Here is a 71,299-nt window from a genome sequence, read left to right on the forward strand (position 1 = left end):
CATTCAGATAGATGGACTGAAAAAGAAAGGGATTCAAAGGGACATATGGGGAAGAGATTGAAAGAGTGACAGAGAGAGAGAGAGACCGACGGGGGGGGGGGGGGTCAGATTTGTAGTTAGGAACGAGCATCTGTGTGCAAGGAGAGAGAAGGAAATAAGAACAGAGGGAGAAAGACAGAGAGAGACAGCGTTGCCTCTCACAGTGCAAATAAAAGTTCTTAACAAGACGACTTATATGTCAACTCCTCTGTAGGCCATAACTCTTCCATTAGGTCACAGACTGCCACTCATCTTGACAGGGCTTTCCCAGACTGCCACTCATCTGGACAGGGCTTTCCCAGACTGGGGGCCTTAGGGAATGGAACTCAATACAGACTGCTACAGTGAGCCTTAGGGAATGGAACTCAATACAGACTGCTACAGGGAGCCTTAGGGAATGGAACTTAATACAGACTGCTACAGGGAGCCTTAGGGAATGGAACTTAATACAGACTGCTACAGGGAGCCTTAGGGAATGGACCTCAATACAGACTGCTACAGGGAGCCTTAGGGAATGGAACTCAATACAGACTGCTACAGGGAGCCTTAGGGAATGGAACTCAATACAGACTGCTACAGGGAGCCTTAGGGAATGGAACTTAATACAGACTGCTACAGTGAGCCTTAGGGAATGGAACTTAATACGTAAATAACAAAAAAATGCCACTGGTCAGACGAACCATTGGGTAACACTCATCAGTTACATCATCAATCTACTCATCCATACAGAGGAAATACAGAGAGAAATATTGAAACTGTGTGTGTTGCAGGAGAGAGAGTGTAGAAAGGGCATAGTTGTGAAGGGTGAGCCTCGTTTATACCCGCTTATGACACTTGCGCCGAGTATGATTCACACACGTGGGGCGCATACAAGCCACACAGGGTCAGACACATGCAAGCACACATGTACAAACACACTCTGGCACAAACACACACTCTGGCACAAACACACTCTGGCACAAACACACTCTGGCACAAAGCGGTCTTTGTTGACCACTGGTGGCGGCCCCTTTGATGTCTTTTACCAAATGTAAAAAACACACTGCGCTGTGTGTGTGTGTGTGCTGTCTCAGAGTTAACCCTTTCCCCCACTTTCACTCGTAGTTACAGAGCGTGTATGACCATGTGTCAGCATTGACAACCAACCAAGGATAAGTCACTTCCTACTGAACCATTACTGCTCCCTTTCCCCCCCCCCACCCCCCTCTGGTTGGGTTGGGAGTTTGAACGTCAGTGTGTGTGTATATGTGTGTGTCAAATACAATAAAAGGAAAATGTTTACTTACGGGTCCTTCCCAACAATGCAGAGAGAAAGAAAACAGAGAAATAGTAGAAAAGTAACATGTAATAATAGATACACAATAAGTAACGTAAACATGGCTGTATACGCCGGTACCAGTCGATGTGCAGGTGTACGAGGTAATTGAGGTAGATACATATAACTAGGAATAAAGTGACAGATGGTAAACACTAGCAGCAGTGTATGTGATGAGTCAAAAAAGTTAGTGCAAAAAGGGTCAATGCAGATAATTAAATAAACTCGTAATAACTTCACAGATCTTCATTGCAAAGGGTTTAAACACTGTTTCCCATGCTTGTTCAATGAACCATAAACAATTCATGAACATGCACCTGTGGAACGGCCGTTAAGACACTAACAGCTTACAGACGGTAGACAATTAAGGTCACAGTTAGGAAAACGTAGGACACTAAAGAGGCCTTTCTACTGACTCTGAAAAACACCAAAAGAAAGATGCCCAGGGTCCCTGCTCATCTGTGTGAACGTGCCTTAGGCATGCTGCAAGGAGGCATGAGGACTGCAGATGTGGCCAGGGCAATAAATTGCAATGTCCGTACTGTGAGACGCCCAAGACAGCGCTACAGGGAGATGGGACGGACAGCTGATCGTCCTCCCAGCGACAGACCACGTGTAACAACACCTGCACAGGATTGGTACATCCGAACATCACACCTGCGGGACAGGTACAGGATGGCAACAACAACTGCCTGAGTTACACCAGGAACACACAATCCCTCCATCAGTGCTCAGACTGTCCGCGATAGGCTGAGAGAGGCTGGACTGAGGGCTTGTAGGCCTGTTGTAAGGCAGGTCCTCACCAGACATCACCGGCAACAATGTCGCCTATGGGCACAAACCCACCGTCGCTGGACCAGACAGGACTGGCAAAAAGTGCTCTTCACTGACAAGTCGCAGTTTTGTCTCACCAGGGGTGATGGTCGGATTCGCGTTTATCGTCGAAGGAATGAGCATTACACCGAGGCCTGTACTCTGGAGCGGGATCGATTTGGAGGTGCAGGGTCCGTCATAGTCTGGGGCGTTGTGTCACAGCATCATCGGACTGAGCTTGTTGTCATTGCAGGTAATCTCAACGCTGTGTGTTACAGGGAAGACATCCTTCTCCCTCATGTGGTACCCTTCCTGCAGGCTCATCCTGACATGACCCTCCAGCATGACAATGCCACCAGCCATACTGCTCGTTCTGTGCGTGATTTCCTGCAAGACAAGAATGTCAGTGTTCTGCCATGGTCAGTGAAGAGCCCGGATCTCAATCCCATTGAGCACGTCTGGGACCTGTTGGATCGGAGGGTGAGGGCTAGGGACATTCCCCCCAGAAATGTTCGGGAAACTTGCAGGTGCCTTGGTGGAAGAGTGGGGTAACATCTCACAGCAAGAACTGGCAAATCTGGTGCAGTCCATGAGGAGGAGACTTAATGCAGCTGGTGGCCACACCAGATACGGACTGTTACTTTTGATTTTGACCCCCCCTTTGTTCAGGGACACATTTTTCCATTTCTGTTAGTCACATGTCTGTGGAACTTGTTCAGTTTATGTCTCAGTTGTTGAATCTTATGTTCATACAAATATTTACACGTTAAGTTTGCTGAAAATAAATGCAGTTGACAGTGAGAGGACGTTTCCTTTTTTGCTGAGTTTAGTTAACCAAGTAGCTACCCGGACTAACTATTTATCAGTCTTATGGCTTGGGGGTAGAAGCTGTCCAGGGTCCTGTTGGTTCCATCAGTACCGCTTGCCATGCGGAAGCAGAGAGAACAATCTATGACTGGGGTGGCTGGAGTCTTTGACAATTTTTAGGATCTTCCTCTGACACTGCTTGGTATAGAGGTCCTGAATGGCAGGGAGTTTGTCCCCAGTGATGTACTGGGCCGTACGCACTACCCTTGCAGTCAGATGCCAAGCAGCTGCTGTACAAAGTGGTGATGCAGCCAGTCAAGATGCTCTCAATGGTGCAGCTGTATATCTTTTTGAGGATCTGAGGGCTCATGCCAAATGTTTTCAGTCTCCTGAGGGGGAAGAGGCGTTGTCGTGTCCTCTTCATGACTGTGTTGGTGTGTGTGGATCATGATAATTCCTTAGTGATGTGGACACCGAGGGACTTGAAGCTCTCGACCTGCTCCACTACGGCCCCGTCGATATGAATGGGGGCCTGCTCGGCCCTCCGTTTTCCGTAGTTCACGATCAGCTCCTTTGTCTTGCTGACGTTGAGGGAGAGGTTGTTGTCCTGGCACCATACTGCTAGGTCTCTGACCTCCTCCCTATAGGCTGTCTCATCGTCGTCAGTGATCAGCCTACCCCCGTCGTGTCATCGGCAAACTTAATGATGGTGTTGGAGTCGTGCGCGGCCATGCATTCGTGGATGAACAGGGAGTACAGGAGGTGACTAAGCACGCACGCCTGAGGGGCCCCCGTGTTGAGGGTCAGTGTGGTGGATGTGTTGTTGCCTACCCTCACCACCTGGGGGCGTCGCGTCAGGAAGTCCAGGATCCAGTTACAGAGGGAGGCATTCAGTCCCAGTGTCCTTAGCTTAGTGGTTTAGCTTGGAGGGCATCTATGTTGTTGAACACTGAGCTGTAGTCAATGAACAGCATTCTCATATAGGTGTTCTTCTTGTCCAGGTGGGAGTGCAATAGAGAGGGCAATATGGAGTGCAATTGAGTCATCTGTAGATCTGTTCCCACTCAAATGAGAATTTGAGTGGGTCCAGGGTGTCTGGGATGATGGTGTGGCTGTGATCTCCAAGTTTGTTACTAATTCTCACTCAGATGTCAATAACATGGCAAAATAGGTAGAATTGCAGGAAATTAGCTGTAAAACTGAAAAGAAAATATCGGCGCCATGGCAAAATGAGTAGAATTGCATTACATTTTTTTCTAAAATATAAAAAGTTTATTTCCGCCCATGGCGAAATATGTAGAATTGCAGGAAATTAACTTAAAAATGTACATTTCTCTATGTCAAGAGGGGGGACACTAAAAGGGCCCCCAAAAGGCTAGAGCCGGCCCTGTGTATCTGTGTGTGTAGTGGGTTGGGAAATGGTTGTGCACAGTGTAGGTGTGTAGCTGAGGTGAAGAGTGGGATCTTCATTGATCCCTTAATTTCCAGCCTGAGGGGAAACGAGAGACGGGGGGAGAAAGAGAGTGAGAAACTGTGTGAGGGAAATGGAAGAGAGAGTTAGAGACAGAGAACAACTGAAAGAAACAGAGGGGGTGAAGGTGGACGAGTTTAAGGGTTGTGTTCGTACCTGTGTGTTTATGCTCCTAAGCTCTGTCTGTTACGAGGCAGGTTAGAGGGATATTTTTGGGAAGGCGAGATGCGTGAGATAATAGGATGGAGAACAGAAAGGGAGTAGTGAGGGATGGGGGAAGGGGGGAGATGAAAGAAAAAGACATCGTAAATTTTGTCAAGACAGACAAATAAAACTCTTTCATTCCCTTCTTGTTTTTGATGAATGTGAGTCGCTCTTTGTTTTCAAGAAATGCACCCCCTTCCAAATCTTTCAGTTGTACCCCTCACCCAAACCAACACAGTCAAAACCATAACGTTCAAAAACAACCTCACTCCCCAAACACCCCTCCCTAAATGAACAATAACATTCATCTCAGTACAAAAGCTCATATTTGATTCTCTTCCATCTCCAACATGATGTAGGACAGTATTCACACAAGAAAATAAATACAACATCTTGTTCAATAAATATCACAGATATAATCTAATCCTAAACTATACATACACACTGTTGGACATTACTGAACAGGTCCCAGACCTGCTGTAAAGACAAGGCAGTTGATAGAAAACCCCACCATGCCAAGGTTAGGGGCTTTTGTGTTGCATATGGCTGAAAAAAGCGGAGGGAAAGGCTGATACCCATTCTAAAGCAAAAAGTGTCAACAACTCAACTGTAAAAACAGTTGGCCAATTCACAAATGACTGGTACGCCTGGAAATGGGTCTGTACTGTGTGTGTCCGGTGGGTGTCTATGCAGTGTTTACTGTAAGTGTCTGCAGATTTCTGATTACTCAGCAACCCCCACCGCCCAGACTCCAACTGTCAGCCCCTGACTCAGACACCCCCCTTCTCTCTTTCTACCCTCTTCTCCTTCCTCTTCTTCCCTCTGTCTCGCTCCATTCATAACTCTCTCTTCCTCCCTAAGATGAATGTCTAGTGATTCACTGCTGTTCTGAATCAGCTCTCAGTCAATGACTGCTTGATCACCACCTTTATGTCCAGTTTGTGAGGTGTTACCTCCAGTAAATAAGTTCCAATGGCAGATCAATGACCTGCTATGTCATGATGTCATGACATTGGTGACAGTGCTGATATTGTCCACAGACAGCGACAGACAATTGATTATTTTCCATCCCTGGATGTGCCAATGTGTGCTCAGGCTGATGGCAGGCCAGAAAGCCACTTTTCCGTGGTTCAGCACTAGGTAGGTATTCCAACACTGTCTGTGTGAAAATGTGTGTGTGTGTGTTTGTGCCCACTCTCAGGTTCTATGTGTGGGTATGTCTCTGTGTGTGTTCTCTCAGTTTCTCAGACTGTGTGTGTGAGAGAGAGAGAGAGAGAGAGAGAGAGTCCTCCCTCCTCTATCAGACTCGGAGTCTCTTCTTGAGGCGGTTGAAGTCCTTGGCGGAGCGCCACAGCCAGCTCTGCAGTTCCCTCAGTACCCAGAAGCCCTCAACCTTCCTGGAGAAGTCGTTCAGCGCCGGCTGCACCGCCAGCAGAGGGGAGGAGGACAGAAGAGGTGACAGGGGAGGGGGCGGCAGCAAGGGGGGACCCCTCCTCAATGACAGGGGAACTGGTTCTGACAACAGGGTGTGTCCCTCCCCCGGCCCTGTGCCAAACGGGTAGAGGAGGGAGAGGGGTGAGAGGGGGGGGTGGAGAGTGGGGGAGAATAAGGAGCGAGGGGATCGGCGCTGGGGATGGAAGGATGAAGAGGAGGAGAGGAGGGATGCAGACTCTCGGATGATGTATTGTTCCTCCTCTGTCGCCCTGTTTTCTGAATCCCCCCCGGCTCTGTCCTTATTTTGGGGGTGATAGTTGAAGTTGTAACTGTAGAGGTTGTTGTGATCATAGTTGTTGTTGTTATTGTTGTTTAGGAGTTGTTGTTGGGGGAAGGTTTGTCTGTCTGAAAAGGACAGAGTGACGCTGGCTTCAGAGTCCAGTGGACCCTGCTTAACTGTTCTCTCTCCTTCCTCTGAAACACTCAGCAGCCTCCTCCCCCTTCTGTCCTTCCCCCCCTTTCTCTCCAACTCGTCCTCCTCTTCCCTGTCTTCACTGGCCCCCTCCCAATCTTCTGCCTCTCTCCTCCTCCCTTTCCTCCCACGCTCCCATCTCTCCTCCTGCCTCGACCCCACGCTCCTAACCACAGCCCTAGTTACCTCCGCTCTCCTACCCTCCCTCCCCCTATCTTTCTCTCTCTCCTTCTTTCTCTCTGTCATTTCTCTCCTGGTGCTCTCCTCCTTTTCTCCTCTCACTGCCCCTCTGGTGGTCCCAGCACCCCTCTGATCACCAAGAGGATGCCTCTTTGGCCCCACCTCCGCCCCCACCCCTGACTTATAGAGACCCTGACTCATCAGTGGGGATGGTCTACGTCCCATTGCCTCTCTGTCGCCCCCTGTGTCTCTCTGCAGGTACTGCGCCTCGATCCCAGCAGGAGGCAGGGCATAGCCCTGAGTGTTCATGAGGCTTGATATAGACCCCAGCAGACTGTCCAGGCCTGTAGAGAAGTGCAGCAGGGAGCTCTGGAGGTAGGGGCAGAGGGTGGAGCGGGCCAGCTCCCTCACCGCTCCCAGCAGGACAGAGTAAGCCCTATGGTTCTGGGTCAGCCTGGCGCGGTTCTCCAATCCCCGCCACAGCTCCAGACGGGTGGCGGCGCTGGGCAGGGACAGGGTCGTGCTGTTGGGCCGCGGAGGGGAGAAGTCTGGATCACTGAACGGAGGGCCCAGGTAGGATAGCTAAGGGAGGGAAGAGGGGAGGAGATGGAGGAAGAGCAGAGTATGGAAAGAGGGAGTGGGAGGGAGAGAAGGAATATTTAATCCAACATGTGCAATCAGTCATGGATGAACTATGCTCAGACACAAGCCTGGGTGCCAGTCTGTTTCTGTGTTAGCAAACTCCCCATAGCAAAGACCAAAGGGTTGGCTGGAGCAGAAACAGAATGGAACCAGGCTTCTCAAATATGTGGTGAATTCAAACACTTGTGGAAAGAAACATTGACATGCTCCAACATAAGTGTTTCAACACAGCATCTATATAACAGTACAGTACTCACATAGGTGTCCTTTATCTCTCTCAGCTGGTGCTCCAGGTACTTGGTCAGCTCATACGTCCTCTCAATCGAAGTTCTCTCATTAGACAGGCTGAGGTAGGGCTCTGGGACCTGGACCGATGCTACGGCTGCAGCCAATAGCAGTGTGAGCTGGATGTGATGGACTGGGGGAGAATCCAATCAAAGGAAAGATCAGTATTTGTTGAAGATTAAAACTACACAAGGCTGTTTATTTCTTTGTCTCTATGGTGATGGTTTTGTTTGAATATATTGGCAAATCGAAGTAATCTGACTGGCAATAAAACCTTTCGGTTTCAATCCAATTTTAGAGGTTCTGGCTGTCAAATGTTTTCTTTGGTCTCAAATAAAAGTTCAGTCAAAGCTTCAAACAGTCAGACGAATGGTCTCACTGTTCAATCCACTCCTCACACACGCTAACACTCACATGCACGCACACACACACACACACACACACACACTCATACACGCATGCATGGCACGCAGGCAGGCCCTCACACACACACACACACACAGCAGAGATATATATCTGGCTTACTTTATTGTCATCAACATGTTTATTTGTGTGCGTTTGTTTTGAATGCATGACTGTCTCTTATTTGCCTTAATTTGCTTGTGTTTACGTTGGTGTTGTATAAGTGTTTATGTTGGCATGTGAGTGCTTGTAAATTTGCGTACATATGTGTGCATGATTTTGTTGTTTGTATTTGAAATGCTGTACATCGGTGTGGATACATTGGTGTGTATGTGTGTGTTTAATGTTAAGCGTGTGTGCCTGTTTACATGAGTGCATGCATACGTTGTGTGTGTGTTAAGTTGGAGGTATGTGTGTGTGTTAAGTTGGAGGTGTGTGTGTGTGTGTGTTAAGTTGGAGGTGTGTGTGTTAAGTTGGAGGTGAGCAGGGGGGGCTAATGTGCGGACCCTTTTTAAGGCCCTCTCTTCCAGCTTCACACAGGGAAAATGGTGGCCAAATGATCTATGTCAATGGTAGAGAGCTCAGTGCCTATCCCCTTCCCTGTCCCATAGGGCCACTGAGAGACACAGAACACACAGAGAATCCTATTCCCCTGTCTGTCTGTCTGTCTGTCTGTCTGTCTGTCTGTCTGTCTGTCCGTCCGTCCCCCAGGACTCAGCTGTCATAACTTCCCAAATGCTCTCATTTTATGCATCCTTTAATCTCTCTCCCCCCTTCTCCATCTTGTTGCCACACACATCTGTTACCTCTCTCCTATTCTCTTTTGCCCTTTGCTTTCCAAGAACCGTTTCATCCACCCTATACTCTCTCTCTTTTCCCTTCCTCCACCACGCTTGTATTCATGGTCCCGGTCTCTCTCGGTCTTCCAGGCTGACAGGCAGACTGGGCAAGGGTCTGTGTAATTCTGAGTTTTAAACATGTTGCTGTTCACCAGGTGTGAAATATGTTCTGTACAGGATGTGACCATCTCTCTGTTCCCCCATCCATCCCCTTCTTTCTCTCTCTATCCAATCCATCGCTCTCCTTTCAACTCCTCTTCCACTTATTCTCTCCTGTCTTTCTTACTCCTGCAATATCCCTCTGTTTCTCATTTCCTCTCTTCCTTTCTGTCCCTCCATCTATTTGTAGAAGGTTATCAGGTTGTTGATTGTTTTCTCCATTTCCTCTCCTTCTCCTCCTTTACCCCTCTCTCTTTCTTCTCGTCTTTAAAATCTCGTCTTGAAAATAAGAATTTGTTCTTAACCGACTTGCCTAGTTAAATAAAGGTAAAATGACATTTAGAAGTCTTCCGTTTTTTTTTGCCCCAGGCCAAAATAACAGCAGCTTATTAACCCTGATTAGTTCTCTCTCTCTCTCTCTCTCTCTCTCTCTCTCTCTCTCTCTCTCTCTCTCTCTCTCTCCTCTCTCTCTCTCTCTCTCTCTCTCTCTCTCTCTCTCTCTCTCTCTCTCTCTCTCTCTCTCTCTCTCTCTCTCTCTCTCTCTCTCTCTCTCTCTCTCTCTCTCTCTCTCTCTCTCTCCTCTCTCTCTCTCTCTCTCTCTCTCTCTCTCTCTCTCTCTCTCTCTCTCTCTCTCTCTCTCTCTCTCTCTCTCTCTCTCTCTCTCTCTCTCTCTCTCTCTCTCTCTCTCTCTCTCTCTCTCTCTCTCTCTCTCTCTCTCTCCATCAGTTTGCCCCCGGGGAGTGAAAGACTTAAGAGGAGCTCTTGAACAACTCACAAACATTTATACAGACACCTTGTTCTGCTCAGCACTAACCAAACATGTCAGGACTTTTTCCACTATAAGAACCCATTTCTCAACGTCATCACTTTCAACATATTACTCCTTAACACACCTCAACACCTTTCATCTGAATCGGTTTAACAGTTACAGCAAAACATGTCAACTCCTTTCAATCACAAAACCTCAATGCCCGACACACCTTAATATTTAGAACGAATCGCAACAGCTCAGCAACTCTCCCTTGGAACATAGAAGAATACTGTAGAGAAATAGAACTAATCTCGGTGACTTCCTAACACGCACCTGGAACACTTCACATTGCATGTGTTTAAATGCAAAACACAACGCAGCCTGGCAGAATGCCGCTTTGATGCACAAGCGTCGTCTGTAGAATGAGACAGTTTTACTGTGGACGGTAAATGTTAGGGTAACGTAAAGCCCAAACCCTCGGTCTTCGGAGCAGGGAGCAGTACCTGGCACTAAGAACAAACTCCACAGGACAGGTTGAAGCCAGAACATTCTCACAGGCATGATCACATTACAACAGAGCTTCCCCGTGACCTGTGTGTGTGTGTGTGTGTGCCTATACACGCAGTTCTCCATTCTCTAAACCATGTTTGATTATCTATGTTAATCTATGGTTTGATTGCAGATGTAAATGTGAAACTTTGCACAGTCTTATGGCTGCCAGCTGTAGGACAACCTTTATGGTGCTTGATTTGAGGTTAAGAGTCTATGTTCAGTCAAGGTTGAACATTGGGTTTAGGGCACAGGCTGGTCTCAGGGCTGGGGTACAGGTCCTACAGACTACAGAAGACTTGCTATCAGCTACCGTCATGTCCAAAATTATTGGCACCCTTGATAAAGATTAGCAAAAAAAGACTGTATAAAATAAATCATATAAATACAGAGCTATATTGTATGCTAAGTGGGATTTTTATTGTATACTAATAGAGTTGCTCAGAGACTATTTTATTTAACTAATAAAACTAATCTAAAAAAAGATAAGGCTGTTTTCAGTACTCCAGCAGCCTCACCTTGCGAGGATATTGACAATGAGCCTTTTCTAAAATGTCTCATGAGATTGGAGAACACATTGGGAGGGATCTTAGACCACTCCTCCATACAGAACCTGTACAGATCCTTGATATCCTTCATCTGCGCTTATGGACTGCCCTCTTCAATTCAAACCACATGTTTTCAATGGGGTTCAAGTCTGGAGACTGTTGATTTTGTGGTCAATTAACCATATATTTGTGTATTTTGATGTGTGTGTTGGGGTTATTGTCTTGATGGAAGATCCCCTTGCGTCTAAGTTTCCGCCTCCTAGCTGAGGGAGCCAGGTTTTGGGCTAAAATGTCCTGGTACTTGGTAAAGTTGATGATGCCGTTGACCTTAACAAGGGCCCCAGGACCAGTGGAAGCAAAATAGCCCCATGACATCAACGATCCACCACCATATTTTACAGTGGTTATGAGCTACTATTCTGTATATGCTTCTGTTCAATGCCAAACCCACCACTGGTGTGCGTGGCCAAAGAACTCTATTTTCATGTCATCTGACCATAACCCTGCTCGGAGTTTGCTAAACGGCATTGGCACTTGGATTGGAAGCGGTGCTATATTCTACATTTTAAACTGGGTGGTTCGAGCCCAGAATGCTGATTGGCTGAAAACCGTGGTTTATGAGCCTGTATACCACGGGTATGACAAAACATGTATTTTTACTGTTCTAATTACATTTGTAACCAGTTTATAATAGCAATGGGGCACCTCAGGGATTTGTGGTATATGGCCAATATACCACGGCTAAGGGCTGTATCCAGGCACTCCGCGTTGTGCATAAGAACAGCCCTTAGCCGTGGTATATTGGCCATATACCACACCCCTCGGTCCTTATTTCTTAATTATATTTAGTTCTATTCTATCCATATTTAGTACCTGGGGAAAATGATATTTCACCATAAAGTAAGGTGGCTTTGTGCATGCACACACTGATACCCTGGCTGGCTGGACAGTAACAGGCGTATAGACCACAGGGAGGGGAGGGGGGTGGCAGGGTCAGGGTCGATGTGTGCCTGTGTACAGTTACAGCACAGATTTATGTACTCAATCAAACGTGCATTCCTTCACTAACTCAACACACACACACACACGCGGGCATACACGCACGCACATATGCACACACACACAAGGACCAACGTGCCAATCTTTTGAAACACACTTACATGTGCTTGAGCATATACACACACACACACACTCACACACTCACACTCTCTCCATCTTTTATCCCTGGAGATATCTTCTTGGAGTTTATATTGAAATTCAAATTGATCTACTTGGCATGGAACGGACCCTGGATTGCCAAAGAACATCAATGACAGAAAACCAAAAGGGAGATAGAGAGGCATAAAACATACAATACAATTGTATGATTACAACAAAACCCTCTCTTTGCTACTTCCAACAAACTCAACGTTCACTCTTTTTATTTCTGTGTTTCTCTCTGATTTAATTATCTTCCTCTCCCCGTTTGTTTATTCTCTCTCCTTCCCAGAGAAATCTGTCTTTAATTCTTTCTTACATTCTGTTGATTTTATTACACACTTTGTCCTCTCGGTTTTCCATCCACCGCCTAATGATCAATATTAGCTCTCTCCATGTCCCTTTCTTTCTCTCCTTCGATGTTCACTTTTTGGACTCTCTTTCTTCCCTTCTCTAATTAGCACACCTCATCCCCTTCATCTACTGTGCCTCTTTCCATTCTTCCTTCCTTTTTTCAGACAGTCAGACTTAGGTTTCTAATTTACATTTGAGTCATTTAGCAGACGCTCTTATCCAGAGCGACTTACAGTAGTGAATGTATACATTTTCATACATTTCATTTCATGCATTTTCTTTTTTTTTTTGTACTGGCCCCCCGTGGGAATCAAACCCACAACCCTGGCGTTGCACACACCATGCTGGCGTTGCAAACACCATGCTCTACCAACTGAGCCACAGGGAGTCTACCTTCCCCTGCTCTGCCTAACTCCCTATCCAAAACCCCCAGGTTACGCTTAAAAAATAAATCTGCAACAACAAAAATACAAGAGCCTTCCATTCAATATATTCTGTCTGTCTGCTTTAGAAAAAAATTGAGGAGAGAGGGAGAGAAAGGGGGGATGGGGGAGAAAGTGACAGACAGACAGACATAAAGAGAGGGATGTAGAGAGAAACACAGAGGAGGAGAAGGAGTAAAGGACTTGGATGAGAGAGAATAAGGGAAAGGCAGAGAGAGAGAGAGAGAGAGAGGGATGAAGTGAAGGGCCATGTTAATTTGGGAAAAATGTAAACAGCATGTGTAACTGTTCAAAGCGTGACCAACTCATTTTATATCATTCCTCCTCTCCCTCTCTCGCTAACTCCTGTCAATAGGGAATCTGTACTGTATTAATCCTGCACCACCACTTTCTCCTTCTCTTACTCAATCCCTCTTTCTCTCACTCTTTCTACCTCAATGTCTCTCTCCCTCTCTCTCACACACAAAGAGTCAAGGATGGGGCTGAGCAAAGGATGTGAATGGTCCATCGCTTTTTCTTTCATCCCTTTCTCTTTACTTTCTCCTATGTTCTTCTGTCGCTCTGCTCTAGATCCAAGTGTGGGGTTCGAACCCTTCAACAGAGTGGATGTGCTCTGCTTTCCACACGGACACAAACACGGTTATCTAAAACACACCGACACTAATTCAGCCTCACAGCCATAACATGCCGGTGTGTGTCAGAGAGAAAAACACGCACAGGAGACAGACAGAGAAAGAAAGAGAGAGAAAGAAAGAGGTCAAAGGCAATACGGTCTGTCTGTTTGAACTTGGTTTATATTCTTTATACGCTCAAATCTGGGAAACTTGCTCATATCAAGTGGTTTAGTTATATAACTAATATTGGATAATTTGTATGGGGGGGGTTGTTGTTTTAACCTTATTGCTTTATTGAAGACCATCTGAAAGCGTGGGAGAAAGGAGGAAAAAAAAGAGTGGGAGAGAGAGAGGCAGGGAGAGAGAGAGGAAATCTTCAGCCTATTATTCTTTTGTTTTAGAGCTAATAAACTCAGCAAAAAAAGAAATGTCCCTTTTTCAGGACCCTGTCTTTCAAAGATAATTCGTAAAAATCCAAATAACTTCACAGATCTTCATTGTAAAGGGTTTAAACATCGTTTCCCATGCTTGTTCAATGAACCATAAACAATTAATAAACATGCATAGCTTTCCCTGTGGCTTAGTTGGTAGAGCATGGTGTTTGCAACGCCAGCATGGTGTGTGCAATGTCAGGGGTGTGGGTTCGATTCCCACGGGGGGCCAGTACAAAAAAATGCATGAAATGAAATGTATGCATTCACTACTGTCAGTTGCTCTGGATAAGAGCGTCTGCTAAATGAGTAAAATGTAAAAAATGTAAATGCACCTGTGGAACGGTCATTAAGACACTAACAACTTACAGATGGTAGGCAATTAAGGTCACAGTTAGGAAAACGTAGGACACTAAAGAGGCCTTTCTACTGACTCTGAAAAACACCAAAAGAAAGATCCCCAGGGTCCCTGCTCATCTGCATGAATGTGCCTTAGGCATGCTGCAAGGAGGCATGAGGACTGCAGATGTGGCCAGGACAATAAATTGCAATGTCTGTACTGTGAGACAGCACTACAGGGAGACAGGACAGACAACTGATTGTCCTTGCAGTGGCAGACCATGTGTAACACCTGCACAAGATCAGTACATCTGAACATCACACCTGTGGGACAGGTACAGGATGGCAACAACAAGTGCTCAGACTGTCTGCAATAGGCTGAGAGAGGAGGGATTGTAGGCCTGTTGTAAGGCAACAATGTCACCTATGGGCACAAACCCACTGTTGCTGGTCCAGAGAGGACTGGCAAAAAGTGCTCTTCACTGATGAGTTGCAGTTTTGTCTCACCAGGAGTGATGGTCGGATTTGTGTTTATCGTTGAAGGAATGAGCGTTACACCGAGGCCTGTACTCTGGAGCGGGATCGATTTGGAGGTGGAGGGTCCGTCATGGTCTGGGGCGGTGTGTCACAGCATCATCGGACTGAGCTTGTTGTCATTGCAGGTAATCTCAAAGCTGTGCGTTACAGGGAAGACATCTTCCTCCCTCATGTGGTACCCTTCCTGCAGGCTCATCCTGACATGACCCTCCAGCATGACAATGCCACCAGCCATACTGCTCGTTCTGTGTGTGATTTCCTGCAAGACAGGAATGTCAGTGTTCTGCCATGGTCAGCGAAGAGCCCGGATCTCAATCCCATTGAGCAGGTCTGGGACCTGTTGGATCGGAGGGTGAGGGCTAGGGACATTCCCCCCAGAAATGTTCGGGAAACTTGCAGGTGCCTTGGTGGAAGAGTGGGGTAACATCTCACAGCAAGAACTGGCAAATCTGGTGCAGTCCATGAGGAGGAGATGCACTGCAGTACTTAATGCAGCTGGTGGCCACACCAGATACGGACTGTTACTTTTGATTTTGACCCCCCCTTTGTTCAGGGACACATAATTCCATTTCTGTTAGTCACATGTCTGTGGAACTTGTTCAGTTTATGTCTCAGTTGTTGAATCTTGTTATGTTCATACAAATATTTACACATGTTAAGTTTGCTGAAAACTAACGCATTTGACAGTGAGAAGATGTTTCTATTTTCACTGAGTTTAGCATAATTTTGTCACACAATGTTTAACCTCCCTCTCTTTTACCCCCCATCCACACACATGGAACACCAGCCGCATAGGCTGTCCCAAGGGGCAGGTGTATGTGTGTTCTCACACCCTGACTAACGTGAACAATGTACTTTCTCATATCAATGTCTGCTAACTAGACAAGGACTTTAGCTCCATCTTGTACCTCTCAACCGAAGCCATTTTTTACAATGAAGGAAACTTCCCATTCACACACACACACACACACACACACAGAGAGAGACACACACACCCACTTGCGCTAATTTAAAAAACATTTGTCATTTCTAAGCTTGTGAAAACTTACATTCAGATCAAATTGCCTCCTCAATGTCCTACACTGTAAATCCCCTTTTTAATAGAACAGAGAAGTTCTCAAAGGGATTTTTGTTATGTTATAACATTTGATCTCAGTATTTGTTTATATTTTGAGTATCAATATATATGATATCTGCAGACAAAAGTTCAACTACTCTATTTCTTCTGTATTCTCAGATAAATGTGCTTTACGTATTTGTTATATTTTAATATGTTATTACAATTGTCAATTGGGGAGGGATTTCTGCTATTATCTGAAAATATTCAGGATTCATATATCCATTGAAATCTACTTAGAAATTTCACTTAGGTGGTAGAGAAAATGAAGTGCAAATTCACCTTGGTCATCATCATCATATTATCCAAAATATACAACTTACTGGGAACTCCTACTGTGGATCATTTCAAAATGATCAAATAACAGAAATACCACTAGTGTGGTTTGTAAAATATTAATTTGTAAAATACATTGGTTCATAGTAAATCATTATTATCCTAATCACATGAATCATCATTATAATAAATAAATACACATTTTTATAAGACTGTTATTGTGGAAGATATTAAGCTTTGATCATTTTTACTGGGACTTACCTCCAAAATGCATCTTTAATTTTGGCAAATTACTTTATTTCCTTTCAGTTCACACTGATTAAATCAGCAAGGCTTTATCCAAAGACAACTTGCCAAATTGCGTAATGATGATTTCGTGTCCTCTTTTGTTAGTTTAACCTATTCGACTTTAATTTGTCCTTGATTAGTCCAATTTTAAATATATTCTCTTGAAAAAATACATTTCTGAATCCTGGGTACGTAGAATTCACACCTTCTCTAATGAAAAATGTGTGAGTTGATAAAAAAATATCGATAACACCGAATTCCATCGGTGGGTCCCTGTCTATCCAAGCCGAGGTGTGCGCACCAAATCCGCCAGGCTGACGTTGACGGTCCGTAGACTTGACGGGCGTATGGTCTGTGTGACAGACTGCCTGCGGATGGTTTTTGTAAGGAGGGAGAAAGTTTTTCTGTCCCCCTCCTTTCCTCCTCCCATCCCTCTCTTCCTTTATTTCTTTATCCTCCTGGTGATTCACCAAATTGACGCATAGGCAAAACTTGAAGGAGCCACCCCAGCTAGCACATAACGTTCTGAGAACCATGTTTCTTAGAGCTTGGTGAGAGTGTTGTGCTATGGTTATTTTGCATACAACATCCCCACCATGTTCTGGGAATGCCGCAGGATAACCAGCTAGCACATAACGTTCTGGGAACCATATTTTTCTTTGGTGGGAATTTCAGTACTTCAGCATAACGTTTCCTACAGGTTTCCTCATGGTTCAATTGAGTGCTTGGCTTGGGCAGGAGCTCACTGGAGCTGAGTACCCGGCAACTCAAATGTTCTACTGCTTGAGCTCCAAAGTATCGTGGAGCACCTGCGCCTAAATATAAACAGTACCAACACCCAAAATGAGTGCTGGCACATATTTCTGAGTGCTAACGTTACTAGCAGCAGTAAGAGTAAATCCAGGTATAATGTACACAGACATTGGCTACCACGATATCCTTCAAGTTCTATTGGCCAATAAAGATTAGGCAAGTTAGCAAAAATAAAGACATACTTTGAAAGAAACAATGACATTAATCCAATAAGTATTTGACCATTCATTTCTGCTAAATGTGCAGTGTCGATGGAGTTGTTGTAGATTGCTTGCTCATTCCATCCCCAAACACCATGCTAGATAGATCTAAGTGGGCCAGATCATTTTGCATGGCCCGGTGCACTTAGATGGGAAAGGGAAAGGGGGATACCTAGTCAGTTGTACAACTGAATGCATTTAACTGAAATGTGTCTTCCGCATTTAACCCAACCCCTCTGAATCAGAGAGGTGCGGGGGGCTGCCTTAATCGACATCTTTGGCTCCCAGGGAACAGTGGGTTAACTGCCTTGCTCGGGCAAAACCACAGATTTTATCCTTGTCAGCTCAGGGATTCTATCCAGCAATCTTTTGGTTACTGGCCCAACACTCTAACCACTAGGTTACCTTACATTTTTAAATCATCTACTAGCAACAACATGACAAAACTCTTTCGGCACTTTAGTACTTACTTGCCCGATTGGCCTACATCGCCGAAGCCAAGAGCAGGCTGTTCCTTCTTGACATCAAAGCCACAGTGTATAGTTGGTATAGGAGTTTTTTATAAATGTAATTCAAATTGCAAAAATAGAAGTGTATAATTCTAAAATATAAACTTTTGCATTAAGACCATTTAGATGGAATATGATCAATCTATGTTATCAGATTTGTAGACTATATAGCGTGCAACCTTTCCTTTAAGTGTGTTCATGTGTGTTGGCCTCACCCATTAATTGGCCACACCTAATCTTAATGAGTGCTTGTTTCCTTTGAAATTGGGTCTGTTTGACTAGACTAAAATGAACAGATTTCTATGAGTAAAAAAAAAGACATGCCATGCTAGCTCCATCCTGGTGGTGAAGTGGACTAATTCCATGAATATAAATCAGAAGTTCCCAAATTCAAATCTCACTGATGTAGTGCTACAATAAAAAGGAAATGTGTTTGCCTGATTAATGCCCAAGCAAATTATTTTCCATGTGTCCTGTCTGTTTGGTGTTCAAATCAGTTAACCCAAACTAAGCTAGGAGTGTTATTAAAAGTCTTATTGAAACATGTTCTCTTCAAATAACCTATAAGTTCCGTTCTCAGAACGTTAATAAAAACTTTAAGGGAACCATAGTAAAACGTTCTCAGAACCGCCCTGAAACCAGAACAGGTGACATTTTCACTTTTGTTGTCAGAACGTTTAAAAAACATTCTGTTTTACCGGTTAGAAAACGTATGACTTCGTCCCCAGAACCAATGTGAAACCAAAAATGTACGTTCCCACAACTTCCAATGAACCAAATGTGCTAGCTGGGATGACTGGAACTTGTCACAAACAATTTCTATCTATCAGTGATTCTTCCTTTTCATCAAACATATACTTATTTTATTCCCATGATGTTTCATCAGGAGATTTGTAAGGCCTACATGTCATGTCAATGCAATATACCTCAGCAAATTAAAACAGCCCACTTGAATTAAAGTTAAGTGAATAGGGTCTATGAATAGAGTGTGATGTCTGTGTGTGGTCACTGTGTATTTAGGTGTGTGTGTAAATGCCTATGTGAATGTTTGCCTGCTTCACTCCTACTTTTCTCCTTTGTGTAACATTCATTCCTTTGGCATTAGCATTATTGACAGTTAGACTAGTCTGATCTGCTCTCACTTCCACCTGTCAGTTAACGTGTGCCACTGTGTACCCAGAGTGTGAGCTGATGAATGTGTATGTGTGAGAGAGAGAGAGAGAGACACCAATGTTAAATCTAACCATTTAAAAACGAATATTTCATTATTATCAAAACATTGATATGTGTCTGCTCATAGGATTCATATAACATAGTATGTTGATATTGGATCAAGGCAAGTCAGTGGAACAAGATTTTACAAAAGGTTTTACAAGATTTTAGTAACCTATTAGTGTAATTCCTTTGCCAAAGTGGTACAGTAGGCTCTTTGGGATGGGTCCAATGATTTATATATACTCTAGATGACCAATAGGGGACGCTGCATTGAAGCCACCGTGCCTCCACGTTCAAGATGTCCCTACCCTTACCTAACCCTGACCATTTTACATGTCAACTTCAATGGGGTAGGGATGTCCCAAAGATCCCGGATAGCACAGACCATCTTGGCACTCCCCACCATTGTAAAAAATATATTTTGGAAGCTTTAGAAATGCATTTGTTAAAGTCTACATTCGTTTTTGCCACATTTATTCTATTAAATGCATACTTTTTAATTATTATGTCAGCTAAGTATACTTTTTGAGATGACTAATGTTGCTGCCCCCACTACAACAAAACAATACTTAAATACATGTAATTTTGTCCTTTAAACGTTTCATTGAAATACAGTAGAATTCCATTCATTCCTACAGAGGACTGCTCCTACTGGGGAGTGCCAATATGGCCGACCGGTGGCTTTATCATCATCCATCCACAGTGAACAATTATTTTAACAGGTTGCTGCGTGCACCCCTTAATGGTGGTGAGTAGTCATTGCAGGCGGTTCTGAAAACGATGAGGGTTGCGTTTCATAAAACAAGCCTAACTATAAAGACTGAAAGCTTTCGTATAAAACGATTCTCACCTGTTTCTAGAGGAAGCCAAGTTATTTATGTTAGTGTCAGGCGAAAGACCAACACAGCCGAACATCTTTAAAAAGTGTTATTTTCTGGTAAGAAGAACGAAACGGAAGTAAATGCAAAAGTTGCATGGATTGTTTCCGGTGACGTCAGCTCTTGCCTTGACGCTTCACGCGGGAAACGGCGAGGTCTCCTCATCACATTCACAGTAAGACATCAAGTTTTTGTTCTTTTTATTTAGGGAGATAAATAGTGGATTGCAAATATATGTGTATAAAACCAGATAAATTAGAAAAGTAAAATTGCCATAGCTACTATTGATCCATAGGAATCAAATAGTTATCGAAGCAACTCAACATCATCACTAGCCAGCTAGCATGCTAGCCACACTCGACTGGCATCCATTTACTAGCCATCTCGTTACATGTCCAGCTATTTAACGTTTTACGATGGATAGCTAGTTACTATCTACATGTTCTTGCCACAAATAAAGCAGCTTGCTCATTGTTGTTCACTTACTACTAAGCCTTTATAACCGCATTGAGTTGTCACGCTAGCGGATGTTGTTATTGGCTAATTACTTAGCCTAAATACATGTTTTCATTTTGCGAAGCTAGCTAGCTAACTAGCTAGATATTAAATGAAATAGCAACGACAGTCTGTGTCACCTATTGACTCTCAGAGGAATTAGCAAAATAGCTAGATATATTACAACTTGGGCTCCTCTGAATTGACATTGCTAGCTTGCTAACTGTTTGACATGATCTTCCTCTGTGTCCTCAGCTGAGCATCACTTCTTGCAGAGATGGGAGACACGCTGGAGTTCAACGAGATCTACCATGAATCCAAGGGGTCCTGGGTCAGTAACTAGCTATTCTAATGCTTGCCCAATACTATTGCAATAAGTCACCGATTTGGCACATTGTGCACATGTTACACATTAAATATGCATTGACGCAAAAATGACAGACAGTACGCTAGCCAGCAAAATAGAACTAGATTGGCTGAACGTGAAATTAATTTCAATATGATTGAAATATATAGGCCTATGTATGTAGCCTACTGTATTTATCTTTTACTGTCATCTTGGTTTTCAGTCATCTTGGTTTTCATTTGAAGCATCTGTTTATCCTTTGCTTGTTTGTAACAATTGCAGAGACATTGGCAACTTTCTATGTGTAGTCAACTTCGTTCTGAAGTTACCCGCGGTCACAGAGACAGATAAACATCTGGATTCTATGTTTAGCTGAGATATTCTGTCTATAAAGTGACGCGGAAGGATAAAAAAAGCATTTAACGATGCACTTAGCTGTTTTAATAGCGGTCTGAGGCAGTCGGTAAATAACACGCGTTTTCAATTGCAACTTTAGTAACAAAGGTTTTGGGGAAACGGCTCAGAGATTTTAACGATGCTCCTACAAAGGTTCTAATAACGAACTTAGCCTTAAGATGCTTTTGGAAAACCGGTCCCTGATTAGTTGAATCAGGTGTGTTAGGCCTGCCAGGGATCAATGTAGAACAAATGCCTGCACACCCGGTGGGTCTCCAGGACCAGGATAGAAGTAGACATGGATATTAGGGTTGGCACTATACCAGTCTGAAGAGGACTTCATTCCTTGAGGAAAACAGTCCTAATGTTAGCAACAACTTTTATGTTGTCACCCAGAGTCACATTTGTTTATTTGCAAGCGATAGCACATTATATTTGACAAAAGTAGGTTTTAAAGGAACATAGAGTGAAGTCTTTGCTTCGTGTTTTCTTTTTAGCCAAGGAAAATTTAGTATTGTAATGAATATAAAAATAAATTGCCACAATCTGGCACTGGCACCAACCAAAACTCAGCGTCTAGCTAACAGGAAATGTCAATCGCAGTAACCTAAGTGTATTTATGTGTGTGTGGTGTCTCTGCAGAACGACGGTCGTCTGCGGTTCAGTAAGCAGAATGTGGTGTATAAGAGCAGTAAGACCGGGAAGGTGGACAACATCCCGGCAGCAGAGCTGTCTGTGGCCACATGGAGGCGTGTGTGTCTGGGACACGGCATCAAACTGGCAACCAGCAACGGACACGTCTACAAATATGACGGCTTCAGAGACACGGTGAGGCGGTGTGTGAACGAGTGAGAGAATCTGTTTGAAAATGGTGGCGTGAGCGACGGCTGTGGTTTTGTGTTAATTTGTGAGTTCTGTGTGGGTAGGTGTCGGGTGAGCTTTTAGATAAGTCCATTGATCTGTTCACACGTGACTGTGTATTGTGCAAGAGTGGATCTGTGTGTCTCTGCGTGTGTGAATGTGAGTGCATGTGTGTATAATCTAGCCTTACCAGTGCTGCTACAGATCTCCTGAGGTAAGCTGCTACAGAGAGAGAGAGAGAAGGAAAGCTGGTCTCCTGAGGGTAATCATTGTATTTTTGAAGATGGGATCTTCTGACTGAGGGTTTAGACAACGGTGTCACACTGTCACTGGTTAGGAATTCAAACATTGGTTAGTGGAGCAGCCAGCGAGTCAGTCACTTTGATGTGTTCACCCTCTATATCCTCTAGGACTGACCCCATTGTTGTCGACTGGTGGATTATTTGGTCGATAGGCTGTTGGTCGACCGAGATTTCTTTAATCGAGCAGTAGCAACATAAAAAATAAAGAAAATCTTTGTGTACAATGCACCAGTCTGATTGGCACCAGTCTGAGTGGACTGATCCATTGTGGAGGCTGTGGGGATGGCACAGTCCATCACTAAGACGTGATATTGAAATTGCACATGGTTATACTATGTAAGAACAATGGTGTAACACAAATAAAAATTATATTATTTTATAACAAATGCTCTTTCTCCCCCGTTGGATAGTGGTCCGCGTTTCTGAAACGCATCAATGTGCTGTTGAATTGTCGCCTAGACCATGTTGCTATGTGCCTAATAGCAAAGTTAACCAGCCTATTGGTGTTGAGAATAATGCAGCGGAGGCATCAGCTGAGTTAGGAGAAGAGAAAACAGCACTTGCCTTAATTGTCTAAGAAAAGTGAAGAGAGAGGAAACCCCAACTTAATTAGGTCTATAATAAATAGCCTAACTGTTATGTGCCTGGCTTTATAAATCATATATATATATCAGTGCATTCGAAAAGTATTCAGACCCCTTGACTTTTTCCAAATTTTGTTACATTACAGCCTTATTCTAAAATGGATTAAATCGTTTTTCCCCCTTCAAATCCATACACAATACCCCATAATGACAAAGCAAAAATGAGGTGTTTATACATTTCTGCAAATGTATGAAAAGGAAGGGAAAAAATGAAATATCACATTTTACATAAGTATTCAGACCCTTTAGTTAGTACAGGACAATGCCACAGGCACTAGCTGACGTGTGGAGACATTTCACAGCAGCTAATGTAGAAGGAAAAGCTGTGTCAAATCATGTGAAGAATGCAACGAAGATGCAGAATCATCTGGCCAAGTGCATAAAGTTCCCTCAGCGCTCACAACAAGCAACCTCTGACAAAAGTCCCTCTACTTCTATTCGAGGTGAAAATGATGAATCAGACACCTTATCGATAGCAACAGCTCATGATCCTCCTGGAATCAGAAGTTTCTTTGACTCAATGGAGGAACGTTGTCAGATAAATGATAATGAATGTCTTGCTCGAGCTGTGTATGCAACTGGTTCACCTCTGATGCTCACAGGCAATGTGTATTGGAAGAGATTTCTGAATGTTCTTCACCCAGCATACAACCCTCCAACCAGACATGCTTTATCTACTCATTTGCTGGATGCAGAGTTCAACAGAGTTCAAGTGGAGGTCAAGCAAATCATATAGAAAGCAGACTGAATTGCAATCATCTCTGATGGGTGGTCTAATGTTCATGGGAAAGCAATAATTAACTTCATCTCCACCCCTCAACCAGTATTCTACAAGAGCACAGACACAAGGGACAACAGACACACCGGTCTCTACATTGCAGATGAGCTGAAGGCAGTCATCAATGACCTTGGACCACAGAAGGTATTTGCACTGGTGACAGACAATGCTGCGACCATGAAGGCTGCTTGGTCTAAAGTGGAGGAGTCCTACCCTCATATCACACCCATTGGCTGTGCTGCTCATTCATTGAATATGCTCCTCAACGACATCATGACACTGAAAACAATGGATACACTCTACAAGAGAGCCAAGGAAATGGTTAGGTATGTGAAGGGTCATCAAGTTATAGCAGCAATCTACCTCACCAAGCAAAGTGAGAAGAATAAGAGCACCACATTGAAGCTGCCCAGCAACACCCGTTTGGGGTGGTGTTGTCATCATGTTTGATAGTCTCCTGGACGGGAAGGAGTCTCTCCAAGAAATGGCCATATCACAGTCTGCTGATATGGACAGCCCCATCAAGGGGATCCTCCTGGATTATGTATTTTGGGAGAGAGTGGTAAGCAGCCTGAAACTCCTGAAACCTATAACAGTAGCCATTGCATGGATTGAGGGAGACAATGCCATTCTGTCTGATGTTCAGACTCTGCTTGCAGATGTAAGAGAAGAAATCCGTACTGCCCTACCCACTTAACTGTTGCTCCAAGCAGAGGAAACTGCAGTTCTGAAATGCATCCAAAAGCGTGGAGACTTCTGCCTGAATCCCATACACGCTGCAGCATACATGTTGGACCCCAAGTATGCTGGCAAGAGCATCCTGTCTGGTGCCGAGATCAACAAGGCCTATGGTGTCATCACTACCGTGTCTTGCCACCTTGGCCTGGATCAGGGCAAGGTTCTTGGCAGTCTGGTGAAGTACACTTCCAAGCAAGGGCTTTGGGATGGAGATGCAATATGGCAGTAGTGCCAACATATCTCATCAGCCACCTGGTGGAAGGGAGGCTCTGAGGCTCTTTCCCCTGTTGCCTCCCATCATCCTCCAAATCCCACCAACATCAGCCGCCTCGGAGCGCAACTGGTCCTTGTTTGGGAACACACACACCAAAGCACGCAACAGGCTGACCAGTACAAGGGTTGAAAAATTGTTGGCCATCCGGGCAAATTTGAGGTATTTTGATCCTGACAACGAGCCATCCTCAACGAGGTTGGAACGTGACAGTGAAGATGAGGCCTCAGTCTGATGTTCAAGAGGTGGACATTGAGGAGGTCCAGGGAGAAGACATGGAAGCCTGAGAGGAAGACAACCAAAGCTTTAGGTTCTACACTGTCATTTTACAGATGTACGTTGAAAATGTTTTTGGGAGATGCGATGGATCATTCAATATTCCCTTTTGTTGTTCAGTGAAATCATCCCTTGTGAAGTGTCCACTCATTTAAAGTTAAATTCGTAACTAAATCGTTTCTTAAAATTTCTATTGGAAGGATTTAGTCATTTGCAATTATGTCTGCTTATGATAAGGTAAAATGTTTATGTTTGTCTCCATATGATGTGGTAATTATATCCAATGCAAAAAAAATCTACATTTTAAATGGTATTAATATTAATTTGCATATATTCCCGTTAATTCCCACGGAAAGTTTCCACCTCTGAATATTCCCCAAAATGTGCAAACCTAATCCTGACTAGTCTCCCAGTCCCTGCCCCTGAAAAACATCCCCACAGCATGATGCTGCCACCACCATGCTTCACTGTAGCGATGGTGCCAGGTATCCTCCAGATGTGACGCTTGGCATTCAGGCTGATTGGTGGAGTACTGCAGAGATGGTTGTCCTTCTGGAAGGTTCTCCCATCTCCACAGAGGAACTCTGGAGCTCTGTCAGCGATCATCGGGTTCTTGGTCACCTCCCAGACCAAGGCCCTTCACCTCCGATTGCTCAGTTTGACCGGGCAGTCAGCTCTAGGAAGAGTCTTGGTTTTTTCAAACTTCTTCCATTTAAGAATGATGGAAGCCACTGTGTTATTGGGGACCTTGAATCCTGCAGACATTTTTGGTACCCTTCCCAATTCTGTCTCTGAGCTCTATGGACAATTCCTTCTACCTCATGGCTTGGTTCTTGCTCTGACATGTGGTGTCAACTGTGGGACCGATGTTCGCCTTTCCAAATCAAGTCATATTACCACAGGTGAACTCAATCAAGTTGTAGAAACATCTCAAAGATGATCAATGGAAACAGGATGCACCTGAGCTCAATTTCGAGCCTCATAGCAAAGGGTCTGAATACTTATGTAAATAAGGTATTTCTGTTTTTATTTGATAAATTTGTAAACATTTCCAAAAATCTGTGCTTTTTCATTATAGGCTATTGTGTGTAGATTGATGGGGGGAGATTATTTAGTCAATTTTAGAATAAAGCTTTAAAGTAACAAAATGTGGAAAAATTCAAAGGGTCTGAATACTTTCCGAATGCACTGTACCTACAGAAATAAGACCGATCCTGCTTCTGTTGCCTGTTTTAGCGTTTGGTTAATAGCTTACTGATTTTGTGAAAAGCAAGCCTCACGCAACAATTTCATAAATTGGGCTGTTTTTAATCTTTACTCTGCTGTAATAAAGGCTTTACACTTTGCGTTAGACCAGCCTCTGGTATTATTTTTGAATTGATTTAGTATTGTTTAATCTGTTACAAATTATCAGAGAAATTATGCTTCAAAGAAAGAGGGTTATTATTAGAGCTCCTTTTTGTTATTACTATCATTATAAGAAGTACTTTCATTATTATTAGTAGGCTTAGTATAGCAGCCTTGTAGAACCACCATCGAGCTGTCGGCCTAAGAGTGCGATCTGTTTAGTCTTAATATTGTAACTTACTTAGCCTATAAGTATTGAAATATAGGCCTATTGTAACAATCAATCATTTATTTGTTCATGTCATCAAACAGCATACGGGTCATTCATGATGTGAAATGTTATCAAGCATTTTAGTTTTAAAATAACAAAGTGACCATTGAATAATTAGCGTAGATAATAAATTGGCCTAAACCATTCCGTTTCAGAAATTGCATTCACGAATGAATGTGACTTTTTAGTCTTTGCTGTAATAAAGGCTTTGCAAAAAAACAAAAACGTTCCAACTGGTACGCCTATAATTTATTTTGTGTTTACATTGTTCCAAACGGTCTGAAATGATATTGTAATCTAACAGCACCTGTTTGGCGCACACACAGGCCTGATGTGCACGCAGCGCTTGCTCCATACCTTCTTAACTAGTCAAATGTATTCCTCACATCTGACTTCCCCTTTACCTCCTGCGCAACCAGTAAGCATTTCCCCGTTTTCAAATGTATTTTTAACGTCATCTGCATCCATTTTGCTGTGACGTGTTAAGGTGTTCAGAGTTTGTTATAACCAATTTATTTATGATGTGACTGTTTTTATGATGGTCAGGCCCTAGGGCTGAGGGAATAGGGAATATTTTGTTTCCTAAACAAATGAGGGATTTCGGTAACAGAACTTTTCGTAAAAAAATTACTGTAATAATGTTGCAGCTTCATCAACGAGGACAGCGCGATTAACACTGATGTTCTCTGGTGGTCTCTGCACCAGTGAGGACAGAATCAGCGGGTGCTAGTCACACAGTCACTCGCTGTCTTTTTAAAAAAAAATACACTGGTCAGTAAGTCTGAGCCAGGCGGCACAATCAAATCAATTGTGGTCGAACTCCCTCTAGTTATTTGTCTTTTAATTATTTAATCAAACAGTGCGCGTTAAGCATCAGACAAGCTCAGTGCATATAGTTGATTTAATTAAAACACAGGATGTGTCAATCGAATCATATATGAAAAAATAAATGTTTAAAACATTTAGACCAATCGATTGGTCGAAAGAACAGACGACTCTTAGTTGACCAAGATGTTTTTTAGTCGGGGGCAGCCCAAATATCCTCACTGGTTCGACACCACCTCAGCCTACTTCTCATGTACAGTACCAGTCAAAAGTTTGGACACACCTACTCATTTAATTATTTTACTATTTTCTACATTGTAGAATAATAGTGAAGACCTCAACACTATGAAATAACACCTATGGAATCGTGTAGTAACCCAAAAAGTGTTAAACAAAACAAAATATATTTTATATTTGAGATTCTTCAAAGTAGCCACCCTTTCCCTTGATGACAGCTTTGCACACACTTGGCATTCTCTCAACCATCTTCATGAGGTAGTCACCTGGAATGCATTTACATTAACAGGTGTGCCTTGTTCATTTGTGGAATTTATTTCCTTCTTAATGTGTTTGAGCCAATCAGTTGTGTTGTGACAAGGTAGGGGTGGTGTACAGACGATAGGGTTATTTGGTAAAAGACCAAGTCCATGTTATGGCCCGAACAGCTCAAATATGCAAAGAGAAACGACAGTCCATCATTATCAATTGAATTTACCACAGGTGGACTCAATCAAGTTGTAGAAACATCTCAAGGATGATCAATGGAAACAGGATGCACCTGAGTTCAATTTTGAGTCTCATAGCAAAGGGTCTGAATACTTATATAAATATGGTATTTCTGTTTTTATTTTATAAATTTGTTAAAATTTCAAAAAATCAGTGCTTTTTCATTATAGGCTATTGTGTGTAGAATGATGGGGAGATTTATTTAGTCCATTTTAGAATAAAGCTGTAAAGTAACAAAATGTGGAAAAATTCAAAGGGTCTGAATACTTTCCGAATGCACTACAGAAATAAGACCGATCCTGCTTCTGTTGCCTGTTTTAGCGTTTGGTTAATAGCTTACTGATTCCGTGAACAGCAAGACTCACGCAACAATTTCATAAATTGGGCTATTTTTAATCTTTGCTCTGCTGTAATAAAGGCTCTACAATGTAGAAAATAGTAAAAATAAGGAAAACCCCTTGAATGAGTAGGTGTGTCCAAACTTTTGACTGGTACTGTGTAGACAATGTGTTGAATGTCTGTGCTGAACAAGTAATGATAATGTATTTGAATTGGGACTGGTGAATTGCACTGATGATGAATCACAAGTCATCTGTTTACTAATTTGGCACCTCTTGTAAACAGCACTGCACTTACCCTGAGTTTGCTTTGCACTGATCTGGACTCCACTGTGTTAGCCATAACTGTGTCTATTCACTAGGCACAATTTCCAAAAACCTAAACAAAGAGGGCCAACACACTGGTGAGGGACAATCCTGTCCAATAGAAAACACTTGTTTTCATTTCCTGTTGTAACACTTGGTGTCCACTAATGCATAGGACCCTGGTGTCAAGATCACATAGCAACATCTGTGTTACAGAGCATCATGTTAGTTAGGGGGAGAGGAAGAGGTGTTGGAATGGAACAGATAGGGGACGGGGTGGAGGGAGGATTGGGACTGTGTTTTTTGGGGAGGAAATTGGTGTGTGTGTGTGTGTAGAGGCTGGGATGAGTTATTATTATTATGGCTATGTCATGTAAGCAACAGCACTCTGCCAAAGGAGTAATGAAAGAAGGTGCTCTACACATTGGCGCTGATGAGGACAGCAGGAACACACACACACACACACACACACACACACACACACACACACATTGATATGTACATCTTTACATAGTTACCGGTCACTCATTACACACACGCACAGATTTATGTCCAGTATATACTATATAATGTAAACTTGGATCTGTATATACTGGCTGTCACACACAAACACAATGTGTTCATACATCTTTACAAACACACGCACCGATGCTGTCAACACACTGATCTGATGTTCTATACACACACAGATGGACACGCATACACAGTCTGGCGTATATTCTCTCTCTCTCTCTCTGTCCAACACACACACACACACACTGTGGGCTTTCACACTCTACTAACCGAACACAGGGGTTTTCAAACTGGGGGTTTTCAAACTGGGGGTTTTCAAACTGGGGGGTTTTCAAACTGGGGGGTTTTCAAACTGGGGTTTTTCAAACAGGGGTTTTTAAACAGGGGTCCGAGGTACTGCAGGGGGTTGGCAATGTTTTAGATACCATTTTTATGTCTCTGCGTCCAGTATGAAGGAAGTTAGAGTTTTACTTGGCAATGCTAACTAGCGATAGCACAATGACTGGAAGTCTACAGGAACAGTTGGCCTGCTAGGAATTCCTGTTCATCCAACTCTGGGGAAGTAGATAAATGGCTTCATTGCTAAAATCTAGAACATTCCCTTTTAATACGAAGGAAATTACAGTCATTTCAGCTAATTACAGGGTTTTTTTCTGTATAGAAAATTCTTAGGCGGGCCGTCTGAGTGCACATTTTTGGGATGGAAAAACAGTTTGCGTCAACTTAACCCTTTACACTCGTGGGAATTGGCCTATCTGGAGAAGTAGGGCTGCCACGATACTCGTTGGTATCGTGGCAGGGAATCCAAGGAGATTGAGCTTCTTTAGGATAACAGCCCAAATGATGTTGTCATCCGCAGTCTCACTTTATTTATTTACCATGCTACAGCACACTATCATTTACATAAAACTGGGTTTTAAAGGACCAAAGAGTTTTCATTTTGGCCATGTAAAAAATATTGCTTTACTGGTATCATCCCTAATTGGATAGGGCTAAATTGAAATGTTTCTTACAGAAGAAATATGAAAAACATATTCATAACCATGGTAGCATTTGAAAAGCGACAGTTTCGAGTTTCTGGGGAAATTATTAGACCAAAGGTGAGGAGGACTGAACAGTTCAGCTGACACAAGACTGAATACATTTTTTTCTCCTCAATTTTGTCATATACAATTGGTAGTTACAGTTTTATCGCTGCAACTCCCGTACAGACTCAGGAGAGGTGAAGGTCAAGAGCCGCGCGTCGTCCTGAAACACGACCCCGCCAAGCCGCGCTGCTTCTTGGCACAATTCTGCTTAACCAGGAAGTCAGCCGCACCAATGTGTCGGGGGAAACACTGTACACCTGGTGACCGTGTCAGCGTGCATGAGCCCGGCCCGCCACAGGAGTCGCTAGAGAGCGATGGGACAGGGACATCCCTGCCGGACAAACCCTCTCCTAACCCGGACGACTCTGGGCCAATTGTGCATCGCCCCATGGGTCTCCCGGTTGCTGCCGGCTGCGACAGAGCCTGGACTCAAACCAGGATCTCTAGTGGCACAGCTAGCACTGCGATGCAGTGCCTTAGACCGCTGCGCCACTCGAGAGGACAAATGTATTGTTTTTATGTGAATTTTAAATGTATTGTACTCTTTGCCGCAATTGTTGACAACATTTGAATATACTCTGGCTACATTCAAAATGTAGGGTAGGTGCAACATAAGACCACAACATGACAAGGGTTTGAGTGAGAGGACTAACTGGTGTCTTCAAGGGGTCACACACCTCTCCAAAGTGTGCACAGTTCCTAAGTCATTTCAATGCACTTTTATGACTCAAAAGTAACTCAGTTATATCGGTGTTTTTTGGGGGGGGGGGCTCTTAGCTGTGCTGTTGAAGAACACAACCTTGCATTCCCCGCCCTCACACAATTACTGTTGTTTACGCAGTCCAAAACGCAGTCCAAAACGCAATCCAAAACGCAATCTGGGTCAGGTGGGCATCATTTGAAAGTCTGTTCTATTGCCAACATGACTAGCTAAGTTATAAAATAGGATATTACAGTGTTAGGCTTTCACAATGCAGTTCAGGGTATACGGATAATCATTTTGGTGCACATAGAAAGGCCTAAGGAGCCGTGTGTGTGTGTGTGTGTGTGTGTGCCGTGGCAAATTGTTTCCAATAGACAAATAGGTGCATTATATTTTTTTAGAACAATCCAGGGTATGACTCCATGTTGTCTTGTAACTGCACATCAAACGCTGTGATCGTAAACATTGACCTGCATATCAAATCAAGCTTTATTTGTCACATGCGCCGAATACAACAAGTTTGGACCTTACCATGAAATGCTTACTTACAAAGCCCTTAACCAACAATGCAGTTCAAGAAGAGTTAAGAAAATATTTACCAAATAAACTAAAGTAAAATACTTTTTATTATTTATTTGTATTTTTGTAACACAATAAACTAACACTCACGAACGAGGCTATATACAGGGGTACCGTATATAGTGTTACAGAAATCACAGAAAATGTGCTTGAGAACAGCAAAATGTTCTCGCCACTGCCAAGCTACAGTACCTTCACCTTTCTAGCTATGTTAGAGTTTACACTTCCAATGAACTGTGGGGAGGTCAAAATAATGAAACTGTACCAAATCAATGTGGATGACTTTTACCTGATGACAAGGCATCTATTTGTTTGCTAACATGATGGGGTCCCTGGGTCGCCGGTTTTCCTGGGCAGGGGTCCCTGGGTCGCTGGTTTTCCTGGGCAGGGGTCCCTGGGTCGCCGGTTTTCCTGGGCAGGGGTCCCTGGGTCGCCGGTTTTCCTGGGCAGGGGTCCCTGGGTCGCTGGTTTTTCTGGGCAGGGGTCCCTGGGTTGCTGGTTTTCCTGGGCAGGGGTCGCTTGTTTTCCTGGGCAGGAGTCCCTGGGTCGCTGGTTTTCCTGGGCCGCTGGTTTTCCTGGGCAGGGGTCCCTGGGCCGCCGGTTTTCCTGGGCAGGGGTCCCTGGGCCGCCGGTTTTCCTGGGCAGGGGTCCCTGGGTCGCCGGTTTTCCTGGGCAGGGGTCCCTGGGTCGCCGGTTTTCCTGGGCAGGGGTCGCCGGTTTTCCTGGGCAGGGGTCCCTGGGTCGCTTGTTTTCCTGGGCAGGGGTCCCTGGGTCGCTTGTTTTCCTGGGCCGCTGGTTTTCCTGGGCAGGGGTCCCTGGGTCGCTTGTTTTCCTGGGCAGGGGTCCCTGGGTCGCCGGTTTTCCTGGGCAGAGGTCCCTGGGTCGCCGGTTTTCCTGGGCAGGGGTCGGTGGTTTTCCTGGGCAAGGGTCCCTGGGTCGCTTGTTTTCCTGGGCCACTGGTTTTCCTGGGCAGGGGTCCCTGGGTCGCTTGTTTTCCTGGGCAGGGGTCCCTGGGTCGCCGGTTTTCCTGGGCAGGGGTCGCCGGTTTTCCTGGGCAGGGGTCCCTGGGTCGCTTGTTTTCCTGGGCAGGGGTCCCTGGGTCGCTTGTTTTCCTGGGCCGCTGGTTTTCCTGGGCAGGGGTCCCTGGGCCGCCGGTTTTCCTGGGCAGGGGTCCCTGGGTCGCCGGTTTTCCTGGGCAGGGGTCGGTGGTTTTCCTGGGCAAGGGTCCCTGGGTCGCTTGTTTTCCTGGGCAGGGGTCGCCGGTTTTCCTGGGTAGGGGTCCCTGGGTCGCTTGTTTTCCTGGGCAGGGGTCCCTGGGTCGCTTGTTTTCCTGGGCCACTGGTTTTCCTGGGCAGGGGTCCCTGGGTCGCTTGTTTTCCTGGGCAGGGGTCCCTGGGTCGCTTGTTTTCCTGGGCAGGGGTCCCTGGGTCGCTTGTTTTCCTGGGCCGCTGGTTTTCCTGGGCCGCTGGTTTTCCTGGGCAGGGGTCCCTGGGCCGCTGGTTTTCCTGGGCAGGGGTCCCTGGGTCGCCGGTTTTCCTGGGCAGGGGTCCCTGGGTCGCCGGTTTTCCTGGGCAGGGGTCGCCGGTTTTCCTGGGCAGGGGTCCCTGGGTCGCTTGTTTTCCTGGGCAGGGGTCCCTGGGTCGCTTGTTTTCCTGGGCAGGGGTCCCTGTGTCGCTTGTTTTCCTGGGCAGGGGTCCCTGTGTCGCTTGTTTTCCTGGGCAGGGGTCCCTGGGTCGCCGGTTTTCCTGGGCAGGGGTCCCTGGGTCGCTTGTTTTCCTGGGCAGGGGTCGCTGGTTTTCCTGGGTAGGGGTCCCTGGACAAGAAAAGTTTGAAAACCCCTGACCTAACAGACAAGCTGATAACCAGGTTCATAAGCCCTATTTCCTACACGTTCTCCTTTTCCTCTTTCAAAAACACACACATACACACTGTCCTTTCACACACATGTGGTAGTGATTGCGGTGTGTGCCTGGGTGCTCCAGCTCTAATCGGGCCGGCAGGATAAATAAACGGGCTGATTGTAAGCTGCGAGAAGGAGGGAGCGACCAGAAGGAGGGAGCGACCAGAAGGAGAGAGCGACCAGAAGGCGAGAGCGACCAGAAGGCGAGAGCGACCAGAAGGAGAGAGCGACCAGAAGGAGAGAGCGACCAGATTGAGCTGTGATTAATTAGCCGCCTCATCAAGGGGGAGGAAAGAGGGATGTTTCTTTGTTTTTCACTGAATAGTGTGGGCAGTAAGAACTTAACTGAGAACATCTTTCCTCTCTTTCTATTCTGCTTTCTCTCTGCCCCCACCCCCCTCTCTCTGCAGGATTATGAGAGGATCTCGGAGTTCTTCAAGGCCAACTACAAGGTGGAGCTGACAGAGAAGGACATGTGTGTGAAGGGCTGGAACTGGGGCACTGCTAAATTCTCTGGTAAACAACACCCTCCAAATGTCACTGAACACTTATCACACAACACCAGCAGAGGATCTAATCCTCCTGGAATTCCCTCCTGGATGGCTGGCATATTTACAAAACAACCTTTTTCATCTCTGGATCTCTCTTACTGATCCGTTGAAGCGTTCATTGTAGTATTCCTCCGGCTATGTGGTGGTGCATTATGGGAGCTGTAGTTTTGAAACCCCCCCTCTCTCCGCAGGTCCGTTGTTGTCGTTTGACGTGAATGACAGCTCCGTGTTTGAGATCCCCCTGGCCAGCGTGTCCCAGTGTGCCACAGGGAAGAACGAGGTGACGCTGGAGTTCCACCAGAACGATGACGCTGAGGTCTCTCTCATGGAGGTCCGTTTCTACGTCCCCCCAGGCACCGCAGACGAGGGGGCAGACCCCGTGGAGGTAACCCACGCTCTACTACCGGACCTGTACCGGGGGTGGGATGAACAGCCACTAACCAATCACTCTGTCCTGCCGGCGCCTTACTGACTTAACCCCAGCAGATGGCGCTACCACCACAGCTGTCCCTACACCCAGAAACAGTTCATTTTCACACCAACGTCATTGATGCGGTGGTTGACCCTGTGTTCCTATCCTCCCTGTCAGGCGTTTGCCCAGAACGTGCGGTCTAAGGCAGATGTGATCCAGGCTACAGGAGATGCTGTGTGTGTCTTCAAAGAGCTGCAGTGCCTCACACCCAGGGGCAGGTACTGTGGCATCAGCACCACAACCCACTCTTCATCAGTATTATCTGTCCTTGTTTTGTTGAATATTACTCTCCATTTATCAGATTGATCCGCATTGTTCACTTGGCTCAACGCTAGGCCCCCCCCCCCCCCCCCAACCTACCACATACTAGACAAACACCAACATTGAAGGAAGGCCTTCCTCTCTTTCTCGCCCTCGTTCACCTACGTTCTTCTCCCTCTGTGCGTCAGGTATGATATCCTCATCTACCCTGCCTTCCTGCACCTCCATGGTAAGACGTTTGACTACAAGATCCCCTACACCACTGTGCTGCGTCTCTTCCTGCTGCCGAGCAAGGACCAGAGGCAGATGTTCTTCGTTGTAAGTGTGTGTGTGTGTGTGTTTTGATTGAGGTGAGTGGTTGACAGTCGAGTGTAGATTGCGTTAAGATGGCGTTGGGCCACCAAACGTGCCGACAATACAGTGTAAATGCAATCATTCTCTTGCCATCGTCTTCGACTCATACTCATTCTGTCTTCTTCTTCCCTCTCCCGCCGTCTGTAGATCAGTCTGGACCCGCCCATTAAGCAGGGACAGACGCGTTACCACTTCCTCATCCTGCACTTCTCTAAGGAGGAGGAGCTCAAGCTTACCCTCAACATGAGCGAGTGAGTGGGAGAGTGAAACGACAGCAGCTCAACATCGCATGGGAGAGGAAGAATGGCCTTGTTGGGTGGCGAGAATCGCTTAATGCAATGTCTGTTTCCCTCTTCTCTCCCCCTCTCTCTTTGGGCCCCTCTCCCCCGTTCTTTCTCCCTCTCCTGCCCCTCCCCGTCCCTCACCGAAGGGAGGAGGTGGAGAAGCGTTATGAAGGGAAGCTCAGTAAGAACATGTCAGGTTCTCTCTATGAGATGGTCAGCAGGGTGATGAAGGCTCTGGTCAATAGGAAGATCACCGTGCCCGGAAACTTCCAGGGGTAAACGCACACATACACACCGGATCACATACACACCGGATCACATACACACCGGATCACATACACACCGGATCACATACACACCGGATCACAGACACACCGGATCACAGACACACCGGATCACAGACACACCGGATCACAGACACACCGGATCACAGACACACCGGATCACAGACACACCACCTTTGGGGCTGTACACCGTTCCTCTCCCGAGACATGACATTATAAACACGCCATGAAACACTGTCATGTCCCTCAGAATAAGTGAGTCTCCCTCCACTCCCCTGTAGTAACACCCCTGGAGCCCAGTGTATAACATGTTCCTACAAGGCCCAGTCCGGCCTGCTCTACCCTCTGGAGCGGGGCTTCATCTACGTCCACAAGCCCCCAGTTCACCTGCGCTTCGAGGAGATCTCCAGTGTCAACTTCGCCAGAGGCACCACCACGACGCGCTCCTTCGACTTCGAGGTGGAGACCAAGCAGGGCAACCAGTTCACCTTCAGCAGCATAGAGAGGTATTAGAGGGGAGGGAGAAACACACACAAGCTACCGTATTGATTCTGTGTTGAATTCATGGTTCCTGATTCTCTCGTCACAGGGAGGAGTACGGGAAGCTGTTTGACTTTGTAAACGCCAAGAAACTCCACATCAAGAACCGAGGATTCAAGGAGGTAACCTTTAGGAGATGTTTCCTGTGCTGGACATGCATTCAAGTCCTCTCCAAGATAAATGATGTGTTTATAAATATTGATGATGTCACTCTCTTCTTGTCTGTCTGTTGTGTACCCCTGAAGAAGAAGGTTGGTATGGTTACGGGGGTGTGGGAGTGTTGGCTTGATTTTTGGTTTGGAGCGATTACTGCTCGCATGGTGTGTGTGTTGGGGTGGGGGGGGGGGGGTCTTGTGTCTGTGTATGTTGGGGGGGGGGCTATAATTCTAATCATGGTGGTCGATTTCTGTGCAGAACCATGAATGATTTACTAATCGGTATATGATTGCTGATTATGCTTATCCACAGATGTGTTTTGGAGAGTGTGTGTGAAAGAGAGGTGTGTGTGTGTGTGTGTGTGTGTGTGTGTGTGTGTGGTCTTGTTCTTCTATCCTCTTTGGGACTGGAAATCCCCCAAATTCTCAAAGGATAGTAAAACAAGGGACAAAATGTCCGTTATGGGGACATTTTCCAGAAAATCTATTTTAGGCTTAGGGGTTAGGGAAAATAGGATTTTGAATGGAAATCTAATTTAGGTCCCGACGAGGATAGTAAAACATGCTGTGTTTGTGTGTGGGGGGGGTGCTGCCTGCATTGTCTTGACTAATGTATTGCCCAAGGCATTGCAGTGTGTTAACTGAAAGATGAAACACATCCTCTAAACCAAATACAGGAAGTTCTGATTTTACTCCCAGAATGCTCTCTGGTAATATAAACAGCCCACTCTGTCCATCAGTGCCCCATTCCGTTGCCCTGGGTGGTAGTTGCCACGGCAACAAACTACTGCCTTGAGGTCACCTGAATGGTCAAGAACTACAAAGGATCCTGTCTTCCACTTCCTCCTGTTTGTCTAGCTTCTTAGCTTTTAACTTAGGGAGAATCTCATTACATTTCCTTGATTCCTCGCGTCCTCTCTCCAAGCCTCCTCGAAACACATTAGATGAGAAGGTCAGAGGTCCTTAGACCTTCTCATCCAATGGATTTTAAGGACGCGAGGAATCAAGGAAATGCAATGAGATTCTCTCCTAGTCTCTCCATTCCCAGCAGTAGTCCTAAAGGTAAGGAGGTGAGGAAAGGAAGCCATTGTAAAGTGTTGGAACACAGCCCCTTCTGTACAGTAACCTGCTGTCCATAGGAAGAGATACAGGGCCTTGTTGGAGCATCATGGGTAGTGTAGTCTCTGACTCTCTGCTGCCCCCCGACATGGTATAAAGGCTAAGAACAACGAGTACAGTGACTCAGACGACGATCAGCACGATGCCTACCTGGAGAGGATGAAAGCCGAGGGCAAGATCAGAGAGGAGGGAGACGGCAGCAACGACTCAGACGAAGAGACCGGTGAGTGACAGCTCCCGCAGCCAATAGGGTGGCCAGGCTGCTGATTGACAGCTCCCGCAGCCAATCAGGGCCTCCCTAATAGATCTCAATGGGACTCGTTCATACATGAAGAGATTTTAAAACGTTGTAGGTCTGGCTATTGTGAGCTAGTTATGTCCCTGTCCAAGAGTGCAGCAGGTTTGGGGGAGAGCTGTGTTAATGATGTTCTCTCTTTTTACTAGATGAGTCTTTCAACCCTGGAGAGGAGAGTGATGTCGCTGAGGAGTGAGTTTTTACCCGTCATCCCTCACATCCCTCACTGTCTGTTTAACAGTATTCCTCCCCTCTCTCTCCCTCGCCTCTCTCCCTCTCTGTTTAACAGTATTCCTCCCCTCTCTCTCCCTCCCCTCTCTCTCCCTCTGTTTAACAGTATTCCTCCCCTCTCTCTCCCTCCCCTCTCTCTCCCTCCCCTCTCTCCCTCTCTGTTTAACAGTATTCCTCCCCTCTCTCTCCCTCCCCTCTCTCTCCCTCTGTTTAACAGTATTCCTCCCCTCTCTCTCCCTCCCCTCTCTCTCCCTCTCTGTTTAACAGTATTCCTCCCCTCTCTCTCCATCAGGTATGACAGTAATGCGTCGGAGAGCGACAGCGGCAGCGGAGGGGATGGCAGCGATGATGAGGGAAAGAAGAAGAAACCTGCAAAGAAGGCCAAAGTAGTGAAAGAGAAGAAGGAGAGGAAACCACGCAGAGAGGTGAGAGAGGAGAGGGATTAGGAGTAATCTAGAAGAGGGAAGAGGAGAGGGATTAGGAGTAATCTAGAAGAGGAAAGAGGAGAGGGATTAGGAGTAATCTAGAAGAGGGAAGAGGAGAGGGATTAGGAGTAATCTAAAAGAGGGAAGAGGAGAGGGATTAGGAGTAATCTAGAAGAGGAAAGAGGAGAGGGATTAGGAGTAATCTAGAAGAGGGAAGAGGAGAGGGATTAGGAGTAATCTAGAAGAGGGAAGAGGAGAGGGATTAGGAGTAATCTAGAAGAGGGAAGAGGAGAGGGATTAGGAGTAATCTAAAAGAGGGAAGAGGAGAGGGATTAGGAGTAATCTAGAAGAGGAAAGAGGAGAGGGATTAGGAGTAATCTAGAAGAGGAAAGAGGAGAAGGATTAGGAGTAATCTAGAAGAGGAAAGAGGAGAGGGATTAGGAGTAATCTAGAAGAGGGAAGAGGAGAGGGATTAGGAGTAATCTAGAAGAGGAAAGAGGAGAGGGATTAGGAGTAATCTAGAAGAGGAAAGAGGAGAGGGATTAGGAGTAATCTAGAAGAGGAAAGAGGAGAGGGATTAGGAGTAATCTAGAAGAGGAAAGAGGAGAGGGATTAGGAGCAATCTAGAAGAGGAAAGAGGAGAGGCATTAGGAGTAATTTAGTTGAGGAAAGAGGTAAGAGGAGAGGGATTAGGAGTAATCTAGAAGAGGGAAGAGGAGAGGGATTAGGAGTAATCTAGAAGAGGAAAGAGGAGAGGGATTAGGAGTAATCTAGAAGAGGAAAGAGGAGAGGGATTAGGAGTAATCTAGAAGAGGAAAGAGGAGAGGGATTAGGAGTAATCTAGAAGAGGGAAGAGGAGAGGGATTAGGAGTAATCTAGAAGAGGAAAGAGGAGAGGGATTAGGAGTAATCTAGAAGAGGAAAGAGGAGAGGGATTAGGAGTAATTTAGAAGAGAGGAGAGGGATTAGGAGTAATCTAGAAGAGAGAAGAGGAGAGGGATTAGGAGTAATCTAGAAGAGGAAAGAGGTGAGAGGAGAGGAGAGGGATTAGGAGTAATCTAGAAGAGGAAAGAGGAGAGGGATTAGGAGTAATCTAGAAGAGGAAAGAGGAGAGGGATTAGGAGTAATTTAGAAGAGAGGAGAGGGATTAGGAGTAATCTAGAAGAGGAAAGAGGTGAGGGATTAGGAGTAATTTAGAAGAGAGAAGAGGAGAGGGATTAGGAGTAATCTAGAAGAGGAAAGAGGTGAGGGATTAGGAGTAATTTAGAAGAGAGAAGAGGAGAGGGATTAGGAGTAATCTAGAAGAGGAAAGAGGTGAGAGGAGAGGAGAGGGATTAGGAGTAATCTAGAAGAGGAAAGAGGAGAGGGATTAGGAGTAATCTAGAAGAGGAAAGAGGTGAGAGAAAGAAGGGGGAATAGATGAGTAATATCTTTGTTTATTATTGTATCAGATAAAAATATACCTTTTTGACCTATGGCAGCACTTACATCAACTTTGTATTTATGCACATGTGATGTGTGTGTGTGCTCATGTTTCTCTCTCTGTCTGTGTTTCAGAAGAAGCAGAAGGACACCAACGCCCCCAAGAGGCCGATGAGTTCCTACATGCTGTGGCTCAACTCCAGCCGAGAGCGCATCAAGTCGGAAAACCCCGGAATCTCCATCACAGAGATCTCCAAGAAGGCAGGAGAGATGTGGAAACAGATAGGGAAGGAGGACAAAGAGGTGAGGGATGGGGAATGCTTTCTCTTCTCTCTGTTTCCTCTATTCTGCTCCTCTCCCATTTTTCGGTTTGGGCATTTTGAATAAAACTATTGTCCCCCTAGTGAACTGTAATTCTGTATTTAAACCGTTATTTAAGAAAACAGTTTGATAACAGAAGGTTTCTCTCTGCTAGGAATGGGACGGGAAGGCAGAGGAGGCTAAAAAGAACTATGAGAAAGCCATGAAGGAATACAGAGAGAGTGGTGGAGGCTCCTCCACACCAGCCATGAAGTAGGAGACCAGAAACACACATACACACACACACACACACACTACCAGGTGCACATAGAAGCTCTCTTAACACACGCACTCATAACAACCTCAATATTACAACCATCTTGACCCAAGGGTTCCATTTCTCTCCATCAGGGAGAGCAAGAAGAAGGCCGGAGGCAAGAAGGAGGACAAGAAGAGGAAGTCTGGTGGAGGAGAGAAAGAAAAGGAGCAAGGAGGGAACGACAGCTTTAAGAGCCGAGAGTTTATCTCCAGCGAGGAGAGTTCATCTGACGGTGAACGCAAGAAAGCCAAGAAGGCCAAGAAAGCCAAAGGCAAACCCCAGAGCAGGGGCAAGGTACTGCACTGTCACCATGGCAACAATAGGATGAATTGATGGGATTATCATAGTGAAGAATATCTCTGTCTCTCTCTCTGTGTGCGTCTCTCTCTCTCTCTGTGTGCGTCTCTCTCTCTCTCTGTGTGCGTCTCTCTCTGTGCGCGTCTCTCTCTGTGTGCGTCTCTCTCTCTCTCTGTGTGCGTCTCTCTCTCTCACTCTGTGTGCGTCTCTCTCTCTCTGTGTGCGTCTCTCTCTCTCTCTCTGTGTGCGTCTCTCTCTCTCTCTGTGTGCGTCTCTCTCTCTCTCTCTGTGTGCGTCTCTCTCTCTCTGTGTGTGCGTCTCTCTCTCTCTGTGTGTGCGTCTCTCTCTCTCTGTGTGTGCGTCTCTCTTTCTGTGCGCGTCTCTCTCTCTGTGTGTGTGTCTCTCCCTCTCTGTGTGCGTCTCTCTCTCTGTGTGCGTCTCTCTCTCTGTGTGCGTCTCTCTCTCTCTCTCTGTGTGCGTCTCTCTCTCTGTGTGCGTCTCTCTCTGTGTGCGTCTCTCTCTCTCTCTGTGTGTGCGTCTCTCTCTTTCTGTGCGCGTCTCTCTTTCTGTGCGCGTCTCTCTCTCTGTGTGTGTGTCTCTCTCTCTGTGTGTGTGTCTCTCTCTCTGTGTGCGTGTCTCTCTCTCTGTGTGCGTGTCTCTCTCTCTCTCTCTCTCTGTGTGCGTCTCTCTCTCTCTCTCTCTGTGTGTGTGCGTCTCTCTCTCTCTCTGTGTGTCTCTCTCTCTCTGTGTGTCTCTCTCTCTCTCTGTGTGTGTGTCTCTCTCTCTGTGTGTGTGTCTCTCTCTCTGTGTCTCTCTCTCTCTGTGTGTGCGTCTCTCTCTCTGTGCGTCTCTCTCTCTCTCTCTGTGTGCGTCTCTCTCTCTCTGTGTGTGCGTCTCTCTCTCTCTGTGTGCGTCTCTCTCTCTCTCTCTCTCTCTCTCTGTGTGTGCGTCTCTCTCGCTCTCTCTCTCTCTGTGTGTGTGCGTCTCTCTCTCTCTGTGTGTGCGTCTCTCTCTCTCTGTGTGTGCGTCTCTCTCTCTCTCTGTGTGTGCGTCTCTCTCTCTGTGTGTGCGTCTCTCTCTCTCTCTCTGTGTGTGCGTCTCTCTCTCTCTCTCTCTCTCTGTGTGTGCGTCTCTCTCTCTCTCTCTGTGTGTGTGCGTCTCTCTCTCTCTCTCTGTGTGTGCGTCTCTCTCTCTCTCTCTGTGTGTGCGTCTCTCTCTGTGTGTGCGTCTCTCTCTCTCTCTCTGTGTGTGCGTCTCTCTCTCTCTGTGTGTGTGCGTCTCTCTCTCTCTGTGTGTGTGCGTCTCTCTCTCTCTCTGTGTGTGTGCGTCTCTCTCTCTCTCTCTCTCTCTGTGTGTGCGTCTCTCTCTCTCTCTCTCTCTCTCTCTCTCTCTGTGTGTGCGTCTCTCTCTGTGTGTGCGTCTCTCTCTCGCTCTCTCTGTGTGTGCGTCTCTCTCTCTCTCTGTGTGTGTGCGTCTCTCTCTCTCTCTCTCTGTGTGTGTGCGTCTCTCTCTCTGTGTGTGTGCGTCTCTCTCTCTCTCTCTCTCTGTGTGTGCGTCTCTTTCTCTGTGTGTGTGCGTCTCTCTCTCTCTCTGTGTGTGTGCGTCTCTCTCTCTTTCTCTGTGTGTGTGCGTCTCTCTCTCTGTGTGTCCGTCTCTTTCTCTGTGTGTCCGTCTCTCTTTCTCTCTGTGTCCGTCTCTCTTTCTCTCTCTCTTTCTCTCTCTCTTTCTCTTTCTCTCTCTCTCTTTCTCTGTGTCCGTCTCTCATTGTGTCTCTGTCTCAGGAGTCTGAGGAGGAAGAAGAGGAAGCGATGACCACACCCCCCAGCTCTGTAGAGGACTCTGACTGAGGAGAGGAGCCTCGCTGGACCCGCTGAAGACATCTCAACGAATGGAGAACATTTGGACAAGTTTCCTCAGTGACCGGTGCACGAAGAAACGCAGATCATAAACACACACACTAAGCGTTAAATGGACCAATCATTTGTACTCCCGCTCTGATGTCCTACACATTCTCAGAAAGTGAATACCTCTTGCTGTGCTGACAGACTATTTGTTTTCCTGATGCTATATAGAGGCTTTCAACAGACTAAGTCCAATCTATCCAACAGCATATTATGTACTACATTACCCATGATTCTACTGGGTTCTATTCTATTCGCCCCATGGGGATGGTTGTAGTTTAATAGCACTGAGACATGCAGAGGGGTCTTGAGTTTTTAAACTGTTTAGAGATATTAAGAACTGCAATTCTGTGCGTTTTTGTTTATTTGCCATGTCAAGTTTGTCTTTTTCAAAGTGAAAGAATAAATCTTTTTTTAATAAAATGTGAGTGATTGTTTGTGGGCACTTGAGGAAATGAAAGGAACTGAGATGGGTGGGGGGGGGGGTGTTTGGGAGGATTGGGATGGAGCCAGGTCAGAGGATTAATGTATTCTATGAGTGGAGGGCTATCTGGTAGAGGAATGAGATTTAAACCAATAGAGACTGGTCTCTACCCTGAAATGAACCTCAAGACCACAACCTTACACACACCCAGTTGGCTATAATATGTTGTGAGGTCAGCAGCCACATCAGATGGAACATCAAATGGAGGCAGATGAGGACCGTATTAACACACACCCACTTACACAAATGATAATAGGCAGAAGTACACACACTTCCAAAAATACCTTGTTTCATGATTTCTATTAACTGGCTCTTAATTGAGCTTGTAGATAGTTTGCCGTTAGCGGCTGTACTGAGAGATATTACATACATGAAGGTTTATTATGCTATATTGTTCAGTTGTGCCACATTAGCCAATCAACAAATCATATATCTGGAAGTATTAAGCTATGTTATTGTAGGCTCATAGAGGCAGGGAATGGTTTTGCCCTTTGGAATTGGAGGAGAGGAGAGAGGCAAAGAACGATTCCCTGTATAATAACAGAACAAGACTGGTTGTAGTAGTGAGTGTGTGGAGGGACGGGACAAAAAGTGAACCATGAGGAACCTCATCCTGGATGCAGAAAGTTGTTAAAGGTTCAATGCAGCCATTTTTATCTCAATATCAAATCATTTCTGGGTAACAATTAAGTACCTTACTGCTGGCAAGAATTTTGTTAGGACTGTCATGCAGTGGTCTGAGTGGGGAAGGGGAAACTGAAAATTGGTCTTATTGGTCTCAACAAATTTACCGCATGGTGATGTCACCATGGAAGGCCAAAAGTCCATCCCATCAAAACAGGCAGAAATTTCAAGCGCTCTTTTCAAACAGATCATACACTAAAAGGGTTTATCATAATTTTAACAATTTCACAGTATTATTCCAAACTCATAGTGTGGAAATACATAAAACACAGGAAAAATCAAGCTTTGAGTGCACTGGGGCTTTAATACAAAGAGAGGACCTTAAATTATTTTCCTGCTACTTATATACAGTTGAAGTCAGAAGTTTACATACACCTTAGCCAAATACATTTAAACTCAGTTTTTCACAATTCCTGACATTTAAACCTAGTAAAAATTCCCTGTCTTAGGTCAGTTAGGATCACCACTTTATTTTAAGAATGTGAAATGTCAGAGTAATAGTAGAGAGAATGATTTATTTCAGCTTTTATTTCTTTCATCACATTCCCAGTGGGTCAGAAGTTTACATACACTAAATTAGTATTTGGTAGCATTGCCTTTAAATTGTTTAACTTGGGTCAAATGTTTTGGGTAGCCTTCCACAAGCTTCTCACAATAAGTTGGGTGAACTTTGGCCCATTCCTCCTGACAGAGCTGGTGTAACTGAGTCAGGTTTCTAGGCCTCCTTGCTCTCACACGCTTTTTCAGTTCTGCCCACACATTTTCTATAGGATTGAGGTCAGGGCTTAGTGATGGCCACTTCAATACAACTTTGTTGTCCTTAAGCCATTTTGCCACAACTTTGGAAGTATGCTTGGGGTCATTGTCCATTTGGAAGACCCATTTACGAGCAAGCTTTAACTTCCTGACTGATGTCTTGAGGTGTTGCTTCAATATATCCACATAATTTTCCTACCACATGATGCCATCTATTTTGTGAAGTGCATCAGTCCCTCCTGCAGCAAAGCACCCCCACAACAGGATGCTGCCACCCCCATGCTTCACAGTTGGGATGGTGTTCTTCGGCTTGCAAGCCTCCCCCTTTTTCCTCCAAACATAACGATGGTCATTATGGCCAAACAGTTCTATTTTTGTTTCATCAGACCAGAGGACATTTCTCCAAGAAGTACGATCTTTGTCCCCATGTGAGGTTGCAAACTGTAGTCTGGCTTTTTTATGGCGGTTTTTAAGCAGTGGCTTCTTCCTTGCTGAGCGGCCTTTCAGATTATGTCGATATAGGACATGTTTTACTATGGATATAGATACTTTTTATTTCCTCCAGCATCTTCACAACGTCCTTTGCTGTATGACGGCTGCGTGGTCCCATGGTGTTTATACTTGCGAACTTTTGTTTGTACAGATGAACGTGGTACCTTCGGGCGTTTGGAAATTGCTCCCAAGGATGAACCAGACTTGTGCAATTAAAAAAAAAAAATCTGACGTCTTGGCTGATTTCTTTTTATTTTCCCATGATGTCAAGTAAAGAGGCACTGAGTTTGAAGGTTGGCCTTGAAATACATCCACAGGTACACCTCCAATTGACTCAAATTATGTCAATTAGCCTACCAAAACTGTAGTTTGTTAACAATACATTTTGTGGAGTGGTTGAAAACTAGTTTTAAATACTCCAACCTAAGTGTATGTACATTTCCGACTTCAACTGTAATATATATTACAGTTGAAGTCGGAAATTTACATACACTTAGGTTGGAGTAAGGTGGGGAATGTTATTTTTAAATATATATATATATATATATATATATATATGGTTTAACTAAGCAGGGATGGTTGTTTCAGAGTGAATTATAATGATAGTTGTTGGCGAGGCACCGTAGAGACAGTGGTTGTAGAGTGGGGTCAGAATAGTAAGGCTGCTTATTAAAAGGGTCTGGGTGGGGAGTGTTGTTTTTAAAAGGTGCTGGGTAAGGTGGGGAGTGTTGTTTTAAAAGGTGCTTGGTAAGGTGGGGAGTGTGGTTTTTAAAAGAGGATGGGTAAGGTGGGGAGTGTTGTTTTTAAAAGGTGCTTGGTAAGGTGGGGAGTGTTGTTTTTAAAAGAGGATGGGTAAGGTGGGGAGTGTTGTTTTTAAAAGAGGATGGGTAAGGTGGGGAGTGTTGTTTTTAAAAGGTGCTGGGTAAGGTGGGGAGTGTGGTTTTTAAAAGACGATGGGTAAGGTGGGGAGTGTTGTTTTTAAAAGGTGCTTGGTAAGGTGGGGAGTGTGGTTTTAAAAGAGGATGGGTAAGGTGGGGAGTGTTGTTTTTAAAAGGGGATGGGTAAGGTGGGGAGTGTTATTTTTAAAAGGGGATGGGTAAGGTGGGGAATGTTATTTTTAAAAGGGGATGGGTAAGGTGGGGAGTGTTATTTTTAAAAGGGGATGGGTAAGGTGGGGAGTGTTGTTTTTAAAAGAGGATGGGTAAGGTGGGGAGTGTTGTTTTTAAAAGGGGATGGGTAAGGTGGGGAGTGTTATTTTTAAAAGGGGATGGGTAAGGTGGGGAATGTTATTTTTAAAAGGGGATGGGTAAGGTGGGGAGTGTTGTTTTTAAAAGGGGATGGGTAAGGTGGGGAATGTTATTTTTAAAAGGGGATGGGTAAGGTGGTGAATGTTATTTTTAAAAGGTGATTGGTAAGGTGGTGAATGTTATTTTTAAAAGGTGATTGGTAAGGTGGGGAGTGTGGTTTTTAAAAGCTTTACCATGTTCATCAGAGATCCCTCCCTGCCTCAGGTCACTGCAACTCAATCCCTTATGTCAGCGTTTCCCAAACTCAGTCCTCGGTCCCCCCTTGGGTGCATGTTTTGGTTTTTGTCCCAGCATTACACAGCTGATTAAAATAATCAACTCATCATCAAGCTTAGATTTTTTGAATCAGCTTTGTAATGCTAGGGCAAAAACCAAAATGTGCACCCAGGGGGCCCTGGGAACGAGTTTGGGGAACCCTGGGTTATGTGTTTATCTATAATTTTGCTAAGACTTACTTTTTTGCATGTGCATGTTTATCTGTTCATGCTGAGTCCATTTCCTGTATGATGATAACTTGTGGTTTTCCCTTTCACAAAAATCTTAGTAATGAGAGAGACCTCAGTCAATCTTATTTCCTCTCTCTCTCTCTTTCGCTCTCTTTCTGTCTTTCTCTCTTCACAACTCCCTCTCTCGCTCGCTCTCTCTCTTTCTGTCTCTCTTGTGTCATTAGCATGCGGTCATGTGTGCTTCCTGGTTCTTATTAAGTCTCTCATGTAACATTTATGTCTGAAGTGTATATAGATTTCAGAGAACCATGTCATTTCCTGGAACGTGACAACATTGCCTCGGTGTGTGCACTCAGCTCAAATAACTGTATTGCGTTGCATTACTGTAATTTGCCATAGACGTAATGGAACCACTTAAGAAATGAAGAGATGCTATCTTCCAGCTCGGTCTCTAGACACTACACACATGTACACACGTAGCAAACACACACATTTTGAAATTATTGCATTAACACTGTGTGGATGACTACGCGTGACTATTATAGCCATTATCATTAGACCCATAATGATATGTCATATAGTTTGTATTGATCTCTAAAAGGCATCTACTATTCTGTGTTTACTGTTCTGCAGAGTACTGTCCACACGTTGTTCTGTTCTGCTATCACGTTTTAGGGAAGACCCAGATGCAGACAGTGTTGAAGTAACAAAAGTTTATTACTAGAAAGGGGGGCAGGCAAAACAACAGGTCAAGGGCAGGCAGAGGTCGGTAATCCAGATCAGAGTCCAAACGGTACAGAACGGCAGGCAGTCTCAGGGTCAGGGCAGACAGAATGGTCAAAACCGGGAAAACTAGAAAACAGGAACTAGAAACAGACAGGAGCAAGGGGAAAACGCTGGTAGGCTTGACGAACAAAACGAACTGGCAACGGACAAACAGAGAACACAGGTATAAATACACTAGGGATAATGGGGAAGATGGGCGACACCTGGAGGGGGGTGGAGACAAGCACAAAGACAGGTGAAACAGATCAGGGTGTGACAGTACGAGAGAGATAGGTTTGATTCTAGACACATGAAAAGTGGGAAGTATACAGAGGGTACGGGGCAACAGAAGATGAACAGCAGAGGGGCTAATGACGGAGATGGGGAAAGGGGCAATAAACCGGGGGGAAAGATTGCTGGACTCCACCCGGAGGGGCAAATCCCGGGTGGACAGCCATACCTTCTACCCGAGACTATACCGGGGAGCTGGGGTCTGGTGGCGGTCCACTTGTTGTTGATACCTGGAAGTGGTCTTGAGAAGGGCCGACCAGGTTCTCTTCCAGGTATGATGACAGCGGCGCACAAACATCTGGACCAAAGGTATGCCGACCTCTTGCTCAGGGAATAGCGGGAGCTGATAACCCAGGGAACACTCAAAGGGAGAGAGACCCGTGGCAGAGCAAGGAAGGATGTTGTGGGCGTATTCGAAACCAGGCAGCGAAGAGTCTTCTCCAGGTCTTGGTTTGCTTTCTCCGACTGGCCGTCGGACTGGGGGTGGAACCAGGAGGACAGGCTGGCCGACGACCCAATGAGTGTGCAGAACGCCTTCCATAACTGGGACGAGAACTGAGGACCCCGGTCGGAGACCATGTCCACTGGGAGTCCATGGATCCGGAAAAAGGAATGAAGTGGGCGGCTTTGGAAAACCGGTCCACTATTGTCAGGATGGCGGTGTTGTCATCAGACGGGGGGAGACCCGTGACAAAGTCTAAGGATATGTGAGACCAGGGACAGTGAGGGACAGGCAGAGGTTGAAGGAGACCAGTCGGAGCTTGCCGAGGAGTCTTGTTCTGCGCACAGATCATGCATGCGGCAACGAACACGGAGACGTCAGGAACCATGGTAGGCCACCAAAAGCGTTGTCGCACCAAGGTCAGGGTCTGACGGGAGCCCGGGTGGCAGGCAAGCCTGGAGTAGTGGGCCCACTCCAGGACTGAGGAGCGGACTGCGTCAGGAACAAACATCTGGTTATCTGGCCCACTCCCCTGGGGTTCGGCTGGGAAAGCTGCACCTCATGAACCTGCTTCCCTATTCCCTAGCTGAGTGTCGTTGCCAGGCACGATGTGGGAAGGATGGTCTCGGGTTTCCAGGGTTGTAGCCGTGGGGCTATAGCGGCGTGACAGCACATCCGGCTTGACATTCTTGGATCCCGGTCGGTATGAGAGGGAGAAGTTGAACCGGGTCAAAAGCAAGACCCACCTAGCTTGCCTAGAATTGAGACGCTTGGTGGTGCGGAGATATTCCAGGTTCTTGTGGTCGGTCCACACAATGAACGGATGTTCCAGCCAGTGCCTCCACTTCTCCAATGCCATCTTCGCGAGAAGCTCACGATTCCTCACATCTTAGTTCCTCTCCGTGGCGTTGAGGCGATTGGAGAAGAAGGCGCAGGGATGTAACTTGAGGTCCAGGGTAGAATGCTGGGACAGGACACGCCCACTCCGACATCCGAAGCATCGGCCTCCACCATGAACTGGCGGGACGGGTCAGGATGAACCAAGATGGGAGCTGTGGTGAAACTGTGTTTGAGATCCCGGAACGCCCGGTCAGCAGCTGGGGACCACGTGAACAGAACCTTGGGAGAGGTGAGTGCAGACAGAGGGGAAGCCAGGGTACTGTAACCCCGGATAAAGCGTTGATAAAAGTTGTCGAATCCCAGTAAACATTGCAGCTGCACCCTGGACGTAGGCTGGGGCCAATCCACCACCACTCTCACCTTCACGTACCCGCACCAGGTGGTAGGCATTCCGTAGGTCCAGCCTGGAGAACACCGTAGCCCCCTGGAGCGGCTCGAAGGCTGAGGAGATGAGTGGTAGCAGGTAGCGGTTCTTCACCGGAATGACGTTAAGGCCCCGGAAGTTGATGCATGGGCGCAGGGTTTTGTCCTTCTTCTCCACAAAGAAGAACCCTGTGCCAGTGGGGGAGGCAGAAGGATGGATGAACCCTGCAGCTAGGGAGTCCTCAATGTAGGTCTCCATAGCCTTGGTCTCTGGACTCGACAGAGACTGTAATCACCCCAGGGCGGAGTGGTGCCTGGGAGAAGGTCATTCCCGCAGTCATAGGGTCGGTGCGGCGGAAGCGAAGTGACCCAGGCCTTACTGAACACCTCCCAGAGGTCCTGGTACTCCGCGGGAATAGTGGAGTGGTCCAGAGCAACTTCCGAGACCTCAGGAAGACATCCCGGGGCAGGATGCACTGACTTCAGGCAATGAGCGTGGCAGAACGGGCTCCAGCCCATGATGGCACCAGCAGTCCAGTCTACGATGGGCTTGTGTCGCTGGAGCCAAGAGAATCCCAATACCACGGGAACCTGAGGAGACTTACTGAGCAGGAATCGGTCCGTCTCGCTGTGGTTGCCTGATGCACGTAGGTTGATGGGGGTGGTATTGTGGGTGACCTGGCCTATAGAGCGCCCGTCCAGCGCTCTAACGTCCATGGGAATGGAGATGGGCTGAGTGGCAATGCCCAGCTCAGACACCAGGGTAGCATCCATAAAGCTCTCATCGATGATGAGTCGATGAGAACCCGGAGAGATTCAATTGGTTCCCCCACAGCAACATGCATGAAAAGGAATGCGAGTAAAGGGAGAGGAAAAGTTATTCGTATTGCGCACCAGAGTACTCGCTCCTACTGGTGAGCCTGGTATTTTAGTGGACAGGTGGAGACGAAATGACCAGTAGTCCCATAATACAGAAAACTCTTAGTGTGAAGCCTGTATAGCCATTCGGCTGGAGACAGCAGACTTCGGAGACTCTCAGGGGAACTCGGGTTCTCTTGGCAATGGAGAACTCGCGGACTTCCGGGATGCCTTCACCGAATGGTGAAGGCGACGAGTGAGTTGTGATCCGTCGGTAGTTCCCGGGCTGCAAGCTCATCCTTTACTTCCTCCGAAACTCCGTGCAGGAACATGTTGAACAGCGCTTCTGGGTTCCAGCCACTCTCAGCTGCCAATGTGCGGAAATCCACCACATAGTCTGCCACACTGCGGGAGTCCTGCCCGAAGCTCGAGTAACTTCCGGGCAGCCTCTCTCCTGGACAGTGGAGCATCGAAAACTTTCTTTACCTCCGCCACGAACTCCTCCAGACTGAAGTATACGGCCGACTGTTGTTCCCATACTGCCGTTGCCCAGGCGAGAGCCCTCCCGAACATTAACGTGATGAGGTACGCTATCTTAGAGCGGTCCAAGGGGAAGGAGGAAGGCTGCAGCTCGATGATGAGGGAACACTGAGTGAGAAATGCCTGACAGTTGTCCGACTCTCCATTGAAGTGTTCCGGGGAGGTAAGCGGGGTTCCCGGGAAACTGGGGTGGCCGGGGAAGCGGCGCTGCTAACAGCCGGGTTACTGAGGGGCTGGGAGGTTACCGTCGCAGTAGGCTGCCTAACAGACAACCCGCGGAATTGCTCCAGCAATGTGTTCAACGCTCAGTCATGGGATTCGGTCAAGGTCTGGAACTCTTCCATAAGACCACGAAGCAACTCCTTGTGTCTTCCAATGGTGACTCCTTGGGAGGAGGTGGCGTTGCGGAGGTGGTCTGTGTCTGCTCGGTCAGTCATGGCCAGTTCGTACTATCACATTTTAGTGAAGACCCAGATGCGGACAGTGTCGAAGTCACAAAAGTTAATTACTAGAACAGGGGACAGGCAAAACAGCAGCTCAAGGGCAGGCAGAGGTCGGTAATCCAGATCTATAACGTTTCAGGTAAGACCAAAGTGCAGACTGTGTTGAAGTAACAATGTTTATTACAGCAACAGGGGCAGGCAAACAACAGGTCAAGGCAGGCAGGGGTCGATAATCCAGAGTAGTGGGGCAAAGGTACAGGATGGCAGGCAGGCTCAGGGTCAGGTCAGGCAGAGGTCGGTAATCCAGAGAAGGGACAACAGTACAGGACGGCAGGCAGGCTCAGGGTCAGGGAAAGGCAGCGTGGTCAGGCAGGCGGGCTCAGAGTCCGGACAGGCAAGGGTCAAAACCAGGAAGGCGAGAAAAAGTGAGACTGGGGAAAAGCAGGAGCTGAGAAAAACGCTGGTTGAATTAACAAACAAGACAGGCAGGCAGAGATCAATAATCCAGTGTGATGTGACAAGGTACAGAATGGCAGGCAGGCTCAGGCTCAGGGTGGGCAGAATGGTCAAAACCGAGAAAAATAGAAAACAGGAACTAGAAACAGACAGGAGCAAGGGGAACAATGCTAGTAGGCTTGACGAACAAAATGAACTAGCAAGAGACAAACAGAGAACACAGGTATAGATACACTGGGGATAATGGGGAAGATGGGCAACACCTGGATGGGGTGGAGACAAGCACAAAGACAGGTGAAACAGATCAGGGTGTGACATCTGCAGAGTATTGTCTACGTTGTTCTGTTAGGCAGAGTACTGTCCACACGTTGTTCTGTTCTGCAGAGTACTGTCCACATGTTGTTCTGTTCTGCAGAGTATTGTCTACGTTGTTCTGTTCTGCAGAGTACTGTCCACGTGTTGTTCTGTTCTGCAGAGTACTGTCCACGTGTTGTTCTGTTCTGCAGAGTACTGTCCACGTGTTGTTCTGTTCTGCAGAGTACTGTCCACGTGTTGTTCTGTTCTGCAGAGTACTGTCCACGTGTTGTTCTGTTCTGCAGAGTACTGTCCACGTTTTGTTCTGTTCTGCAGAGTACTGTCCACGTGTTGTTCTGTTCTGCAGAGTACTGTCCACGTGTTGTTCTGTTCTGCAGAGTACTGTCCACGTGTTGTTCTGTTCTGCAGAGTACTGTCCACGTGTTGTTCTGTTCTGCAGAGTATTGTCAACATGCTGTTCTGTTCTGCAGAGTACTGTCCACACGCTGTTCTGTTTTGCAGAGTACTGTCCACATGTTGTTTTGTTCTACAGAGTACTGTCTACGTTGTTCTGTTCTGCAGAGTACTGTTCACATGTTGTTCTGTTGTTGGCTTGTATGGGGTTAAATTGGATTTAAAGGTGTTTTGTGTTTAGAGACTTTTGTTTGTTCAGGAGTCAGAGCAGAGAACTGTTATGATGAGGAGAGGGAGAGTATGTGATGGAGGAATAGAGAGATAAAAAGCCAGAGTTGTTTTCCTTTTTTCTCTTTGTTCAGAGAAAGGGGGAGGTACAATATGACCATTACCCAATGTGTGAGAAAAAGAGAGAGAGGCAGGGAGGGAGGGGGACAGGGTGACCTACGGAATGCTCATTACAGAGCTAGAGTCACAGATAGGGTGAAACGAAGAAAGAGAGGACACAGGGAATTTATGCGAAAAGTCTTATCAGCAGCATTGTGTGGTAACTAAAGGCTCTCACTCACATACTTCTAAAGAAACTGAGGCAAAATACACTTATCGCTGTAGCTGTCTCTCATATAGACACATGCACACATACACACAACCCAACTCCCAGGATGCCTAAGATATGGGCCTTTATTACGGATTTCTTCACCTACGAGACGACCAAGTCGGTGGTGGTGAAGAGCAGGTCTGTTGGAATCATCAACCGCGTCGTACAACTACTCATCATCATCTACTTCCTATGGTCTGTACAACCTGTTTTTGCCTCTGTGTGTGTGTGTGATAATGTTGACCTCTCTTCTTCATTTCCTTTCCTCTCTCCAACATTCTAGAACGCTTGTTAATAATCCTCCTTCATTACCCATCCCTCTCCCTGTCCTTCTCCACAATCTTCGCCTCCATCTATCTCTCTTTCTGTTGTCGTTTAGTTGGGTCTTTTTACACGAAAAGGCGTACCAGGTGAGAGACTCGGGCATCGAGTCTTCTGTCATGACCAAGGTGAAGGGCTTCGGTTACCATAACAACCGCGTGATGGATGTGGCGGACTATGTCGCCCCTACACAGGTCTGTGACACCCTGACCATGACCCCTAACCCTTGACCCTAATCTGAGACAACACTAAGGTTATACTGCAGCGCAACCATACTTAGTAACTGTACACAACCTGTATATTGTACACTCCCCTCCGTATTAATTTGGACAGTAAAGCAACATTTTTTTATTTGGCTCTATACTCATTTTGGATTTGAGATCAACTGTTTTATATAAGGCGTTAGTACAGAATGTCACCTTTTATTTGAGGGTGTTTTCATACATATCTGTTCTACTGTTTAGAAATTAAAGCACTTTATGTATCTAGTCCCCCCATTTGAAGCTGTCATAAGTATTTGGACAAGTTCACTTATAGTGTATTAAAGTAGTCAAACGTTTTTGGATTATATTGTGTACAATAGAAATTAATGATAAATAATGCACAAAAAATTGTAATATTGGTCCCATGACTTGAATGGGATTTGTGCCACAAATGCTAAAACGTTAGCATGTGGAAACAGTGCCAAGGAAACTAAACCAAAGCATGAATTGCTGTCATGTCTTGTCCATAGACTGCTTACGGGGTAAGGAAACCAATTTAATTTTGTAATTTGGGTGAAGTATCCGTTTAATACATTATAAGTGAATTTTTCAAAATAATTATGACACCTTGAAATGGGGGGACTAGATACACAAAATGCTTTCATTTCTAAATTAAATGAAAATACCATCAAGTAAAAGGTGTCATTCAGGACTGTTGCCTCATATAAAATATTTTATCCCAAAACCAAAATTCTGGAGTATAAAGCCAAATCAAAAGTTTTTGCTTCACTGTCCAAATAAATAAGTAGGGGAGGGTAACTGTGTATACTGTGTAATATACAAAATATTGATTCAACTTTTGATTAAATGATCTCAATATGTAGGCAGAGTTCACTCAGTTGAAACATACCCGAACAGTCTTTTGATACTTGGTATAAAGTAATTGAGCACTTAGTGGTGGTCATTTTAAACACTTAAAGGGAAGTGTTTTGTGTGAGGTGATGATGGAAAAGTCTTTTGGTTGGGTGGAAGAAGTGGCTGAGTGGCTCATGATGTATAGCTACTACGTTAGTTTAGCAGTAGCCCAACAAACGGGTTAAATAATGACGGACTCGTGCATTGGTTGAGGCTTTGAGATGATTTTAGCAGTAGGCCTGATATGTTGCCTTGACGATGTTTCGGCTAAACAGTTGGTTTGAATATGATCTGACAGGGTGCCGCAGTGTTCTGCATCATCACCAAGCTCATCATCACAGAGAACCAGTTCCAAGGATTCTGCCCGGAGGTGAGTCCAGTCCAGTATACATGTACCATGTACCTACCTGCTCCAGCACTCTATACCAGTGGCTTTTGTTGTAGCCACAGACAAGTATACCTGATTCTACTTGTCAACTCATCATCAAGCCCTTGACAAGTTGAATCAGGTGTTTTTGTCTGGGGCTTCAACAAAAAGGTGCTGTTGGGGGTACTCGAGGACTGGAGTTGGGAAACACTGCACCTATACCATGTTTATAACAATACAGTGTACTTACTCTATGAAGTCCCGGCCATTACCACTGACAAAAGCTAAGGCATTTAATATTGGGTGGTGACAGAGTTTCTGATCATAGGGCAATGCTACTGCCTGTGTATGTATCAGGCCTGCATCTATGTGCGTATCTGTACTGTCTGTGTTCAGAGTGGAAGCAAGTACAAGTGTAACACGGATGAAGAGTGCGACAAGTATTTGGGGAGCTCCACTGGAAACGGTGAGTCCCTCTCCTCTCTTCTTCTTTTCTCCATCATTCCCGTGCTGAGACTCCATCTTTCACCTCTCTCATTCACTCTCTCTCGCTCACTCTCTTTCTCTGTGTCTCTTTTTCTCTCTCTCCTTGTCTCCCTCCCTTACTCTCTCTCACTCTCTTTCTCTATTTCTCTGTCTCTCTCTCCTTCTCTCCCTCCCTTACTCACTCTCACTCTCTATCTTCCCCCAGGAATAATAACTGGTGCCTGTGTGAACTCCTCTAGAGGACGACGCTGTGAGATGGAGGGTTGGTGCCTTGCAGAGGACGACAAAGTCAACATGTAAGACCTTTCTCTCATTATAGAAAAACCCTTGAATGAGTATGTGTGTCCAAACCTTTGACTGGTACTGTATATATATATATATATATATATATATATATATATATATATATATATATATACACACTCCCCCTTTCTCAGGCAACCAATGATGGAAGTGGAAAACTTCACCATCTTCATCAAGAATAGTATCCGCTTCCCTATGTTCAACGTTACCAGGTGAGTCCCACACACCTCCCATTTCTGGGGCTGTAATGGGCAGACCTTTATGAAGTTGTGCTTGAGTACTTTCAGCAGGTCTCACCCATATCCGCGGGAAGTTGTTTTGAGTAGTGAGACTAACAATAAAATCTGAATTCCTAACGTGATGAGTACCCAGAGCATAGGACACGATTGGTTAACAGTATCACTGCAGCCTCAGTTCATTTAACTCATGGCTGTTTGCAAAAAAAGCCTGTTGTGAACAGCGCACATATTTCTTTGTACTGCATAATTACAACAGGCGTGTGTGTGTGTGTGTGTGAGAGAGAGAGAAAATGAGAGGGGCGTTGTAACAAAATGAGTTAACACAAGATTGTGCCTAATAAAAACTGAAGGGGTAAAAAACAGTTTCATGACCATGGACAGCTAAGCAAGACATCTTGGAGAAAATCGCTGACCTCGATCCAGCACCGCCGCGCCCTGTGTTGCTTGCTAGTGGGCTCATAAGCAGTATGTATACGTGTTTGACATGGGCCAGAGCAGGCCTGTGAGCCGAGGGAGAGAGAGTGACATGTTCCTTATTTGATATTGGTCCCTTTTTGCCAAGTTTAGAATTGTGAATTGAAAATAGAAGACTATTGCGAGCACTGCTCCAGATGACTAGATATTCACCTTAAGGGGAAGAGGGACAGAGAGGAGGGAGAGAGAACCTACTCAACTCAAACGAAACTGTCTATTGCACAGCAGAGCATGTGTCTGAATCCAACCCCCCACAACTGAATAGGTAAGGGAATAAATCATGAGCACATCACTTACAAAACAGAGCTGAGCGCTCTCCGTGGAGAATCAGGCCGGTGCCACCCAACTAAATCTAGCAAAGTCAATTCACTTATCACCAAAGCCTCCCACCAAAGCACACATTCAAAAAATAATTCTCAACCAACCACAACATAACACAAATGCGTTCAAGAAGAGAAAAAGCTCAGTTGACACGTTTGTAGCCAACCCCATATTACCCACAACCCACTGGGCACACCACATCATTTCGACGTTTATCATTGGGTAATATTTGGTTGAGACGTTGATCAATGAGATTACAAGCTATATTCACCGACTCAGAAAGACAGCCAAAAGTTAGTTGAATTCCCAGTGTGTTACCACAATGCTTTCAACCATCTAAAACACAACCTAATTCAAATGGAAAAACAACGTCTGATTTTTGGTTTAGTTGTCATCTAAACGCGCTATCACTGCACTTTCAACCATTTATAAGCACAGCAAAGTGAATACAATGTCAGATATTTTGTTTATTTATACAACATATTACTGTGTTATCACGGTGCATCTAATACCAGAACCAAATGACCTGGATTGCGGTTGGGATTACATCAAAAATACATGGAGCAAGTGATCAATACCATTTGAGATTCTGCACAGATTATTATTTTAAGAGCACAAGGCGAGACCCAGATGCAGACAAGGGAGACAAATGGTTTGAGTCTCTGATATTTATTATAATCCAAGGAGTAGGCAAGAGAATGGTCGTGGACAGGCAAAAGGTCAAAACCAGGTCAGAGTCCAGGAGGTATAGAGTGGCAGGCAGGCTCGAGGTCAGGGCAGACAGGATGATCAGGCAGGCGGGTTCAGAGTCCAGACAGGCAACGGTCACAACCGGAAGGAATAGCAAAACAGAGAGAAGGAAAAAGCAGGAGAATGGGAAAAACACACTCGTTGACTTGACAAACAAGACGAACTGGCAACAGACAAGCAGGGAACACAGGAATAAGTACCCAGGGACTACTGAGGAAAACAGGTGACACCTGGAGGTGGGTGGAGACAATCACAAAGACAGGTGAAACAGATCAGGGCGTGACAATTACAGCAATTGTGAAGATCTCCACAGACCTGCGATGATCTATGCATTCTATAATATGCACGCTTTATATGATTACATAAGAAGACATTTTATAGTTACAGAAAGCTCAACATGTGGCCATGGATGTGCTACTAATTTTAAGGTTGAATGTTCCATTCATTTGTAAGATAGCCTTAACTTTAAGATGCTAAATAAATTCAAAAACTGTTTGTAAATGTTTAAAAAATGTACAACTGAAATTACACATTTACATAAGTATTCAGACCCTTTACTCAGTACTTTGTTGAAGCACCTTTGGCAGCGATTACAGCCTTGGGTATGATGCTGCAAGCTTGGCACACCTGTATTTGGGGAGTTTCTCCCATTGTCCTGTAGGAAGGTGAACCTTCGCCCCAGTCTGAGGTCCTGAGGGCTCTGGAGCAAGTTTTCATCAAGGATCTCTCTGTACTTTGCTCCATTAATCTTTCCCTCAGTCCTGACTAGTCTACCAGTCCCTGCCGCTGAATAACATCCCCACTGCATGATGCTGCCACTACCATGTTTCACCGTAGGGATGGTGCCAGGTTTCCTCCAGATGTGACGCTTGGCATTCAGGCCAAAGAGGTCAATCTTGGTATCATCAGACCAGAGAATCTTGTTTCTCATGGTCTGAGAGTCCTTTAGGTGCCTCTTGGCAAACTCCAAGCGGGCTGTCATGTGCCTTTTACTGAGGAGTGGCTTCCGTCTGGCCACTCAACCATAATGGCCTGATTGGTGGAGTGCTGCAGAGATGGTTGTCCTTCTGGAATGTTCTCCCATCTCCACAGAGGAACTCTGAAGCTCTGTCAGAGTGACCATCGGGTTCTTGGTCACCTCCCTGACCAAGGCCCTTCTCCTCCTATTGCTCAGTTTGGCTGGACGGCCAGCTCTTCTTCCATTTAAGAATGATGGAGGCCACTGTGTTCTTGGGGACCTGTAATGCTGCAGAAATGTTTTGGTACCCTTCCCCAGATCTGTGCCTCGACACATTCCTGTCTCTGAGCTCTACGGACAATTCCTATGATCTTATGGCTTGGTTTTTGCTCTGACATGCACTGTCAACTGTGGGACCTTATATAGACAGATGTGTGCCGTTCCAAATCATGTCCAATCAATTGAATTTACCACAGATGGACTTCAATCAAGTTGTAGAAACATCTCAAGGATGATCAATGGAAACAGGATGCACCTGAGCTCAATTTCAAGTCTCATAGCAAAGGGTCTGAATACTTATGTAAACTAGGTATTTCAGTTTTTATTTTTAATACATTTGCAAAAATTCCTTAAAACCTGTTTTCACTTTGTCATTATGGGGTATTGAGTGTAGATTGGTGCACTTATTTAATTAGTTTTAGAATAAGGCTGTAACGTAACAAATTGTGGAAAAAGTCAAGGGGTCTGAATACTTTCCGAATGCACTGTATCTACTGCTTGGATAGTTCCATGTGAGCACCTGGTTTAATCACATTCTTTAACAAAATTTTTTGGTTGAGTTGGAGATGTGAATGCAACATATCATTTGTTAACTTGTCAACTAGTTAATGGGCTATTTATTGTTCCAGTTTGTCTACAGGTTAATAATTAATATGTTGGATATGCGTCTCCATCTCAACCAACAATCTAAATTAAAGAAGACTAAATCAATCTCTAAATGCACTTTAAATAACGTTTGATTTGATTTAGTCCTATTCTTTAACTTTGATTTTTGGTTGAGATGGAGATGTGAATCCAACATATAAATTATTAATTTGTAGAACTGGATTTAAAGCCAGACTAAATCAGTGCGACAGATGGAACTTTCCAAGCAGAAGATACATCTCCTTCAAATGTTGATATTTGGTTACGTTGACAACTAAACACAATTCAATGCCACTAAATATCATTACATTTGAAATCAACAAGAGCTTAAAACCCTAGGCCTATATGTATTGTCTATTTTTATACTGAACCAAATATAAATGCAACATGTAAAGTGTTGGTCCCATGTTTCATGAGCTGAAATAAAAGATCCCAGAAATGTTCCATACGCACAAAAAGATTATTTCTCAGACACTCTTAGACAATTTTATCAGACACTCTTAGACAATTTTATCACACTCTTAGACACTTATCAGACACTGTTAGACACTCTTATCAGACACTGTTAGACACTCTTATCAGACACTGTTAGACACTCTTATCAGACACTCTTATCAGACACTCTTAGACACTTTTATCAGACACTCTTATCCAGAGTGACTTCAGTAGTGAGTGCATACGTTTTCATTCGTACTGGTCCCCTGTGGGAATCGAACCCACACCGCTGGCGTTGCAATTTCCATGCTCTACGGGGACGTATATGAACTGTAACTTAGTAAAATTGTTGAAATTGTTGCATGTTGCATTTTATTTTTGTTCAGTATAGTTGAATTCTGGGTTGAATTGGAACAATAGCTGTTGATGACTTTGCAAAAGTTATATAGACCTAAATAGTATCATTGATGACATATGTAATAAAGTATGGTTACATTTCATTTGCTCTGTTAAACCTACCCTGAGGAGGCTGGTGAGAGGAGCTATAGGAGGACAGGCTTATTGTAATGGCTGGAATGGATTAAATGGAACGGAATCAAACATGTGGTTTCCATATGTGTTTGATATCTTTCCATTCATTCCAATACAGCCATTACAATGAGCCCATCCTCCTATAGCTCCTCCCACCAGCCTCCTCTGAAGACAACACATTAACGGCCCTGCCACACTACACCATCGGGTGTGGCTTTGCTGTCAGACATCAGCAATTGAGGGAATGCTTCCTTTGAAATCAATGAAAGCAGCCATACTGCCCGTGTTGCGCTCGCGTTGCGTCACATCCAATGGCAGCGTCCAAGCTCAAGAATTGCTGAGGTTACATTTTTTATGGCTTGCCGCCAGTCATAAAACACCAAATGTGGCCTTGCGCTTGGGGGTGATTCTGATGAAGGCCCTCATCAGGGCATGTTAGTCCAATAGAGCCCCACATTGGAAGTGTCATGATACCCATAAAACCTAGCGGTCAAACAGGGAAATGGTTCCAATCGTTTTTCCACCATTCATTTTTCCCATAGGGAAAATAGGAAAAAGGAAATAGGAAAAACACTTCAAATAATGGCTGTGTTTCATGTAGGCTTACTCTGGTATGATGTTTTGAAAGCTGTGTAAATCTCTCCAGGACAAGGTGACTTTTATAAATATATTCGGCTCAATTTCATCTCAAATTCAAAAATGCTAATTAGTATCAAAGTAGACATCATGCAAGACTAATCGCTGCGAGCGCCTACACATCATCTCTAGCTGACACCTTTGTTAACAGGTATTGCGTCAATTTCAAACTTGCACAAAATTGTTCACAGAATTGTCAATATAACGAAATTTAATCATGACTAAATGTAGATAACATTAGATAGTTAATCCAGAGATTCTTACCTTTGCCTCGATTTGTCAGTCTCGTCCAGATCATCATGACATTTGTAGTTCTTTATGATAGCCACACTAGCAGCTAATTAGCATTTAATATTAGGGGGTGAATACAGGCGAATATATTGATAAAAGTCACCTTGTCCGAGAGAGATTTACACGTTATCAAAACATCACGCTAGGGTCAGCCTACACGGAACACAGCCCTTATTTGAAGTGTTTCTAAAATCCCCTATGTGAAAAATGAATGGTGGAAAAAACGATTATTAGCATATTAAAATAAGACAGTAACTTTAGACCAGTTGTCAACAACATAAAACGAATCTTCAGACGCACTTTAATCTCGATGGAAAAACAAGCCTATATTTGATGTTACAATTTATACCACGGCGGACAGTAGTACTATAACATGGTACCTTACCTTTAGTAGACGTATTGTTGGCATGTGGACTAATATGTTGTTGAGTTGTGTTCTTACACTGGTACAGTCATGCCCTATGAGAGATGTATGACTGCACATGTGCGAAAATAAAATAAAGTGCATTTTCCCCGTTCTGGTTAAAAACACCAATGATGAACATGTGTGTTTATTCCTCCGTTAAGTAAACCGGTATTCCTGTCCTGAAGATGTCAGCACCAACACGTATTATACGGCATGACCTACATCACAAGGCGCAGACGGCGAGGCTTTGAGTTGAATATGGTGATGATTTCATCATAATCCAATGTATATGTCAGATCATGTTTTAAAGACAGCAAACCGAAGTGGTTCAGCCGGGCGCTTGTCATTGATGTGCGAAGATGATTTTTTTTATCCTGGTTGTTGTTGAGAAAAGTCTCTCCACACTGCATGATGTCATTGGAAGTGTGACAATGATCCTTAACAGAGAGTTTATATTAGGGAAAATATCATCAGGGCAGCTGTCAAGTACACTCATTATGGAGGAAAAGTCACTCTTTCCCATGTTCCTTTTGCGACTGCTGAATAAAAACAGTGAATTCAGCATCCTCAATTGATATTGCATAATGATCGCATGTGGTCTTCAGCTGCTCTTTAAGGCCACAGGTTTGGGATTATTTGGAATAAGAGTAATTAAAACATGCTATCAATGGATCTTTGAGTACATCAAAAAAGGTCTGATATACTGTTAAGCCCTGGTGTTTTTCCAGACTGAAAAGATTGTATTGCCTCAAAGTTCCTCTTCTGTAAGTTGGCCATCACACAGGTCTTTCTGTAAATGTGTTAAATTTAAATTATTATTAGGAAAGAAATCCTTACAGTTAACATCATTCAGTGGACATGGAGGAGACTGAAAAGAAAACATTTGCTTAAAATATTTTGCTTCCTCTTTCAAAATATAATTTGGTGTATCATGGATAACTCCATCATTTGTAACGAGTTTCTGTAAATTGTTTTTGGTAGTATTTCTATGTATTTTTCACCATTTTCCATCCAATTCGCATTCTTTTCGTTTTTTGATGGTTCTTGAATAAGTACCTCCATTTCTTTTTGTTTTTCCTCTAACCTATTTTGTGCCTCTATAGTACAGTTTCTGTTACCATCTACCTGCACTGTTACTTCCTCTATTTCCTTTATTAGTCTAATCTCTTTTGACCTAAACTGCTTTTGGTTTAATGATGAGTATTGTATTGAATGGCCTCTAAAAGTACATTTGAAAGTGTCCCATACAATAAGGGGATCTGCTGTACCTATGTTGTACAAAAAAAGTAAATTATGAATTATTTTGTCTTAGTTAAGATCAAATTGTCACCCAATAGGCTTTGATTAAATTTCCAATATCCCCGTCCACGTGGAATTGCTGTCAGAGTTAAATGGAGGCCAATTAGATGGTGGTCTGATCGCATTCTGTCTCCTATTAATACTTTTTTGTACTTTTGATGCCAGCAGGAACGAGACTAGGAAGTAATCAAGACTGCTAGCTTGATTAAGCCTCCTCCATGTATATCTCACTAGGTCAGGGTTTTTCAACCTCCAAATATCCACAAGTTCTAATGTATCCATGATCTTTGTGATCTCCTTAAGTGCTTGATAGTTTGATAGTTTGTAGTGTGATTTCCTTTACGATCCATTGAGGTACTTAAAACCGTATTATAATCTCCCACCATAATAAGAGATTCTTTCATTGCTTGTGAGCTCAATAGAATATAATTTTTTCGAAAAGTATGGATCATCATTATTTGGCCCATATAGATTAATTAGCATGATCTGTTTTTGGTCCAATAGATTATTTAAAATAATCTATCTTCCTTGTTGATCTGTTTGCACAGTTTCCACAATCGGATCAAAATGTGTATTAATTGGTATAGTCACCCCTTTTGAGTTTCTTTGCCCATGACAAAAATATATTTCTCCATCCCAGTCCTTTTCCCACCCAAACTCATCTATATTTGGAGAATGAGTTTCCTGTAAACAATAGATATTATATGGAATCATTCTTAATTAATATTTAAATCAGGCTATCATTATTATTTTTCTTTCGTTGTTACATTATTAACTTTGTTTCATCGATGTTACATGTCATATTAGTATATTATTATGTACATTTAGTGTACAAAACATTAAGAACACCTTCCTAATATATATTCAGAACAGACTAAATTTGTCATGGCATGGACTACAAGGTGTCCAAAGCGTTCCACAGGGGATGCTGGCCCATGTTGACTCCAATGCTTCCCACAGTTGTGTCAAGTTAGCTGGATGTCCTTTGGGTGGTGGACCATTCTTGATACACACAGGAAACTGTTGAGCATGAAAAATCCAGTATCGTTGCAGTTCTTGGCACACTTAAACCGGTGCGCCTGGCACCTACTACCATACCCCGTTCAAAGGTACTTAAATATTTGTCTTGCCTTTTCATCCTTAATCCATATCTCAATTGACTCAAGGCTTAATAAACATTATTTAACCTGTCTGCACCCCTTCATCGACACTAATTGAAGTGGATTTAACAGGTGACATCAATAAGGGATCATAGCCTTCACCTAGCTTCACCTGGTCAGTATATGTCATGGAAAGAGCCATTTAGTACACCCAGTGTAAGTATTGGATGTGTTTTAACCTTGAGTTGTCTATCTGTGTCATTCATTTAATAACATTTGATTTTAATACAAGCCTTGGCTGTCATCTCCTCCATGACGAGGTCATCTCTTAGTGCCCTGACCCGCTCCCTCAGCACATTTGCATATTTTAGGGCTTTCCTGTCAACTCGTTGCCCTCTCTTTTTTGCTGAAGGGGATTTGGCTCTATCGCTCGCGTTTTTACCTTCCCTCTCTCTCCCACAGAGGGAACTTCCCATCATCCCTGAATGCAACTTATATCAGGAGCTGTACGTATGACCCGGAGCACAACCACCACTGTCCCATCTTCAAGGTGGGAGAGGTGCTGCGCTACACAGGACAGAACTTCTCCACCATCGCTCAGACAGTGAGACCTATCTCCTCCCCTCTTTCCACCTCTCCTTCTCTCTCCCCCGAGAGTCTCCATCTTTCTTTCCTCTACTCTCCCTCTCTCTCTCTCTCTCTCTCTCGCTCTCTCATTCTGCTTTCTTAACCTCTCTTCCTCACTTCTCCCTCTCCATTTTATATATCTCCAGTCCCACATGCTTCTCCCTACATTTTCTCTTCCCTCTCCTCACTTATCCCCCCTTCTCTTCCCTCCCTCTATCTCCCTCTATCAGGGTGGAGAGATTGCGATCAACATTGAATGGCAGTGTAATCTGGATGAGTCAGAAGAGAGATGTGAACCACACTACTCCTTTACGCGACTTGATGCTGTGTTTCAGAAGAACGGCATCGCTAAGGGATACAACTTCAGGTACTGAAACCCTTTTCATTTTAGTGTCGTTCAAGGGAACCCCCCTCTTTCTTCCTCCTCCCTTTCTTCTGTCAGGTCATTTTCCACCATCTTTTTCTCCTCTCCATTTTCCTTACCCCCCTCTTCCTCATTGTAAAGCTGGGTTCATTGACACTGTCTCCTCCTCTATCTCCCTCCACAGATTTGCCAAATATTACAAAAATGAGAATGGGACGGAGTTCCGCACTCTCCACAAGGCCTACGCCATCCGCTTTGACATCCTGGTCACTGGCCTCGTGAGTGTGGATTAGGGTGTGTTTGTGTGCTTTCGTACCTGTTATCTGTGTGTCATATGGGATTCATCTGTCTCTGTTCTTTCAGGCAGGGAAGTTCAACACAGTTCCTACTCTGATCAACGTAGTGGCAGCCTTTACCTCTGTGGGACTGGTAAGGCTTCTGTACTCAGACTGTATACGTTAAAAGGAGGCCATGCAATACGTTTTGAATGTTACCACCATTAAAAGCAAATACAGTAAGCTCCAAAAGTATTGGGACAGTGTCAAATGTTTTGTTGTTTTGGCTCTGTACTGCAGCAGCACTTTGGATTTTAAATTATACAATGACTATGATCTTAAAGTAAATACTTTTTTACCACTTTTTTCTTCCCAATTTCGTGGTATACAATTGGTAGTTACAGTCTTGTCCCATCACTGCAACTCCCACACGGACTCGGGGAGGCGAAGGTCGAGAGCTGTGCGTCATCCGAAACATGACCCAGCCAAGCCGCACTGCTTCTTGACACAATGCCCGCTTAACCCGGAAGCCAGCCTCACCAACGTGTTGGGGGAAACACAGTACACCTGGCGACCGTGTCAGCATGCATGCGCCCCGGCCGCCACAGGAGTCGCTAGAGCGTGATGGGACAAGGAAATCTCGGCCTGTCAAACCTTCTCCTAAGCCAGACGACGCTGGGCCAATTGTGCGCTACCTCATGGGTCTCCCAGTCACGGCCAGCTGTGACATAGCCTGGGATCGAACCCGGGTCTGTAGAGACGCCTTAAACTGCTGCGGCACTCGGGAGGCCCAGCAAATTGATTTTAACCTCTACGGGATCGGTGTCCCCCCCACGGGACAGTTGAGCTAACGTAGTCTAATGTGATTAGCATGAGGTTGTAAGTGACACGAAAATTTCCCAGGACATAGACATCTGATAAGGGCAGAAAGATTAAATTCTTGTTAATTTCACTGCACTGTCCAATTTACAGTAGCTATTACAGTGAAAGAATACCATGCTATTAAGTGAGGAGTGAGCATATTTGGGCAGTCTTGAAACAACATTTTGAACAGAAATGCAATGGTTCATTGAATCAGTCTAAAATGTTTCATCTAGTGGCCAAAATCGAAATTGCGCCTAACCTGGAACAATACATTGTGACCTTTCTCTTGCATTTCAAAGATGATGGGGAAAAAATAAAAATAAATATTCATGTTTTTTTCTATGTATTATCTTTTACCAGATCTAATGTGTTATATTCTCCTACATTCATTTCACATTTCCACAAACTTCAAAGTGTTTCCTTTCAAATGGCATTACGAATATGCATATCCTTGCTTCAGGTCCTGAGCTACAGGCAATTAGATTTGGGTATGTCATTTTAGGTTAATTATATTTGGGTAAATATATATTTGATTTTCCTTCTTTATTATTTACCCCTAACTCTACTGAGTACTATTGCGTACTATTGTTTGTACAGATGAACGTGGTACCTTCAGGCATTTGGAAATTGCTCCCAAGGATGAACCAGACTTGTGGAGGTCTACAATTTATTTTCTGAGGTCTTGGCTGATTTCTTTTGATTTTCCCATGATGTCAAGCAAAGAGGCAATGAGTTTGAAGGTAGGCCTTGAAATACATCCACAGGTACACCTCCAATTGACTCAAATGATGTCAATTAGCCTATCAAAAGCTTCTAAAGCCATGACATCATTTTCTGGAATTTTCCAAGCTGTTTCAAGGCACAGTCAACTTAGTGTATGTAATGTTCTGACCCACTGGAATTGTGATACAGTGAATTATAAGTGAAATATTCTGTCTGTAAACAATTGTTGGAAAAATTACTTGTGTCATGCACAAAGTAGATGTCCTAACTGACTTGCCAAAACTAGTTTGTTAACAAGAAATTTGTGGAGTGGTTGAAAAACGAGTTTTAATTATTCCAACCTAAGTGTATGTAAACTTCCGACTTCAACTGTACATACTATATACATTTTACGGACACAGTATATTTTACATTAGTTATCTTGTCCATTTGGAAGACCCATTTGCGACCAAGCTTTAACTTCCTGACTGATGTCTTGAGATGTTGCTTCAGTATATCCACATAATTTTCCTTCCATGATACCATCTATTTTGTGAAGTGCACCAGTCCCTCCTGCAGCAAACCACCCCCTCAACATGATGCTGCCACCACCATGCTTCACGGTTAGGATGGTGATTTTCGACTTGCCCATTCTTCAGCTACAGTACCCTCAACCCCTCCCATCTATCTCTGAAGACCATCCAGTTTTGATTTCTAGCTGCCATATATTTTTAAACTGTGCTGTAATGTTTCACAAAAGTATCTGAACCTTTCTATTCTCATAGTTTCTACCGATTGTAAATTAAAGATAAAATGTTTTGCTAAGAGCATTATATTATTGATCAATTGACTATGACTTTTGAAATCACCCAGCAGTGCTATTTGCAAAGTTAGCTCCAGGTAAATGTTGTAATTCTTAAGCCATTCCTGAACCTGCAACCAAAAACAAGCTACTGTACATAATCTGGGCAGTACCAAAACTATGGGCTGTACCAAAACAAGTGAGCTAATGATTCTGTCTCTTCACAGCAAAATCTGCAGAGCTGGGATGGTTGTATCCCTTATAGATACTGTATAACATCATTTTGGTTACAAGAATTTTGTTTAATCATTTCAATTGAAAAAGTTTTGAATCTGGCGTCGTTTTGTGTATCAGTTCATAAACCATGTGTCATGGAATCAATTAATCGAAAATCTCTTCCCGACTATTTTGCAACCTGTATGGCACAGCTGTATATTTTTTGGTCCTTAAATGAAACTGGCATACTTTTTTATTATCACAATTTTCTTTAACCAATTTTGGTCTTTAATGCAGGTTCCTTACCTTGTCCCCCTTCCACTTGCCTCTTCAATTTTTGTGTTAATGCTGCAATTAGTTGGTTATAATTTTGAATAGAGCAGACATTTCCATATATTTTTGTTAGCTGCATGTGTGACATAAATAGCAACCAACTTTCTTTTCCATCTATTTTAGGGTACCAAAGGTATTGGGTCAAATTTGCTTATATAAGTGTATTAAAGTAGTCAAAGGTTTAGTATTTGGTCCCATCTGTAACTTTCTCTCTCATCATTATTTACGATTCAGTCAGGAATATCCATAATCATAGTAGCATCCATATTAATGTAGAAGTGTTTTGAAACATATTATATTCTTATTTACAGTAAAAGTGTCTCCAAAATGACACAATACGTTATTTCACATTAATTTCTATTGGGCACAAAATAATCTGAAACACAACAATAACAAATGCATCCAACATGTTTGTAGAGTCACAAGCTTGATGTAATATTTGCGTGCTAGGAATATGGGACCAAATACTAAACTATTGACTACTTTAATACACATAAGTGAATTTGGCCTAATACCTTTGGTCCCCATAAAATGTGGGGACTATACACAAAAAGTGCTGTAATTTTTAAAGGGTCCACTTGATATGGATGAAAATACCCTCAAATTCAAGCTGACAGTCTGCACCATTTTCCTCATATTCATTGTGTCATTTCAAAGTGCTGGAGTACAGAGCCAAAACAACAACAAAATGTGTCACTGTCCCAATATTTTTGGAGCTCACTGTATTTCACAATTTGTTAGATCAACTTGTATAACTCTTCGTTCTGACTGGCTGCAGGGTACGGTCCTCTGTGATATCATTCTTCTGAACTTCCTGAAGGGGGCAGACCAATACAAAGCCAAGAAATTTGAGATGGTACTTTTTTAATTACTCAGATACAAGTATATTGTTTTGTGTTATGCGTCGTTTGTTTGTGGGAGAGAGAGGTGAAGAGCATCTCCACTCTGTCTTATTCTCTCTTTCTCTCTACCCCATCTTCTCTCCCTCTCTTCCTCTCCCTCTGTTCCTCTACCCCATCTTCTCTCCCTCTCTTCCTCTCCCTCTGTTCCTCTACCCCATCGTCTCTCCCTCTGTCCCTCTCCCTAGGTCTCTGAGTCACAGTTACAGATATTACTCTCCCGAGAAGGTTGCAGCCAGCTGTCAATCCAACCCGAGGAGAAGACTTCAGACGACTCGGGAACTGTCTCCCTCTGCCTGGACCAGCAGCTTTGAGTGATTTGAGGCAGGGTTTGTTAGAAGTTAATAGGGATTTATTTTTATTTCATTTTTTTTATTTTCTAGTAGTACAGAATTAGGCAAACCATGATTGATGGCACACTCCAGCACAGTAGGTGGCGGCGTGCACCTTAAACGTTTGTTTGGGGACCGCCATTATACCGAAGAAGAAGAAGAAGAAGAAGAAGAAGAAGAAGAAGAAGCTTTGAGTGACAGTCCACATCAACCCAACGGAAGAGAGGAGGATCCTCCCACACAGCAGCTGTTGATATGTTCCATGTTCGTGTGGGTGAAGCAGTGGAGATTTTAGCATGTAAATCTTGGTGGGGCAAACTCCCCAAATTGTTTTTAGATGCATGCCAGCAAAGACACTACACAACACAACACTAAACAATACATTAATTACACTATAACGGCGACAAGCGGTGCCCACAAACTGTTAGGGCCTACATAAAGCTGTCCCAACAGCAGAGCCCCAACAGCAGAGCTTTCTTTCCAGCACAATGGAGTGAATCCTTACCACCACTACACCTGGCTATCAGCGGAGCCTTGTCTGGCAACGAAACAATTAATTCAGCCTTGTTTACTGCCTTTAAAAAAAAACATAGCTGATAAAACAAATGTGGTATCTACTGACAATTAAGATGTCCAAACTATGGTATAAGGGAACGACGAGCGGATAAGAGGCATTCCGTAATTTCGATTAAGACATTAATGAGTGAGCGGTGACGGACGTAGTCAATATAACTATGTGTTCAGCACTTTTGAAATGTTTAGCGACAGAATGCAGAACATGGGCTGCTCTTACAGTATTTTCCCTGTACACCAAGTCAGAACCGTAGGATAAATGAAGGGGGCATATAAGCAGACAATGAAACCTCTTACAATATTAGATGATGACATTTCTCAAAAACAGGTTATAGGCTACATGTGCAGCACCATCGAGTCAGAACAGTAACGTTAAGCGAAATTAGAGGTGAAAATAGACCAAATTATTAGGGTGAGGAACATGGGCTACTAACAGCTTACGACACAACATACACTTAGTATTACTTCCTTAGCTATAGTATACATATCTCCCTTGCGTATTACATAATTTATGCAGCAGCATACAAGGCATTTTTGGTCTCACCTTGGCTTGTGATGTGCTCACTTAAACATGAAGGTGGCGTGGCATTTTTGTCATCAAACTTTGTCATCAAAGTCTGGCATTCTCTGGATTTATGGTGGGAACTCACAGCCACTCCATTGAATAGCAGGCTACTGGTTGCATTGCAATGCTTGCAGTTAGCCACTGATTCCTTCCAAACAACTCATTGTTGAATTTGCAATTTCCAACTTGTTGTGTAATCTTTATGTCCAATGGACGATGAGC

General features: G+C 44.6%; 3 protein-coding genes across 5 annotated transcripts; 2 read left to right on the forward strand and 1 right to left on the reverse strand.

Moving 5' to 3' along the window:
- Positions 1-4,223: 4,223 nt before the first annotated feature.
- LOC115171894 (uncharacterized) lies at positions 4,224-17,126 on the reverse strand. Its single transcript, XM_029729096.1, has 3 exons — positions 16,480-17,126; positions 7,635-7,795; positions 4,224-7,317 (listed from the first exon to the last, which is right to left on the reverse strand). The coding sequence occupies exons 1-3, from the start codon at positions 16,490-16,492 to the stop codon at positions 5,950-5,952; spliced, it is 1,542 nt and encodes a 513-aa protein (XP_029584956.1). The 5' UTR covers positions 16,493-17,126; the 3' UTR covers positions 4,224-5,949.
- Positions 17,127-20,218: 3,092 nt separating this feature from the next.
- Positions 20,219-43,456, forward strand: ssrp1a (structure specific recognition protein 1a). 3 transcript variants are annotated; one of them, XM_029729071.1, is made up of 19 exons: positions 20,219-20,296; positions 20,872-20,947; positions 22,001-22,186; positions 34,235-34,340; positions 34,567-34,760; positions 34,965-35,065; positions 35,297-35,426; positions 35,610-35,713; positions 35,893-36,021; positions 36,312-36,536; positions 36,620-36,692; positions 36,816-36,821; positions 37,944-38,067; positions 38,289-38,331; positions 38,663-38,795; positions 40,352-40,519; positions 40,692-40,789; positions 40,928-41,129; positions 42,914-43,456. In XM_029729071.1, the coding sequence occupies exons 2-19, from the start codon at positions 20,894-20,896 to the stop codon at positions 42,977-42,979; spliced, it is 2,142 nt and encodes a 713-aa protein (XP_029584931.1). In that variant the 5' UTR covers positions 20,219-20,296; positions 20,872-20,893; the 3' UTR covers positions 42,980-43,456. The 3 variants fall into 3 exon arrangements, with proteins under 3 accessions (XP_029584931.1, XP_029584938.1, XP_029584943.1); XM_029729078.1 differs by lacking the exon at positions 36,816-36,821 and having other exon boundaries at positions 37,941-38,067; XM_029729083.1 differs by lacking the exon at positions 36,816-36,821.
- Positions 43,457-53,467: 10,011 nt separating this feature from the next.
- p2rx3a (purinergic receptor P2X, ligand-gated ion channel, 3a) lies at positions 53,468-70,114 on the forward strand. Its single transcript, XM_029729110.1, has 12 exons — positions 53,468-53,761; positions 53,946-54,081; positions 55,304-55,375; positions 55,769-55,838; positions 56,064-56,154; positions 56,296-56,373; positions 64,988-65,129; positions 65,383-65,519; positions 65,701-65,794; positions 65,880-65,945; positions 69,487-69,564; positions 69,796-70,114. Exons 1-12 carry the CDS (start codon positions 53,631-53,633, stop codon positions 69,919-69,921), a joined length of 1,221 nt encoding a protein of 406 aa, XP_029584970.1. The 5' UTR covers positions 53,468-53,630; the 3' UTR covers positions 69,922-70,114.
- The last annotated feature ends 1,185 nt before the right edge of the window (positions 70,115-71,299 follow it).

Source organism: Salmo trutta, chromosome 3, assembly GCF_901001165.1.
Source record: "Salmo trutta chromosome 3, fSalTru1.1, whole genome shotgun sequence".
Taxonomy (NCBI): Eukaryota; Metazoa; Chordata; class Actinopteri; order Salmoniformes; family Salmonidae; genus Salmo; species Salmo trutta.

Coding starts and splice junctions, on each gene's coding strand:
- p2rx3a (XM_029729110.1), top strand. CDS start 53,631: ATGCCTAAGATATGGGCCTTTATTACGGATTTCTTCACCTACGAGACG. Junction 53,762..53,945: donor ATCATCATCTACTTCCTATG/GTCTGTACAACC, acceptor GTTGTCGTTTAG/TTGGGTCTTTTTACACGAAA. Junction 55,839..56,063: donor GGGGAGCTCCACTGGAAACG/GTGAGTCCCTCT, acceptor ATCTTCCCCCAG/GAATAATAACTGGTGCCTGT.
- ssrp1a (XM_029729071.1), top strand. CDS start 20,894: ATGGGAGACACGCTGGAGTTCAACGAGATCTACCATGAATCCAAGGGG. Junction 20,948..22,000: donor ATGAATCCAAGGGGTCCTGG/GTCAGTAACTAG, acceptor GTGTCTCTGCAG/AACGACGGTCGTCTGCGGTT. Junction 36,022..36,311: donor GTGCCCGGAAACTTCCAGGG/GTAAACGCACAC, acceptor ACTCCCCTGTAG/TAACACCCCTGGAGCCCAGT.
- LOC115171894 (XM_029729096.1), bottom strand. Junction 7,318..7,634: donor GAGAGATAAAGGACACCTAT/GTGAGTACTGTA, acceptor TCCCTCCCTTAG/CTATCCTACCTGGGCCCTCC.